Below are 72,089 nucleotides of genomic sequence, written 5' to 3'. Positions count from 1 at the left end.
CAAGTTGTTTGCACGAGAAATTTGGAGAATTCATAATTTATGATAGTTGGCTGTTTACTTTTCAATATATATCCAGTACATATAATGCATGCATTGCCAGATTTTTATTGAACACAGCGTAACATGTAAGGCATATCTAACCACAAAAGACCGGTATACAGTCAGGAAAACAGTCCAATTTATACTCTAAAAGTTTCTAGAAAAATATGTAACATAATACTACACTAGAAATCTCACTATTAAGAGATTTGTTAAAGCATACCTAAATAGATATATCTACGAAACTATTAAATATATTTTAACATTAGTATAGATGCAAAAAAAAAAAGGATGCATACAATTTTGTCAATGTGCGCATAGTAGAAAATACATAATTTTGTTAAAAATATATTTGTTTAGCACAAGGTAAGTTTAATAATTAATATACATTGGAATAAAAACAATGATACAATTAATATTAGTAAAATTTTATATTTGATTAACTATGTTGATGTGTAATGGGGAAGGTGTATACCAAATTAATTTATACACGAGCATACAGGTTTAGTGTAAAGTATATTTATTTAACTCGCCCTGAGTCCGAAACTTATTTAGCGCCGCCCGCACAACCCATATGGCTTCTTCCTGGCGGTGTTGCTTGAGGATGGCCCGGTGGCGGTTCTCCCTGCACTAGGATTCCTGGCGCCGCTCGTCCTGGCGGCAGGCCAAGGAGGTGTTGAGCTCGGCAGCCCAGTGCACCCTCCTCTCCACCTCCTCTACCGCCCGCTCCGCCTCCTCCGATGCTGCCTCCATCGTCTGCCGCCCCGCGTCGCGCAACATCGTTGTCGTCGCGGCCGCCCTCGGGCCACCCTCTTCTGCACCAGTGCGGACGATTCCTCGTCCCGGCGGTCGAGGTCTCTGGTGGCGGACCTGCAGTGCGTCGTGCGCACCTGCTAGTGGTATAATTGCGATCGGATTCTTATCATTGCTGTATCATTGCTGTATAGTTGCGATCGGATTCTTATCGTGCGCACCTGCTAGTGGTATAATTTGTTTGTTGTATAATTGCGATTGGATTCTTATCATTGCTCACCAGGCGCTAGAAGTTGTTACAAGGGATCCTTGTTACAAATCCATTATTCAGTTACATGTACTTGTAGTTGTTTTCAAAGTTAGTGTGTGCATTCACCGAAATTACCAACTATATTCCCTAAAAGAAAAGGAATGCTAAAGAAAGTTGATAATTGTTAGAGGGGTGACAAATAATCCATTCACCGAAATCCCCCAAATATGCCAAATATGTATGTCTCATGTTTCTACCAAAATTACCAAAACTATATTCCAACTATATTCAAAGAAAAGGAAAGCTAAAGATAGTTGATAATTGTTAGAGGGGTGACAATAATGCATTCACCGAAATCCGCAAATATGTATGTCTCATGTTTATACCAAAATTATACCACTTTTGGTCCGTTTCAAAATACCAATACTATATCCCAAACTATATTCCCTAAAAGAAAAGGAAAGCTAAAGATAGTTGATAATTGTTAGAGGGTCACCGAAATCCGCAAATATGTATGCCTCATGTTTATACCAAAATTATACCACTTTTGGGCCGTTTCAAAATACCAATACTATATCCCAAACTATATTATGTGGCAAACTTGTTATTGCACATAAATAGAGGGGTGTCACTCTCCACCGACAGAGAGAGGGGTGGCCACGAAGAGAGAGAGAGAGAGAGAGGTTGCCACGAAGAGACGGAGAGGGGTATACTGCCCGTTAGATCAGTGGATCAACGGTCCGTGGAGTCGATCCGTGTGACAACGGCTCAACCAATCATGATAAGTTTGGGCTTCTGAGAGCATTTGTGACAGTACTTGAGGGCAAAACTGAGTAGTACTAAGAATCCAAGGGCACATAAATAGTAAATAGACTAAGGGATTCAAACAAAAGAATTACAAAATGAAAAATGCATATTTTGTACAATATAATTCATATTGGGCTACATCAAATTATTTGCAATTCAAATATACATGTGTGACAATTATGGCATCATTTAGACAAACTATGTTTTTGGGGAAGATGTTTTGCAAAAGGGTTTGAGTGGAAAACCATGCATCTTCATAGCTACACTAGTGATTCTGAGAAGTGGTAATTTGTGGTAAAACTTGATTTATATATGGTTGTTAAGGTTTTCTAGGTGGCAGATTGCGTAGGAAGACTCCATGAGTAGGTGCCACTATGTTTTTATTTTTTTAGAATTTTTTGCGCATGAAATGACTCAATTAGCTATGTTAATCTCATTTGTTAACTCTCTGTTGACCAGCTACTTGAGGGTAAAACTGAGTATATTGCACTTGCCAGTCTAAGTCCTCGAGGGGAAAACTAAGTACAAATAAAAAAATTGTATAAGGCCCGAGATTATAACTGAGTACACCAGACGTCCCAGGGTTAGACTCATGTCGCGGTGCACGCTGCAGCCGTGCATAGCGGACGCGTGTTGCGGTTGTTGACGTCAGAAACCCCCTGGCGGGCAGAGACGGTCAACACTGTAGAGCCGGGAACAACTAGGGCTGCGGCTGGCCCCAGTCCCTCAGAGCGACGGCCCGCAAAGCCTCCCGGTCGCACGCGCCGATGTTTATCACAAGGGCGTGCCACCTGACCTATACCTGGTCAGGAAGGTGTGGATGATGCCTCGCTTAGTTTCCTGCAGGGCACACACGTAAACATTAAATACGAGCCTCGATCGGCTCTCAGGTTATCCTGTGAATCAGCTCAAAGAGCCGATCCACCCATGATTCAAACGAGGTGTCCGAATATATGGTGGTCCTGCTTGATCAAGGTAAAGCTAATGAGATCTACGACGATTTAGGGTTTTCACCGCATAATCGGATCATCCTACTCAGGATTGGGCCTCGCGCTCGCGCACGGTGACCATAAGCCGATCCTAGACAGGGCCTAAAAACCAACACGAGGTTGATCCCCGGAACATCCGTTCTAGGACTAGCAAACGCCACCGTACACGCCGCTGGATCCTCCGACCCCTTGTAAGGCCTAACTATTGCAGATGTTAAACTAATCCTTGATGAACAAGGAGCAACCGTAACGGACCAGATCTACTAAACTATGATCAAGCGGGGTGCCGCCCCTACACCTAAGATAGGTGTAAGGGCGGCTAGACATGCAAGGGTTGCACTACGAAAGCATGTAATATGAAGAACAATGCTAACCCTAACATGTCTAAGATAACTACGTTGCTCGCCATCAAAAAGGCTTCGATGACGAGCAACGCATGAACAACGTAGGCAGAGCTTGTGCTGCCTAGATCGCAAGATGCGATCTAGGCAGCATGATGCTTACCGGTAGAAACCCTCGAGACGAAGGAGTTGGCGATGCGCCGAGATTTGTTTGTGGTTGAACGTTGGTTGTTGTTTATTCCATAAACCCTAGATACATATTTATAGTCCAGCGGACTTTCTAATGTGGGCATGCACTAAACCGTGCACGAGATAAACTCTAACTTTTAATCTAGACACAATCTACCATAATTAAAGATACACGGGCTATCTAGCCCAAATTCCCCGTGCAAGGCCGCTTCAGAGATCTTCCACGTGTAATCTTCCAAGCCTATCTTGATCGCGGCCCACCTCCTGATTTAGCCAAAATCTGGTGATAACACATGCCCCCCTGGTTTTGGCAATGATAATTCCAAAACCACTCTGTTTTTCCTTCGAAGGGTCATGTCGTTGCGAAGCGTGAACTGCCGCAATATTCTTCATCATGATGCCCTGTCTTTTCAGCTTCTCTGCACAATTTGACAACTTTAGCATCACCTCCTCGGAAACTGCAATAGCATTAAATTCCCACCAGATCTCTCATTATTTGTCCGTGCCGACCGATTAGCCCTCTTCATCCCCTTCTTCTGTTCTAGATATCAGCACCCAAAACCCTCTTCTTCTCCAGCCATGTCATCTTCTTCCTCCTCTTCCACCTCTCTCCAATCCTTTTCCTCAAGCGAATTAGTTCCAGAGTACGACCGGATGGAGACGTACGACCGCCGGGCTCCCAAGCGTTGGGACAGGCAGGAGTGGGACTTCGACTACGTGCCGGAGGGTGAAGACCTTGTCTGGTCAGATGGGGCCATGCCCCTAACCGATGGGGAAGATGACCTCCGGCACCTGGTCGACGGAGTACTGGAGGCGGAGAGCGATGACGACGACCCTCCCTTTCGGGGTAAATTCACCTCCGTCACCAAAGCAAAAAAGAACAACGAAGAAGAAGACGCCTCCTCCGACGAACCACCACCAAAGCGTATCCGGGGCTGGGCTTGGTCAGACGAGGACGATGATGATGACGAGGAAGAGGCCTCTGCTGAAGGTCACAGTAGCAGCCACGAGGAACTCGCCGACAACAGCAACGGCGACAGCCACCTTAGTGACGACGAAGACAGCAACAGCCCTTAGAGTAGAGATTTACTAGCATAGAGCTGGTAGGTAGTAATCCGTCCCCTCTTGTTGGACAATCGGCTTCTCCTTGTAAGAAATTTGATTGTCAACGAAAACTTCTTTTGATTTTGCCGATGTCCCGTGTGCTGATTCAGCTGATTTTTCCTCATCTGACTTTGTCGACCGTTAGCCCAATCAACGTCCAATGACCGATGGCAACGCATCGGTCTCTCACGATAAATCTGTGAAACCGGTCAATTCAATCACCTCCCCAGATTAGCCGGTATACCCGATGATAATAACACCGTCATTCGCAGTAAGCCGTGGGTTCAGTCGTGAGCAGGTGTCTTTACAAGGGCCCTGGAACTGTTGCTGAACCAGCTTGAATTGACCTGCTTCAGACGAGAATAGTGATGAACCAGCCAAAAATGCTACCCTTGGCCTCCAAATGATTAATATAGAACTAGCCGATTCCGATGAAATCGGCTCCCCGAAACAAAGATATTTTTAGGGCGAGCTGCCCCCCGAGCCTCTTCAATTGCAGGTCAGTTTATCTCCTTCCTTAACCTGATTTGCACATCCATGTATACCTCTTGAGTCGATGGCCCTGCATCGGCTTTTATATCCTTAAGTCGATGACTGCTGCATCGGCTGAACTCGAATTTTTTTTTAATCGGCCGATTCAAAATCGGCCTCCATACCTTACTGCCCATCATCCCACATGCTTGGGAAATACTTCTTGAGGTGTTGACCATTGACGGCTACTGGGAACTTCTGTCCGTCCAACTCTTCCAACATATATGCATTACCTTTCAAGGCACTGGACGACTTTGTACGGACCGTGCCAATTAGGAGACCACTTGCCATATGCCTTGTCTCTGGTTCCTAACGGCAACACAGCTTCCCATACCAGATCACCAACTTGAAACTCCTTTGGTCTAACCTTCTTATTGTAGGCACGAGCTACCCTGCCTTTGTTCTCCTTAATCTTCTCCAATGACCAAAGCCTAAGTTCTGTCGCGTCCTCAATAGTGTCACTCATCAAAGCTGCACATTCTTCCGCTGTCAGATCATTCTGAAACGTGACACGTCTTGATCCAGCCGTAATTTCCCAAGGTAATACGGCTTCCTGTCCATAGACAAGCTGGTACGGCGAAGTCTTTATAGCTCCATGGCACGACATGCGGTAGGCCCATAATGCTTCGATAACTTCTCGTGCCAATCCCTAGGGTTCTCGTCAATCTTTCTCTTGATCAGCTTGATTAAGCTCCGATTGGACGCTTCAGCTTGCCCATTAGCCTCGAGCATAGTACGGAGATGATCGGATCGGTTTAATCCCCATGTCATCGCAGAATTTCCTGAATTCTTTAGAAACAAAGACCGAACCCCCATCGGTCGTGATAGTTTGGGGAATCCCGAACCTATGAATCACGTGTTCTTTCACAAACTTGATCACATCTTCTGATTTCACCTTCTTCATAGGGACGGCTTCCACCCACTTGGTGAAGTAATCTGTGATGGCCAAAATCCATTCATGTTTTTTACTCGACGACGGATGGATTTTGCCGATCATGTCCATGCCCCACCCTCGGAACGGCCAAGGCTTGATGATAGGGTTCATCGCCGATGCTTGGTACCATCTGAATTTTCCCGAACATCCGGCATGCTTGGCACCCCTTGTAATAATTGAAGCGGTCTTCAAGCATGGTGGGCCAATAAAACCCCGAGCGCCCGATTAGCCACTTCATCTTGTGAGCCGACTGATGAGTTCCACAGGCGTCTTCATGCACCTCATGTAAGAGCCGATTAGATTCAGTTGGTCCCAGGCACTTGAGTAGTAACCCTTCCAACGTCATGTAGAACATATCGTCTCCTATGAGGACATACTTCATGGCTTTGTATCTTATCCGTTTGGGTGCCCCCGAGCCGAATCCTTTAAGTAATTGAGGATTTCGGCTCTCCAATCATCCTGCTCCGGGAATTGCACTGGACCTCCGACCCTTCGGGGGTATCTATATAGCTCGACGCCATCTCGTGCGAGATTGTTGGCCTCGGTGTTTTGGGCTCTTGGGACCCAATTAAAGTTGATGTACCGAAGCTGTGTCATCAACTCACGGCATTCCATCCGAGTATGGGAAAAGCAATTCACTTTCACACTTGTATTCATCCGTGAGCTGGTTAATCACCAACTTAGAGTCTCCAAAAAGCTCTCATCGCTTCGCCTGGCTTCTAATAGCAATTCCATCCCCTTACGTACTGCCTCATACTCTGCCACATTGTTAGTGCACGGGGTAGATAATCCGATGGAGAAAGAGTACTCGCCCCCGAGGCGACACGAGCAAGAATACCGATGCCACAACCCTCGTCGCAAGCCGATCCATCGAAGAACATAGCCCATGCACGTATGGATAGTGCTGCTATATTGGTACTGATTCGCTCAGCTATGAGATCGGCCAATGCTTGCCCTTTGACTGCTTTCGCAGGCTGGTACCGGAGATCGAATTCTGACAACGCAAACATCCACTTACCCAGTCGGCCTTTCAGCATAGGGGCCGACAGCATGTGCTTGACGACATCCGACTTGCATATGACGAAGATCTCTGCCGTCAAAAGGATGTGATGCAGCTTGGTGCAGGTAAAGAACGAGCGGAGGCACAATTTCTCGACCTCGGGATACCTTGTTTCTCGCGTCCAACATCCTTCGCTGAGGTAGAAGACGACCCTTTCGACGCCCTCGTGGAGTTGCACCACCACCGAGGCGATGGACGTGTCAGCCACTGATAGGTAGATGTAGAACGGCTTGTCTTGCCGGGGCGGAACTAGCACAGGCGGTGTCGTCAGATACTTTTTAATTTCATCGAACGCCTGCCGCCGTTCGCCCCCAGTGAAATTCGTCGTCAGACTTGGTCTTCACCAGCGCCATAAATGGCTCGATTCGTCCCGACAGATTGGAGATGAACCGTCGGACAAAATTGATCTTGCCAATGAGACGTTGGAGCTCCTTCTTCGTGGTGGGCGGCTGCATGGTGCGCACCGCCTCTTGACTCTTCAGGCCGATTTCGATTCCCCGTTCGTGAACCAGGAAACCTAGGAACTGACCAGCCGTCACACCGAAGGCACACTTCTTCGGGTTCATTCTCGGTCCGAACTTCCGAGTTCGGTCAAGGACGCGCCGTAAATCATCCAAGTGTCCTTCCATGGAAACAGATTTGACTACGACGTCGTCGATATAGATTTCCACCAACTTACCGATCAAATCGTGAAAAATGTAGTTCATAGCTCGTTGGTACGTTGCACCGGCATTCTTCAACCCAAAGGTCATTACTACATATTCAAACAAGCCTACCGCCCCTGGTACTCTGAATGCGGTCTTGTGTATGTCTTCTGGAGCCATGAAGATCTGATTGTAGCCGGCGTTGCCATCCATGAAGCTCAACACCTTGTGGCCAGCAGCTGCATTGATCAACGTCTTTGCCACAGGCATCGGATATTCGTCCTTGGGGGTGGCTCTGTTGAGATCTCTGAAATCAATGGCCACGCGCCATCGGCCATCCTTCTTCTCTACAGGCACGATACTGGAGATCCACTCAGCATACCTGCATGGCTCGATGAACCCGGCGGCCAACATCTTCTCGATTTCTTTCTTGACCTCCTCCAGAATTTCGGCTCTCATCCGACGTGCTCGTTGCTCGGAACGGCCGGAATCCTTTCTTAAGAGGGAGCCGATGTTCGTTGATGCTTCGTCTAACCCGGGCATCTCTCGTATAGTCCCATGCGAAGCAATCCGGGTATTCTTTCGGCGAGCAATCATCTGGCTCCTGAGCTGTGGATCCAACTTCTTGCTGATAAAAGTTGGTCGCGGCTTGTCTCCATGGCCGATGTCGATTTCCTCCAGCTCATCAGCCGAGGTGAACCCATACCCCAGCTTTCCGTCTCCTGTGAGGTCGACGCCAAATACCGGGAGAGCGGGTGGCGCGGATAACACGGTCCGATCGCTAGAATCGGCCTCCATCTTGATCATCACTAGGACTTGGTGGCAGTGTCGGAGCCGGTTGCGTGGATCGGCTCCTTCTTCATTCTTGCTATGAGAGCAGCTGCCCTCATCACTACCCTTACCGGGCGGTACCCAAGTTCTACCATGTTGATGCTGAACAAGTGTCCCGGTTGACCCCGGGAACGGGTTCCGTGGAAAGAGCCGATGAGTTCGGCTTCGAGGACCGCCTTGATCTCGTCATGTTTCTTCTTGAGCTCATCGAGCGGATCCTCGTACGTGACCGGAGTGTCTTCCGCCATCTCGGATGTAGATGGCGATGTCGTGGATGTCGTCGACTGTCCCACCGGCGTGCCGAATGTGTTGACGTCGAAACCCCCGGCGGGCAGAGACGGTCAACACGGTAGAGCCGGGAACAACTAGGGCTGCGGCTGGCCCTGGTCCCTCGGAGCGACGGCCCGCAAAGCCTCCCTGGTCGCACGCGCCGATGTTTATCACAAGGGCGTGCCACCCGACCTATACCTGGTCGGAGAAGGTGTGGATGATGCCTCGCTTAGTTTCTGCCGCGGGCACACACGTAAACATTAAATACGAGCCTCGATCGGCTCTCGAGTTATCCCGTGAATCGGCTCAAAGAGCCGATCCACCCATGATTCAAACGAGGTGTCCGAATATATGGTGGTCCCGCTTGATCAAGGTAAAGCTAATGAGATCTACGACGATTTAGGGTTTTCACCGCATAATCGGATCATCCTACTCAGGATTGGGCCTCGCGCTCGCGCACGGTGACCATAAGCCGATCCTAGACAGGGCCTAAAAACCAACACGAGGTTGATCCCCGGAACATCCATTCTAGGACTAGCAAACGCCACCGTACACGCCGCTGGATCCTCCGACCCCTTGTAAGGCCTAACTATTGCAGATGTTAAACTAATCCTTGATGAACAAGGAGCAACCGTAACGGACCAGATCTACTAAACTATGATCAAGCGGGGTGCCGCCCCTACACCTAAGATAGGTGTAAGGGCGGCTAGACATGCAAGGGTTGCACTACGAAAGCATGTAATATGAAGAACAATGCTAACCCTAACATGTCTAAGATAACTACGTTGCTCGCCATCAAAAAGGCTTCGATACGAGCAACGCATGAACAACGTAGGCAGGCTTGTGCTGCCTAGATCGCAAGATGCGATCTAGGCAGCATGATGCTTACCGGTAGAAACCCTCGAGACGAAGGAGTTGGCGATGCACCGAGATTTGTTTGTGGTTGAACGTTGGTTGTTGTTTATTCCATAAACCCTAGATACATATTTATAGTCCAGCGGACTTTCTAATGTGGGCGTGCACTAAACCGTGCACGAGATAAACTCTAACTTTTAATCTAGACACAATCTACCATAATTAAAGATACACGGGCTATCTAGCCCAAATTCCCCGTGCAAGGCCGCTTCAGAGATCTTCCACGTGTAATCTTCCAAGCCTATCTTGATCACGGCCCACCTCCTGATTTAGCCAAAATCTGGTGATAACAGCGGTACACGCCACCTTCGTCTTTATAGAGCCCCTCTTTCTCTCCCTCGACGCACGTTCTCACTGCAACCGCCTCTCCTGTCCCATCATCTTCTCCACAACCGAAGAAAAAACCCCGAAGAAAACCGCCAGCGATGGAGAAGAATGAGATGCCCATTATCGGTGCATCAGCCGCCGGCGAATCGTCCACCGCCCCCGTCCAGGCCCATGTCGCTGCTTCCAACGTAGCAGCCGGCGCATCGGCCGCCGCCACCGTCCAGGGCCCCGTCGCTTGGGACCCGTATGAACCAGTGTCGTACGTTGCGCCGGAGAACCCCTATGTCACCAGCATCGTCGACGACGAGCCGGAGGTAACCCTTTGTTCCCTTGTTCTTATCCCATTTCAATCCTTTTATGTTAGATCTAGCGTTATTAGGGTTCGTCTGTTCCTAGTTCAATCCATTTGTGTTAGATCTTGCGTTATTAGGGTTCGTCTGTTCATAGTTCAATCCTTTTGTGTTAGATCTTGCGTTATTAGTGTTTGTGATTTGCTTTTGTTTAAGATTTGTGCCGATGATGATGAATATTTGGGCACAAATTGATTCAGGGTTTGGTCAGTAAACAATTGGTGTGTACAAATTTGTTGTGCATGATCTTTGGTTTACTGACTCAAATCCTGGATATAAGTGTGTCCAATGCATGTAACTGAGGCTACCTCTTTTTTTCGAGCTCATATTATCATGCATGATCTTTTGTTCACTCTCTGTTCCATCATCGTTGCAATTGACTCCGTGTTTTTTTGCACGATCTTTGGTGCTACGTGACAGGTGCAGAGCAGCGACGTCGACAGCGACGACGAGTCCTTCCACACCAAGACTCATCACGTCCTCAGGAGGTTGCAGTCCGGCCATTACGATGGCCCCTTTGCTCGAGGCATTGACAAGTGCCCCTTCTGCAACAGGAAGCTCCGCGCCACCGACTTCAACTCCCTGGTGAACCATGTTGAATCCATTGGCAGATGCGGAGCTAGGGTTGGAACGACCGTGAAGTGTATGCGTTGGTGGCCAAACACAAAGCACTTGGGATTCACCTGCGCAACCTCCAAGCGAGTCACAGGCGCTACCTGGAGGCGTTGAACGTGCATACTGCACTTTCTGTATGTGACTGCTCTATCTGTAGAGCAGCTTAAATTCATGTAAAATGTAGCTTATGTTGTATCTATCGGTACTACTGTTGGATCTTTCGTGAATATATCTATGCTATGTTGGCTGTTGTATGCAACTTATCCTTTATTTTCTCTGGATTTGTGCCCTAGATTTCCTACCTGATTGGGTAAAAACGAAAGCATAAAGAATTGAATGGCGTTAAAAAATAGAAGGAGAAGCTGCTCTAGATTTGCTACCAATTTGGGCTATCAAATATGAATGAGATCGAGCGAGAAAGAGGAAAAATGTACATTAAAAACTGCTAATCTGGGTGAAAGAGACAGAAACCACTCGTGCCCCCGTCCCGGACCCACACGGCTCCACATGGTACGGCCCCACACGGTACGACCACACAAACACGGTCTCGTGCTGTCCCACGCGGTTCCTTCCTACCAGCCCCACACGACGTGGCCCCATACGACGCGGCTCCACAAACGACACGACCCAACTCGTCAGCACGGAACGGTCAACTTAACGGATTCCTTCCGTCCGAGCTCCTTCTGCGGGTTTTAGACAAGGGCTTGGGGAACACTGAGGAAAAACCTAAGGAGCTGGGGAAAACTGAGTACAACTAAGGACCTGAGGCACGAAAATAGAAATCCCTATTTTTAGATTTTTGGTCTCTTTTTGTCCGGCGCGGTCCCCAAATGCGTCCCAAATTATCGTGCCGGACGTTTTTTGAGGGATGCGAGTGGAGTTGCTCTAAGAGCATCTCTAGTCGCGTCCCCCAAATGACGTTTGGGGGACCGCGGACAAGAAATGGAGAGAAAAGTTGTCCAGTCGCATCCCCCAAAGCTAAATAGCGCCTCATTTTGTGTCCGGCGTCCCCGGTAGAGACTCTGTGTATAGAGTCTCTACCGGGGACGTCGGACACAAAAACAACATCCACATGCATGCATGCAGCCCCTAGTCCCCACATGACATTCTATTTTCCCATACTTTCTCTCACCTACTTTTCCCACATGGAGTGGTCCCCTCTATTAAAATGCATGCATCCGAACGCTGTTTGAGGGACACTGCTGGGAAGGGCCTCTTTTTGTATATATTTTTGGTCTCTTTTTATCCGGCGCGGTCCCCAAATGCGCCTCGAATCATCGTGCCAGACGTTTTTTGAGGGACACGACTGGAGATGCTCTTAGGGCATCTCCAACGCGGCGACCCATCCCGCGCCCGCGCGTCCGGATGGGTCGAAACGGACAAAACCGCGGCCCAACGCGGCCACGCATCGCAAATGCGTATGACCGCGGTGTCCGGGACGACCCAAACCTGGCCCAAATCTGGGCCAGGTTTGCGTGGCCATGGATGGCATGCGACGTTCTCGCGTGTCCACCTGGTCCGCGTGTCTGGCCCACCTGTCGGTGCCCCAGTCCTATTAAATGTGGACTAGGGAGGGGGACTATCCCTATCCAGTCCCCACTCCACCACTCCACTTCGGCCACACGAGCTCGACCTTCCACGCCGCCATGGCCCCGAAGCGTGAGTTCGAGCAGTCCGCCAACGACCACGAGGCCGACAGCAGCAGGATCTACGTCACTGCAGCGCTGGCGCAGATGTTCTGGGAGGCCGGCGTCCCAATGCCGTGGGGCGACGTGCACTTCCCCATGGCTGGCACCTGAGCCCAAATCGGGTTCCGGTGCCGCCGATCCCGGGCTCCGGCCGCGCCCGCGTCGCAGAGATCCGGCGGCGGCGCACGCAGCTGCTGTCGGACCTCCGGGAGGACCCCGCTTACAGCAACACAAGTCCCAACTGGGACTTGTGGTTCGAGGTGGAGCACGAAGCGCGACGGCGCACATGCTTCATCTCGGCTACGGCGAGGCCTCGCGCGCAGCCGACGAGCCCGCGGCTACTCCGTTGCGGGCTGTGCCAGCGCAAGCGCCACAGGCCCAGCCCGAGGAGGACGATGGCCCCGAGTTACAGGCTGCGCTGGCGGCGTCCCGCGAGGTCAACGACCTCGAGGAGCTGGCCAAATGGTCGCACCTTGCCGAGGCGCTACGCGCTTCCGCGCAGGATGAGGAGGCCACGCGCCACACCGTGCTCCGGGAGGAGGAGCTCCTAGCCGCGCTCCGGCACGAGGAGGAGGAGCACCTTGCCGCGGTCCGGCACGAGGCGGAGCTGTAGGCCGCTGCGACGGAGCAACGGCAGAGGAAGGCGGCGCGGCTGGCACGCCTGCGCAGGCCGGCGAGCCCTCCGAACCCGCACTCCGCCTGGGAAAGGGCGCAATGGTCGCCCTTGCCGGAGTCCCCGACGCCCTCCGACGTGTCTAGCCGGAACAACGCGTTGTCGCCGGGGGGCGTCGTCCTCGTCGACGGCGACAATGACGAGTACTACTAGGAGTACGGTGGCGCACCGGCGGCCACAGCGTCCGAAACTTTGGACTAGGGTTTCCTCCTTTTTTTAAGTTTAAAGCCCATATAGGGCTTTCTTTTGTGTAAAAATTGCCCAAAATAGGGCCAAGTTTAACTCTAGTTTAAATTTAATTTAATTTGTTTTTTTGTTATTTTTGTTATATTTGACTTTTGGGCTGCGTCCGCGCGTTGGGCGCAGTGCGCGACCCAAACGGACCGACGGCCAGGTCCTCCTGTCCGTGTTGCCACCTAAACGGCCCATCCGAACTGACCAACGGATTTAGGTGGCCGCGTTGGAGATGCCCTTAGCGCTCAACGCAATTATTCCTGCGAAATGTCTCGTGTCCGACCACTATTCCTGCTGACGTGGTATGCTTGACTCTGTTGACCTGCCACCTAGCTACCGACATTTTTCGATAAAGAGTATATATTAATATCGTGAAGATACCAATTACACCCAGCCTCTGCAACAACGCATTGCCCTAGCGGTACTACGGATGCACACAACCAAAAAAGAAAGAAGAATTACAAAAAAAATCCCGCTACAGTGATTCATTCATTGAAACATCAGTACTAACACCACGAAGACAGCACCTGAAGTCCAGCTTCTTCAAAAGCGACGCCTCTAAAAAAGAAACAGTGCATAAACACCGTCATCGCCCGATCATAGATCTTAGATTTTCACCCTGAAAAAAGTCCTTGCTCTCAAAACAATGCCTCCAACAAGACCATTGCCAGGCACAACCAACTAAGAGCATCTCTAGCAGAGCCCGTAAAAACGCGAAACGAAAAAGTGGAGTTCAGTTCACCGAACTCGCGTATTCGGGTCGTAAAATGGCTCGCACAGAATAGAGCCCGTAAACCAAAACTGTAGAACAGAATAATCTGTTTTACAGTTTTGGTTTACGGGCTCTGTTCTACGCCAGCGGCATCCGAACTTGTAAAAACAGGGTTTATGAAATTTTTGAGCATATGTTCGATGAAACGTCACAATAAAATGCAAACAATTCATGCATAGTTCATAGTGCAGACATCAAATGACACAATGAAATGACACAGTTCATAGTTTCCCATTTCCTCTCACCGCCGGCATCAAACCGAGGTTGGCCCGCCGTCAGCACCATGGCCACCACCACCTGAAGTCACATCACCACCACCTCCTGGAGTCACATGGTCAGCAACAGTTGCCTCTTGGCGAGCTGCTCTTCGTCTTGCCGTGATCTCCGCTGAGGCCTCCTTCCACCACTCCAGTTGAACCTCATTCATGCCGGTGGTGTTCATCATCATGATCTCCCTCTCTTCGGCCAATAGTTGCTTCATTGCTTTGGCCTTCTTCATATTGATCCTCATCTCCTCCAACTTGGCTTTGTTCCTTGCTTTCTCTCGACTGGCTTCAAGCTTTGCAAGGCTCACTGACAAGGTATCGACTTGTCAATGCATACAGATTGTAGACTAGGGTTTTCGGGGAAGTAAAGGGCAAGTAGATCTCGAAGGTTCAGCCGGAAAAGTACTCGACTGCTAAGAAACTAGGGTTGTGTTGACAATGAAATCGATCCTCTCTTTGTCCCTCGACTCCCCCTTATATAGGAGGCGGAGCCGAGGGTTTTCGTGATGTACAAGTTACAAAGTCTGGGAGACTCTTTGAGTCCGTCCCGTAATATTTACAGGTCATTATTTCTAATACAACTCTATATTTACAAACTATTTCGTAACTGGGCTTCCGAGCTTCATAAACTTCGGGTCGTGGGCCTTCAATAAACCCCGGATACTATCTTCGGCAGGCCCATTGGGGATGCCTATGTCAGTAGCCCCCGAGATTTTGCTTGAATCGAAGAATCAGGGAAAACCTCCATCTTTACAATTATCACATGATTTCTTCGAGTCAATAAATAACCTTCATAAAGCAATTGTATATTGTACAGGGATAACGGTAGTTGGGGCTGGTTAATTTGACGGATCAGGTACCAGTTAACTTCTCTTGTGGCAATCCGCAAAAACCTACTTCAAGATCACGTCCCTGGAAATGATCTCGGGATACTGGCGTAATTCGACATGTGCCGCTTAAGGTCTTACCAGATGCTGAATTCCAGTCATATTTTATCGGGTACCTAACGCGTCCGTTAGGATTTTTCTTCGCATCTGTGGATACGGAAAAAAGTAGCAGAGCGCATTCAGACGCGATGCCACGCCGCGCAGGACGGATCCTGGGGACTTACCTTCGCAAAGTGTTGCGGCATTCAGAGATTAATTCGCGACTGAGGCGCTCTCAGAATATATTGTCGAGTGCCTTTTTCGGCTGCTGGAATAGCACATTTATTTGAGTCAACGGGTGACTTGTATATTTTTATCTTGTCCTCCCGATGGGAGTATATGAAGAGTTATTTGTATAACTCGAAATATGCTCACCATGCCTTTTTTAATTTCATCGGGTACGCGAAAAGCGTTCCCGATGGGAGTAGCCCCCGAGGCTACAACCAAGTGCTTGTACTTGGTTGTAGGCTCACCTTTTTAGAAGCTTTGTCGCTATATTGTCACCTCTTCTATTTCCCCCATCTTTATCGGGTGCACGACCAGCGCTCCCGATGGGAGTAGCCCCCGAGGCTACAGCTAAGTATTTATACTTGGTTGTAGGCTCAACTTGCTTTATTGTGAAACAACTCTATATTTTATCATCCGTGTTACCCTCTTATCAGAAGTACAAACAATACTTCTGATAAGAGTAGCCCCCGAGCATATGAACAAATGCTTGTATTTGATCGTAGGCTCTCGCCTTTCCTTGTTGAAATACTCGAAATTTCCCTATCGATATCCTTGATGAAAACTACACGAAGTTCTCTTTTGATGTCGTTGTTGATGATGATGGTTGTAGACTAATGTTTGTCCTTCTGAATCAACTCCTTTATCAAACCCCTTTAAAAAGTATGCCCCGAGCATTTGAAAAAACTTGTATTTGATCAAAGGCTCACGAAATTATCACTAATACTCCTCTGTCGCCAATCCTCAAAGCACCGCAGTCGAAGTTTTTCCTTAAAGTGACATCAGCGCTGACGATCACTGTATCGGGAAGACGCGAGTTCTGTCTTGTCACTGACTTGTGGGCTCAAAACACTGGGGTTTTTGACACGTTACGCAAGTGGGGGACACACGTCCTCCGTTTTTTCTGGCACGCACTGTGGCGCCTGTTTAGTTACCTCCAAGTAAAAATACTATTTTACCCCTGGACACACGTGTAGGGCATCAAATCCATTCTCCCACCATCCAACGGTGCGATGCTTTACTGGCTTGCTATAAAGAGCCTTCTTCTTCCTCCTGTTATCCCCTTCGCTGCGCCGCACTCCTGCTCTCTCTCTCTCTCCAAAAAAACCTCCATTACTTCTGCAAAGCTCCTGCGCCCTCGCTCTTCCCCAACTTCGCCAATCACTCACGTTGATGCCACCGCGGGAAAGGCTCTCAAGGCACACCTCTCCAATGGCGGCAGAAGACCTGAAGTTCTCCGAGTGGGAGAGATCCAAGATCTCCAACCAGGATGTGAACCTGCTCAAGAAACTTGGGCTGGCAAAGAAGGACAAGACGCTGATCTTCCCCAGCGAAGAAAGCTTCCCGACACCCCGCATCGGATACCGGGTAATCTTCGTTGACCATCTCATCCGTGGCTTGTCCACTCCTATCCACGAATTTCTCCGTGGATTACTCTTTGTGTATGGACTGCAGCTGCACTAGCTAACTCCCAACTCTATCCTCCATATCTCCATCTTCAACACTCTATGTGAGTGCTTTCTCGGGATCCCTCCAAATTGGGGCCTGTGGAAACGCATCTTCCTTGTCCGCCGCAACAGCTCCCACAACATCGCCTATAATGTGGGAGGTGTTGTTATCTGTGTTCTCCCTGATGTCGAATATTTCGATGTCAAATTCCCTGACTCTATCCAAGGGTGGCGCAAAAGATGGTTGTATATTTGCGAGGAGCACATCAACTCGCAGGATTATAATATCGCGCCTTTTGATGGTAGCGAAAAGATTCTTCAACGCCGGTCGTGGGATGCTGAAGCTACCGACGAAGAGAAAGTGGCGACAGATGCACTGATGAAGCGCATCCACGAGCTGCAAAATACTCGAGGCAAAGAATTGTCGGGTATTCAGATTACCGTATATTTCCTTAGGATCAGGGTGCAGGCTCTGCAGGCTCGCAAAAACCCCCTTTGGATGTACGCTGGCGACAAAGACGCGGACCGCATATCCAAAGATCTTTCGGTGAAGGATTTGGAAAAGCTTATCCGGAGTATTTCGTCGTTGAGCAAGAAAGACACGATTCCAACATCGTGTCGCGTGGAGCCGTATAGCGGCACCAACGCCCTCCCCAAGGTAAACTACTTATCCTCTCGAATTTATTTTGTTTTTGACTACTATGTTGCTGAATTCTCATTGCTTCGACTGCTGTCTTGCACAAATTTCCATTGGTGTAACTTTTCCTTCTTCAGAAACATCAAATTTTGTCCTCCCTGCCTCCCCGTCCTGAAGGTGGGGAGGTCGAAGAACGAGCTGTCGTCACTGATGATGCACAGGGTACTTCTCGCCCTGAGAGTGAAATCGCGGGATCCCACAAATCCGCGGCTTCCTCTGAAAGAGAGACTGGATCTGAGGCTTCCGAGTCGGTGCATTATCTCCCTTTTGGTGCTTCCCCCAGGAACAAGAGGAAGAGGGGTGATGTCAAAGACTCTGGCACCTCCAAACCTGACGGATCACCTGCCGAGGAAACTTCTCCCGAAGAGGAGGGTGCCTTCAATCCTTACGATGATGCCCTCGTTAGCTCGTAGGTTACCCTGCCGTCTTTTTCTCTTTATATATTGTTTTTTGAATTTTCTCATGCTATCTTTTGTGCACAGTGGCGACGAAGAAGAAGAACCCATTGCTAATGTGACTGCTCCTACGAGCATGTCCCAAACTTTAGTTCTTTCAGAAACTCGCCATGCAACGGAGGAAACCTCGCCTCCTCAGCAGGACTTAGAAAAGTCGACTCCTGTCGCCAGCCCCCGTGCCCCCTCGCCGAAGAGAGCGAGAGTTGAGCTTGGCGAGGAACAAAGCCTCTTGGCCGGGAGTTCGACGACTCCTTCTTTGGACGATGTAAGAACCCTTACCACTATTTTTTCTTCTGTCGAGTTTTTCCCTTTTTGACCTTCTTAGCCACTTTCTTTGTTCAGCCTCTGATGAAAGAATTCATCCGTCTTGGTACTCAATTTATTGGGTACCGTGAAACTGTTGATAGTTTGAAAGGTACTCCTTTCTATCGTCCCTTTTTATCGAGTAAACTTTCTTTTGCTATTTTTATCTTGACATTGCCGTCTTTTCTTTTGCTAGAGGCTCTCGCCAAAGCTAACAAGCGTGCCAATGATCTTGCCCTCAAGATGGAGCAAAGTGAAAAAGCTAGACGCTGCTTTGTTGGAGGTCTTCGAGAGAGGCTCCATCAAGCTGAAACCGCTTTGAGTGACAAAATAACTCAGCCGATCGCTCGTGAAGAGGATGTCATCGCCCGCCTGGAGTCGCAGAATCGGCGTTTTGTCAGTAAGTTCGTAGATCACTTTGATCAAGTTTCTTCCAAAATTATCTTCTCCTTATACTTGTTGATAACCCGAAATTTGTTTCAGCAGTGAAGATGAGTCAGGATTTCGAACTTCAGAAGCCTGAAGATGACCGTCTTCTCGATGCTCTTTCCCTCCTTGAAATTCACGGGGATCTGGTGCGCCGTAGCATCACTGATGCTCGGGCCGCATTTTCGCGCCTTTTCCCCTACTTCTTCCCGAAGAAAAACCAGCCAGACACCTTCGTTGACCTTACCAAGCACTTCATTCCCAAAGAAGATCTTGGGCTGGCTCTCCGGCAGGAAAGCTTGAAGATTGGCGTAGAAGGCACCGTAGCTTTGGTTGCCGAAAGCCAGCAGAATGTCGACTGGGCGAAAGCTGGTGAGACGAAGAGGATGAAGACGGAGAAGTGGCAATCCTTGATTAAAGCTGCCAAATCACACTCGAAGAAGATCCTCTCCTTCCTCGGATACAAGCCAGCTGCTTCCCCCAGTTCTGCCAAGCCGGAGGTCAAGTAGACCATCCTGTCTCTGTTTTTTTTCCTTTTCTTCTTCTTTTGATGTTGTCGCCTTAGTAGTGTCTTGCGACAGCCTGCCATTGGTTCACTAGGAGCCAATTCTTGTAATGAACGTGTAAATATCCAAATTATTTAATGGAATGCTATTTTGCAAAATGATTGATGTCGGGATTTTCTTTCCAGTTGGTTTTTGACAACTATACTGCGACCCCTCGTTCTTCGGATGCTTTGCCCGCTTCCTCCTACTCGAGGAAAACTTCCGCTGATGATTTCGTTGAAGATTCTTCGAATGTTGATCCTGTACGGGACTTGGATGAACTACGTCAACTCCGGTCGATGAAGAAGCAAACACTTGTGGTGATGGAACAATCTCAAAAATCGCCCGAGAGGGAGAAAATTGCTCTTCAGCAGGCCCAGGAAGCCTTATCTTTGAAAGAGGCTGCGGTCGCTGAAGCTGCACAGGCTACTTGTCGAGAAGATTATATGCTTGAGTTGATGACTGACGCTAGCCTGGATATGGCGGGTATGCTTCACAAGTTTGAAATTCCTCTCTACTTTATTTACTTGTTTTCACCTCTCACTATGATACTTCCGTCGAGTAGGTTCCTTTTTGGATGCTGCTGCCGAAGACCAGCGGGTTGACGCAAGGTCAAACCTACTTGTTAAACTTGCTCTGCACCATGGCTCCAGCTTTTGGGCTACACTAGATCGTACTCGACGAATAGTCCGATTTCAAGACCGCGCGGGCCAAGTTCGTGAATATCTTGATTTCTGTACAAGGACGTTGGCCTTGGTTTATAACACCATGTTTCCTCGAAACTCCCAGCCGAAGACCCTTACCTACTTGATGGAAAAATTCAAAAATGCTCCTCGAATCCATGATTTTGTAAAGGCCCAACTGATTGCCGGAGCTAGACTTGGAGGAAGAACGTCGACAAAATCGACGATGTTGTGACACCCGTGGCCGAGAAAATAATAAATGATTTACTTCGGATGGATGCTGAGTTCTTCGTGAAAGGTAATTGTGCCAACTTTATGGGTGCCAGTGCCGACGATGAAAGAGTGAACATAGATGACCTGATAGGTCATGACTGAAAGTCTGCTTCTTCTGTCGAAATTTTTCTTGACAAAGGCACCCTGTATATTGTAAGCACTATGTATATTGTAAAACAACTTGTATGTTCTTTCTTTCCTCTAGCCCCCGAGCGTTTCGGTGGCTAGTGTTTTTATTTTTATTGGTTTGTGAGGTGTTTTGGACCAAGGCAAATAACTTTTAGATCGTATATTGTAGAGATTTGTGTATATATATTGAATTTGCGGGCTGCAAGCCCCCGAGCCTGTCAAAGAAAAAGATGTATATCACCAATATCTTTACTATATTGTAGCACCGCGAGTCCGCCTCATTAAAAACCTTCCAGCCCCACTCGGTGCCCTGAAAGGAAAAGAGTGCGTCTGAAAACTCGCGGGCGTTTCAGTACATTGTATGTTTACATATATGACTATATTTCGGCTTAAGCGTAAAAACGCCTAAGCTGCGCCACGTTCCAGGGATTTGGCTCGGCAATCCCTGTCTTCTTGTCCTTTATCCTATATGCTCCTCCTTCAATTACTTCGGTGACGATGTACGGGCCTATCCATGGCGACTCGAATTTCTCATGCCTATCTTGCGTAAGCCGAAGGACTAGGTCGCCTACTTGGAAAGACCTTGGTCGCAAACGTCGACTGTGGTAGTTTTTCATATCTTGCTGGTACTTGGTGACCCTTGACAACACCTCGTCTCGAGCTTCGTCGAGTGCATCGACATCATCTTCAAGTGCCTTTCTCGAGGTTTCTTCATCAAATTCCGCCACTCTCGGAGAATTGTGTTCTATCTCTATCGGGAGCACTGCCTCAGCTCCATGAACCAGAAAGAACGGAGTTTCTTGTGTCGCTGTATTGGGTGTCGTCCGTATACTCCATAGCACGCTAGGCAACTCCTCTGGCCAGGTGTGTCGAGCTTTTTCCAAGGGTGTTAGCAGACGCTTCTTGATGGCGTTGCAGATGATGCTGTTCGCTTTCTCGACTTGACCATTTGTCTGCGGGTGCGCAACTAAGGCAAATTGTAATTTAATGCCTACCTCTGCGCATACGCCTTGAATTCCTTGGAGGTGAAGTTGTTGCCATTGTCTGTGACGATGCTATGAGGAACTCCAAATCGAAAAACAATACTTTTGATGAAACTGACCGCCGATGCTGCATCTGGCGAGTTTATCGGCTTTGCCTCAATCCACTTAGTAAACTTGTCGACAGCTACGATCATATACTCGTATCCTCCTGGCCATGCCTTATGCAATTTTCCCACCATATCAAGACCTCATTGAGCGAAAGGCCATGACAATGGTATTGGCATCAACTCTGCTGCCGGAGAATGAGGTTTTGCGGCAAACCTTTGGCACGCATCACAGGTACGCACTATGTCCTTTGCATCTTCGATTGCTGTTAGCCAGTAAAGTCCTGCTCTGAAAACCTTGGCTGCTATGGCTCGACTGCTTGCGTGGTGTCCACACACTCCCTCGTGCACATCCTTTAAGAGTACTCGTCCTTCTTCGGGTGTAACGCATCGCTGCAATACTCCAGAAATACTTCGTTTATACAGCTCGCCCTTAACCGCAGTGAACGCCTTGGACCGGCGAATAACTCGCCTTGCTTCTACTGGATCTTCGGGTATTTCTTTCCTTAAGATATATGCGATGTAAACCTGCATCCAAGGAACTTGCACCACCATCACCTCATGTGATTCCTCTTCATCTCCTGATGCACTTGCTTCTGATATTGCTGGAGCCCCCGAGCCTTTCTCGACCTTCTCCTTTTTCTTTGGTTGTTTCTTTGCCTTAGTCGATCTTTCATTTATCTCCTCCCAAAATATGTCGGGTGGTATTGCTAAGCATTGCGACCCGATGTTTGCCAGAACATCGGCTTCATCATTGCTGAGTCTGCTGATATGATTTACTTCGCACCCGTCAAAGAGCTTCTCGAGTTCATTGTATACCTCCTTGTATGCTATCATACTGTCATTGACTGCGTCACATTGGTTCATCATCTGTTGAGCCACCAATTGGGAGTCGCCGAATATTTTTAATCGGGTTGCACCACATGCTTTTTCCATTTTCATCCCATGTATCAGTGCTTCATACTCTGCCTCGTTGTTAGACGCGTTAGAGAACGTCATCCGTAGTACATACTTCAGCTTATCTCCTTGAGGTGATACTAATATCACGTCGGCTCCAACTCCTTCTAACCTTTTGGACCCGTCAAAGTTCATAGTCCAGGTTCTCGATAAATCTGGGGGTCCCATATTCTGTACCTCCATCCACTCTGCGATGAAGTCTGGTAAGATCTGCGACTTTATTGCTTTTCTTTTGTCATACGTGATGTCCCGAGGGGAAAGCTCTATTCCCTAAAGGGAGACACGACCCGTAGCTTCCGGGTTGTTTAATATATTGGACAAAGGCGCCTCTTTGACCACTATTATTGGGTGTGCCGAGAAATAGTGTCGCAGTTTTCTTGCGGTTGTGAATAATCCATATTCTAACTTTTGGTATTGCGGGTACCGCTGTTTTGAAGGCGATAAAACTTCGCTGATGAAGTATACCGGCCGCTGGACTGCATGGAGTTTTCCTTCTTCTTCTCGCTCAACCACAAGTACTGTGCTGACCACCTGAGGCGTGGCCGCGATATATAACAGAAGAGGTTCCTTTTCCTTGGGCGCCACCAATATTGGTGGTGTCGAGATTGTGCGCTTGAGATCCTCAAAGGCTATGTCTGCTTCTTCGTTCCACTCGAATTTTTATCCCTGTTTGATCAAGGCGTAGAACGGCAACGCCTTTTCTCCCAGCCTAGCGATGAATCTGCTCAAAGCTGCGACTCGCCCAATTAGCTGTTGTATTTCCTTTAACTTTGTTGGCTTTCGCATCGTCACGATGGCTTGAATTTTCTCCGGGTTAGCCTCAATTCCTCTTGCTGACACCAGAAACCCGAGAAGTTCCCCCGCTGGAACGCTGAAAGAGCATTTCGTCGGGTTCAGCTTGAGGCAGAATTTATTGAGATTGTCGAAAGTTTCCTTGAGATCGTCAATCAAGGTTGACCCCTGCTTTGTTGTTATGACGACGTCGTTGATGTATACTTGAACGTTCTTGCCAATCTGTGTGGCAAGGCACTTCTGCATCATCCGCTGATATGTTGCTCCCGCGTTTTTCAACCCGAAAGGCATTGTTCTGTAACAGAACACACCATAGGGTGTTATAAAAGTTGTTTTGACCTCATCTTATTTTAGTAGGATCTGGTTGTAACCAGAGTATGCGTCCAGGAAGGAAAGACGTTCACAGCCTGCTGTGGAGTCGATAATTTGATCGATCCTTGGGAGGGGGAAGTGATCCTTTGGACAATGTTTATTGAGACACGTGAAGTTGACGCACATGCGAAGGACCTCTGTGTTTTTCTTCGGGACCAGCACTGGGTTAGCCACCCACGTGGCCTCTGTGTGTAACTCCTTTATAAATCCAGCTTCTCTGAGTCGATTAATCTCTGATAGCATAGCTTTGCGGTTTGGTTCCGAATAACGCCGCAAAGGTTGTTTGATTGGTCTAGCCAATGGATCCAAGTTTAAAGGGTGATCGGCAAGTTCCCTGGGTACTCCTGACATGTCTGCTGGACACCATGCGAAGATTTCCCAGCGCTCATGGAGGAACTCGACGAGCGCGCTTTCCTATGCGAGATCCATATTTGTTGTGATGGCTGTCGTCTTCTTGGGATCTGTCAGGTGGATCTGCACTTCCTTTGAGTTTTTGGTTGTGTCAAAGGTTTGCTCCTTTAGCGGCCTCCCTCCATCAGGCAACACGTCATAATCAGTTGTTAGCCTGGACGCCATATACTCTCCTTGCATCCCGAAGGTTTCTGACAGTCGATGAAAATCCTTGTCGCACTTATCCGCTAGCGCGAAACTGCCTTTTACTGTGATTGGGCCTTTGGGTCCAGGGAGTCTCCACAACAGGTCTGTGTAATATGGTACCGCCATAAACCTGGCATACGCGGGTCGTCCCAGTAGAGCATGGTACTGTGATGGAAAATCCACGACTTCGAACTCCAGCCTTTCTATCCTGTAATTCTCTCGGGTTCCAAACTGAATGTCGAGATTGATCTTTCCCAGTGGATAACTTGGCTTGTCTGGTGGGATACCATGGAAACGCGTGTCGGTTGGTTTTAAGTTTGCCAAGGATATATTCATCTTCCTCAATATATCTGCATACATGAGGTTTAAATTGCTACCTCCATCTATGAATACTCGTGAAACGTCGAATCCTGCGATCACCGCTGGTAAGATCAAGGTTGATTGCCCTGGTCGAGGGACTTGCTGCGGGTGGTCCGCTATAGTGAAGCCAATGTCATGTCCCGACCAATTCAGGTACTCGATTGTTGGTGGAGGCATCTTTTCTACCATGAAGACTTGTCGCGAAATTACTTTTTGAGCTCTGTTGGATGGCCTGGCCTTCTGAATCACCGAGACCGCACCATTGGTGTCGATATAAGGAGGTGGGTGTGGAGCTGCCGCCAATTGCAACTGGTGTTGATTTTCGTCCGTGATCGCGGGAGGAGGTGGAAGGTGGATCTCACTCCTTGGCCCCTGTGGATTCCTATTTGCTGCATGTGCGTTGGCATGCCCCGCGTACCTGTTCAGCGCCTGGAAAGTTTGGCAATCCTTCTGCAAATGCCCCGACTGCCTCTTCCCGTTGCTGTCGAGAAAAAATGCATCTGGCATGGTCCGTTCATCATATCTTCGGGAGATATGTACGGCCTTTGGAACCTTGGTCCATTATTTTGCCTGCTGGGACGTGGACTATCTCTGTACTCGTTACGTTGTTTGCCACTCTTTTGATAATCATCTCGATTATTATTTCCGCTATTTCCTCGGAAGCCAGCTGATATTTGGCCGCGACCATCATAGTCGGAGAATTGGCGAGAAAATTGTCGTCTATTTTGAATATTTCGATTACAATCGTCCTCAGGCGACCTATGCCACTTGTTATGAAGCATCTTCTCCATCTGCCCAGAGATTCGCTATTTCCATCAGTGCCGCTGTTGTTTTTGGATTAGTCCTTCCCAAATCCTCGACTAGATCCTTCCTTCGAATCCCTGCGACAAACGCATCTATCGCTCTTTCATCAGATATGTTTTCTGCCGAGTTTTTGATAATGCTCCACCTCTGAATGTACATCCTCATCGACTCATCATACTTTTGTCTACAAGCCCGTAGCTGCTCTATTGACGCAGGTTTCTTGAATGTAGATAAGAATTTTTTCACAAACATGTCCTCGAAAGTTTCCCAACTGTCGATGGATCCAGCTGGTAACTTCTTTATCCATGATCGCGCTGCTCCACTTAGGTGCACTTGGATGCTCTGCATGGCAGTTGCTTTGGTTCCTCCCGTCAATTTCACTTTTTCCAAATAATCGACTAGCCAATCCTCTGGATCTTGCAGGCCATCAAACTTCTTGTAGTTATCAGGTAACTTGAAACCAGATGGAACCCGCGTTTTGCGAACTCTTCGAGTGAAACAAGGGAGTCCGCACATCTCCTCCTCGTCGACTTCTGGTGACTGCCGACGTTCTCTCCTTTCTTGCCGCGCCCTATCGAACTCGCGCCTGTGTCGATGTATCTCTTGTCGCGCTTGTTCTTGGCGGGTCCTGTACTACCACTATGGGTCGTGGACTATTTTTCCTTGGAGCACCTTCGGGAGGTGTACCTGTGTTTGCGAATGCTGTTCCCATGACTCCAACTCTTGCTATAGCCATGTTGTACAATGCTTCCCTCGGATCTCCGGGAGGTGGTCTATTTGCCAGTATGAAGGCTTGAGTCGCCATATATCCAGCTTCCAGTGTTTTGGGAATAATGTTTCCCCTTGTATCTATTGATATAAAGGACATATCGAGATTTTGGATCAGATTGTCCCTCTCGCCTTCGGGCACGGTCTGCAGCCTAGACCTTGCTCTATTACGGGCTGCTCTGTGATTAGATTCCGAAGTTCCTGAATGTTGGCTAAGCTCTGCCCTTCTTCAGCTTGACGCAGAAGCTGCGGCTCTCCTCCTATCAAGCTCAGTTGTTTGCTTTTCAAGTTCTCGTCCAGCACGGGCGAGTCTATATTGGTATGCTTGCAATTCTTCGGCCGTGGCAGTTGTAGTCATCGGTTTTGTACCGTTCATGCCTCTTGCAGCTCTGTCCCAAGCCGCTTGTGGAAGTTGCACCATCTGCCGCTCCGCAGGCCCGACGTACTTAGTGCCCAAACCTCGCGTAAGATCAGCGGGATCGACGTATGGATTTTCCACATCATCGAAAGCCTCTGATGTCTCCTCCTGTGGGCGACTTGGTTCTCCAATTACATAGACTTGATGATATTTTGAATCTTGACTTTCGTTGGGGTTGGTGACACCGTCTTATAGATCGGTGAAGACCTCCCGAACAGAAGTAGATTTATCGATGAAGTCGAAGCTGTCGACGCTGTCTGAGTCGCTGCTTATATTGGAGTCCGTAGATGACCCGACGAACATGCTGCCGAAGATCTTGACGAGTGTTGTGCTTGTTGCGGACTTGGCGAAGCGTGGCGATGAGATTTCCTCGGCGCCAATCTCGAACGATGACGACGATTTCGAAGTATCGGAGTTGGCCGCCGACGATCCCGACGAAATCGGAACCTCGAGACGATGCGATCCCTTTTTTCCGACGCGGAAGTGGAACCTCCCGAACGTCATCTCCATAGGCTCCTCCAGATACGCATATGCATCCACACGGGAGGGCGGGTGAGGAACAAAATCGACTAGATCAGTTTCGATCCGTTTACCTCTATCTATCGCGTTGCTTGCTGATACGTCTCCAACGTATCGATAATTTCTTGTGTTCCATGCCACATTATTGATGTTATCTACATGTTATATGCACACTTTATGTCATATTCGTGCATTTTCCGGAACTAACCTATTAACAAGATGCCGAAGTGCCAGTTCCTGTTTTCTGCTGTTTTTGGTTTCAGAAATCCTAGTAACGAAATATTCTCGGAATCGGACGAAATCAACGCCCTGGTTCCTATTTTACCCGGAAGCATCCAGAACACACGAGAACCGCCGAGAGAAGAGCCACGGGGCCACCAAACCCTAGGCCGGCGCGGCCGGAGGGGGCCGCGCCGCCCTATGGTGTGGCCCCCCGTCAGCCCTCCTGCGCCGCCTCTTCGCCTATATAAAGCCCCTGGATCAGAAAACCCGATACCAATTGACGAAACCCACGAAACCCGCCGCAGCCGCCGCCATCGCGAAGCCAAGATCTGGGGGACAGGATCTCTGTTCCGGCACCCTGCCGGAGCGGGGAAGTGCCCCCGGAAGGCTTCTCCATCGACACCGCTGCCATCTTCATCACCGCTGCTGCTCCCATGAGGAGGGAGTAGTTCTCCATCGAGGCTCGGGGCTGTACCGGTAGCTATGTGGTTCATCTCTCTCCTATGTAGTTCAATACAATAATCTCATGAGCTGCCTTACATGATTGAGATTCATATGATGATGCTTGTAATCTAGATGTCATTATGCTAGTCAAGTGGGTTTTACTTATGTGATCTCCGGAGACTCCTCGTCCCACGTGTGTAAAGGTGACGAGTGTGTGCACCGTGTGGGTCTCTTAGGCTAGATTTCACGAGAATACTTACTCATTGAATGGCATAGTGAGGTGCTTATTTATATCTCTTTATGATTGCAGCATGTTGTATCACAATTTATCCATGTGCTACTCTAGTGATTTGTTATTAAAGTAGTTTATTCCTCCTGCATGTGTGCAAAGGTGACAAGTGCGTGCACCGTGTTAGTACTTGGTTTATGCTATGATCATGATCTCTTGTAGATTATGGAGTTAACTATTGCTATGATATATTGATGTGATCTATTCCTCCTACATATGCATGAAGGTGACGAGTGTGCATGCTATGCTAGTACTTGGTTTAGTAGCGTTGATCTATCTTACACTAAAGGTTACTTAAACATGAGCATTATTGTGGAGCTTGTTAACTCCGGCATTGAGGGTTCGTGTAATCCTACGCAATGTGTTCATCATCCAACAAAAGTGTAGAGTATGCATTTATCTATTCTCGTTATGTGATCAATGTTGAGAGTGTCCACTAGTGAAAGTGTAGTCCCTAGGCCTTGTTCCTAAATACTCGCTGAGTTACTACTCGCTTGTTTACTACTACTTGCGTTACTATCGCTGAGTTACTACTCGCTTGTTTACTCGTTTTATCAGCGTTACTACTCTGCAATACCACCACCATCAACTACACGCCAAGCACTTTTACGGCACCGTTGCTACCGCTCATACTTATTTATACCACCTGTATTTCACTATCTCTTCGCCGAACTAGTGCACCTATTTGGTGTGTTGGGGACACAAGAGACTTCTTGCTTTGTGGTTGCAGGGTTGCATGAGAGGGATATCTTTGACCTCTTCCTCCCCGAGTTCGATAAACCTTGGGTATCCACTTAAGGGAAACTTGTCTGCTGTTCTACAAACCTCTGCTCTTGGAGGCCCAACACTCGTCTACGAGAAAGGAGGGGGAACGTAGACATCAAGCACTTTTCACGGCGCCGTTGCCGGGGAGGAAAGGTAAACGGCACACACACACCGGCAACCCCGGCAATCAAGCACTTTTCTGGCGCCGTTGCCGGGGAGGAAAGGTAAAAGGCTCTCATACTACGGTCTCAGGTAAAGTATTTTTCTGGCGCCGTCGTGTGTGTGCTCAAAGCTATTTCCTTTAGATCCTGCAATTGCATCTTGTTGTTTCTTGTTTACACTAGTTTGGCATAATGTACAAGAGTGAGCTTCTTATCCTATTTCCTGATTTAAAACATGGATTGTTTGATGCGAAAATTAAAAAACCTATGAAATCTTATTTGCATGCTGGTAGTAATATTAGTATGAATGCTTTGAACACCATTGTTGATAATGATATAGAAAGTTCTAAGCTTGGGGAAGCTGGTTTGCATGATATTTTTAGTCCCCCAAGCATTGAGGAGAAAATTTTCTTTGATGATACTTTGCCTCCTATTTCTGATGATGATAATGATAGTGGTCTTTTGATGCCACCTACTATGGAGAGTAAATTTTGTTGTGATTATACTATGCCTCCTACACTTGATGAGAATAATAATGATAGCTACTTTGTTGAATTTGCTCCCACTACAACTAATAAAATTGATTATGCTTATGTGGAGAGTAATAATTTTATGCATGAGACTCATGATAAGAATGCTTTATGTGATAGTTATATTGTTGAGTTTGCTCATGTTGCTACTGAAAGTTATTATGAGAGAGGAAAATATGGTTGTAGAAATTTTCATGTTACTAAAATGCCTCTCTATGTGCTGAAATTTTTGAAGCTACACTTGTTTTATCTTCCTATGCTTGTTACTTTGCTCTTCATGAACTTGTTTATTTACAAGATTCCTATGCATAGGAAGCATGTTAGACTTAAATGTGTTTTGAATTTGCCTCTTGATGCTCTCTTTTGCTTCAAATACTATTTCTTGCGAGTGCATCATTAAAACTCGCTGAGCCCATCTTAATGGCTAAAAAGAAAGAACTTCTTGGGAGATAACCCATGTGTTATTTTGCTACAGTACTTTGTTTTATATTTGTGTCTTGGAAGTTGTTTACTACTGTAGCAACCTCTCCTTATCTTAGTTTTGAGTTTTGTTGTGCCAAGTTAAGCCGTTGATAGAAAAGTAAGTACTAGATTTGGATTACTGCGCAGTTCCAGATTTCTTTGCTGTCACGAATCTGAGCCCACTGCCCTGCAGGAAGCTCAGAAAATTATGCCAATTTACGTGCATGATCCTCAGATATGTACGCAACTTTCATTCAATTTGAGCATTTTCATTTGAGCAAGTCTGGTGGCCTAATAAAATCCATCTTTACGGACTGTTCTGTTTTGACAGATTCTGCCTTTTATTTCGCATTGCCTCTTTTGCTATGTTGGATGAATTTCTTTGATCCATTAATGTCCAGTAGCTTTATGCAATGTCCAGAAGTGTTAAGAATGATTGTGTCACCTCTGAACATGTTAATTTTTATTGTCCACTAACCCTCTAATGAGTTGTTTCGAGTTTGGTGTGGAGGAAGTTTTCAAGGGTCAAGAGAGGAGGATGATATACTATGATCAAGGAGAGTGAAAGCTCTAAGCTTGGGGATGCACCCGGTGGTTCACCCCTGCATATATCAAGAAGACTCAAGCGTCTAAGCTTGGGGATGCCCAAGGCATCCCCTTCTTCATCGACAACATTATCGGGTTCCTCCCCTGAAACTATATTTTTATTCCATCACATCTTATGTGCTTTTTCTTGGAGCGTCTGTTTGTTTGCTTTTGTTTTTGTTTATGTTTGAATAAATTGGATTACATCATGCTTGTGTGGGAGAGAGACACGCTCCGCTGGTTCGAATGAACACATGTGTTCTTAGCTCATAATATTCATGGCGAAGTTTCCTCTTCGTTAAATTGTTATATGGTTGGAATTGGAAAATGATACATGTAGTAATTGCTATAATGTCTTGGGTAATGTGATACTTGGCAATTGTTGTGCTCATATTTAAGCTCTTGCATCATATACTTTGCACCCATTAATGAAGAAATACATAGAGCATGCTAAAATTTGGTTTGCATAATTGGTTTCTCTAAGGTCTAGATAATTTCTAGTATTGAGTTTGAACAACAAGGAAGACGGTGTAGAGTTTTATAATGTTTTCAATATGTCTTTTATGTGAGTTTTGCTGCACCGGTTCATCCTTGTGTTTGTTTCTAATAAGCCTTGCTAGCCTAAACCTTGTATCGAGAGGGAATACTTCTCATGCATCCAAAATACTTGAGCCAACCACTATGCCATTTGTGTCCACCATACCTACCTACTACATGGTATTTTCCAGCCATTCCAAAGTAAATTGCTTGAGTGCTACCTTTAAAATTCCATCATTCACCTTTGCAATATATAGCTCATGGGACAAATAGCTTAAAAACTATTGTGGTATTGAATATGTAATTATGCACTTTATCTCTTATTAAGTTGCTTGTTGTGCGATAACCATGTTTACTCGGGGAACGCCATCAACTCATTGTTGAATTTCATGTGAGTTGCTATGCATGTTCGTCTTGTCCGAAGTAAGGGCGATCTACACTGAGTTGAATGGTTTGAGCATGCATATTGTGAGAGAAGAACATTGGGCCGCTAACTAAAGCCATGATTCATGGTGGAAGTTTCAGTTTTGGACAAATATCCTCAAATCTCTAATGAGAAAAGAATTAATTGTTGTCAAATGCTTAAAGCATTAAAAGAGGAGTCCATTATCTCGTTGTCTATGTTGTCCCGGTATGGATGTCTAAGTTGAGAATAATCAAAAGCGAGAAATCCAAATGCGAGCTTTCTCCTTAGACCTTGTACAGAGCGGCATAGAGGTACCCCTTTGTGAAACTTGGTTAAAGCATATGTATTGCGGTGATAATCCGGGTAGTCCAAGCTAATTAGGACAAGGTGCGAGCACTATTAGTACACTATGCATGAGGCTTGCAACTTATAAGATATAATTTACATGATGCATATGCTTTATTACTACCGTTGACAAAATTGTTTCATGTTTTCAAAATCAAAGCTCTAGCACAAATATAGCAATCGATGCTTTTCCTCTATGGAGGACCATTCTTTTACTTTCATTGTTGAGTCAGTTCACCTATTTCTCTCCATCTCAAGAAGCAAACACTTGTGTGAACTCGTGCATTGATTCTTACATATTTGCATATTGCATTTGTTATATTGCTTTGCATTGACAATTATCCATGAGATATACATGTTACAAGTTGAAAGCAACCGCTGAAACTTAATCTTCTTTTGTGTTGCTTCAATACCTTTACTTTGAATTATTGCTTTATGAGTTAACTCTTATGCAAGACTTATTGATGCTTGTCTTGAAGTGCTATTCATGAAAAGTCTTTGCTTTATGATCCACTTGTTTACTCATGTCATACACATTGTTTTGATCGCTGCATTCTCTACATATGCCTTACAAATAGTATGATCAAGTTTATGATGGCATGTCACTCCGTAAATTATCTTTGTTATCGTTTTACCTGCTCGGGACGAGCAGAACTAAGCTTGGGGATGCCGATACGTCTCCAACGTATCGATAATTTCTTGTGTTCCATGCCACATTATTGATGTTATCTACATGTTATATGCACACTTTATGTCATATTCGTGCATTTTCCGGAACTAACCTATTAACAAGATGCCGAAGTGCCAGTTCCTCGTTTTCTCGCTGTTTTTGGTTTCGAAATCCTAGTAACGAAATATTCTCGGAATCGGACGAAATCAACGCCTGTGTTCCTATTTTACCCGGAAGCATCCGAACACACGAGAACCGCCGAGAGAAGAGCCACAGGGCCACCAAACCCTAGGGCCGGCGCGGCCGAGAGGGGGCCGCGCCGCCCTATGGTGTGGCCCCCCCGTCAGCCCTCCCGCGCCGCCTCTTCGCCTATATAAAGCCCCCGGATCAGAAAACCCGATACCAATTGACGAAACCCACGTAAACCTGCCGGAGCCGCCGCCATCGCGAAGCCAAGATCCGGGGGACAGGATCTCCGTTCCGGCACCCTGCCGGAGCGGGGAAGTGCCCCCGAAGGCTTCTCCATCGACACCGCTGCCATCTCCACCGCCATCTTCATCACCGCCGCTGCTCCCATGAGGAGGGAGTAGTTCTCCATCGAGGCTCGGGGCTGTACCGGTAGCTATGTGGTTCATCTCTCTCCTATGTAGTTCAATACAATAATCTCATGAGCTGCCTTACATGATTGAGATTCATATGATGATGCTTGTAATCTAGATGTCATTATGCTAGTCAAGTGGGTTTTACTTATGTGATCTCCGGAGACTCCTCGTCCCACGTGTGTAAAGGTGACGAGTGTGTGCACCGTGTGGGTCTCTTAGGCTAGATTTCACAGAATACTTACTCATTGAATGGCATAGTGAGGTGCTTATTTATATCTCTTTATGATTGCAGCATGTTGTATCACAATTTATCCATGTGCTACTCTAGTGATTTGTTATTAAAGTAGTTTATTCCTCCTGCATGTGTGCAAAGGTGACGAGTGCGTGCACCGTGTTAGTACTTGGTTTATGCTATGATCATGATCTCTTGTAGATTATGGAGTTAACTATTGCTATGATATATTGATGTGATCTATTCCTCCTACATATGCATGAAGGTGACGAGTGTGCATGCTATGCTAGTACTTGGTTTAGTAGCGTTGATCTATCTTACACTAAAGGTTACTTAAACATGAGCATTATTGTGGAGCTTGTTAACTCCGGCATTGAGGGTTCGTGTAATCCTACGCAATGTGTTCATCATCCAACAAAAGTGTAGAGTATGCATTTATCTATTCTCGTTATGTGATCAATGTTGAGAGTGTCCACTAGTGAAAGTGTAGTCCCTAGGCCTTGTTCCTAAATACCGCCGAGTTACTACTCGCTTGTTTACTACTACTGCGTTACTACCGCTGAGTTACTACTGCTTGTTTACTCGTTTTATCAGCGTTACTACTACCGCAATACCACCACCATCAACTACACGCCAAGCACTTTTCTCGGCACCGTTGCTACTGCTCATACTTATTTATACCACCCGTATTTCACTATCTCTTCGCCGAACTAGTGCACCTATTTGGTGTGTTGGGGACACAAGAGACTTCTTGCTTTGTGGTTGCAGTGGTTGCATGAGAGGGATATCTTTGACCTCTTCCTCCCCGAGTTCGATAAACCTTGGGTATCCACTTAAGGGAAACTTGCTGCTGTTCTACAAACCTCTGCTCTTGGAGGCCCAACACTGTCTACAGGAAAGGAGGGGGAACGTAGACATCACTTGCCACCGAAGATGTCGATGATGTTGAGCGTGCCATCGAGATCAGCTCCTTGTCGCCTTCAATCCCCACAGACGACGCCAATTGACAAGGTATCGACTTGTCAATGCCTACAGATTGTAGACTAGGGTTTTCAGGGAAGTAAAGGGCAAGTAGATCTCGAAGGTTCAGCCAGAAAAGTACTCGACTGCTAAGAAACTAGGGTTGTGTTGACAATAAAATCGATCCTCTCTTTGTCACTTGACTGCTAAGAAAACCGGCGTTGCAACATCCGCGAGGGTCGCAGGGGTGGCAGCGGTCGCTGGGGTGGTTGGTGGAGCGGCGGAAGCTCCGGCGACCACGGGAGAGGGTGGCGGCGCCTGCGAGGTAGCAACGGCGGCCGGCGGGGTCGATTCGAGACTCATCGGGGACAAATCGGAGGGTGGTGGCGCAGAGGAAGGTGAGGGCGCACAGATCGGCGACGGTGGCGGCTGTTAGGAGGAGCTGAAAGTTCCCTGGCGCGCAAAGTAGGGATTGTGTTCGGGCTGCGTTCAACAAAACGGATTTTTTTTTTTTCTTTTAGTTTTGGCTTTAGTCACTGCGCAACGCTATTTTGGTCGAATCCGTAAGCTGACGGTTATTTCTCGGTTCTGGGGTCTAAGGCCGGACTTTGGTTTTCACCCGAAGTGGTAGGACTATGCCTAGCTACCGACATGGCAGGCAAGCCGAAGAAAGAGAGAACAGAGACACAAACAGGCGGTGACGGTGGCGGTGGCGGCGGCGGCGGCCCACTTCAGTGGTTCTGCCTCCTCGCAATTCTCTTCCTCCCCCAGGCCAAGGCGAGCAGCGGTCGCCGGTCGCCCGCCCCTCAACTCGGCGAGCCAGCGAGACTTCCGGGCGCAGTCCGCCACCAGACCGAGCGCGATTAGCATGGCAAGCAGCCGGGGCGGCGCAGCGCGGATGGACCCCGAGGCGGCGACGTAGCTGGCGCGGAAGGGCGTCACCCTCCTGCTCCTCGAAGTGCCCAACCACACCGTCCTCGGCGTCGACACCCAGGTAGGCACTCACACATCATCCATCACATACCCCCGAAGGCCGAGACCTCCCACTCCCATCTCCGGGGATTGATTCAAGGTTTTTGACATCGGAGGATGCTGCTTCAGGTGTTCTCGGTCGGCCCCAGGTTCAAAGGGATCAAGATGGTGCCTCCGGGGCCGCATTTCGTCTTCCACTGCTCCCCCAGCAGGTCCAAAACATGTCTCGGCAATAGTACGGGCAATCCTTTTAATTTCTTAGTGGTGCTTTTGATGCATAAGCATTCCTAAGTCTTAGCTGCTGGACATCTGCTGGAGAATTATTTTGTTATTCCAGGGAGAATCATTTAGTTATTTCAGTAAGAATACGGAAGAATCTAGATATGATGCATAATTGCTGTATTGACACGTCCATGGAGTATTAGGTATTAGGTTATCATCATCATGCTACCTTTTTGGGTCTGCTTATATATATGGAAATTCAGGTGGGCACTGGCTCCTCCCCTGGTAACCATTTAAAAAAATGCATTACTCCGATTTTCCACATGTTGTAATATTTAGGGTGTTTCGTTTACGGATGATGCCATACTGATCGTTTTCTCCATTATCTGCAACTCTCTTAGGCAAGGAAATGAGTTTGCTCCTACAGTCAGATTCTTTATTACTACTCACCCTTCCGAGGTACTCCCTACTTCAAAGCAAGTTCAGTGCAATCGTACGGCTAAATTAGTGCATATCATGTTTTGAGTTTGTGATATCTTGTTCTTTTAGTGGGGACCTGTTCGGTAAAAGGGAAAGTCTCAGACGAAATATTGAGTTAACAGTTAAGCTCGTTACACCTCTGGCTCACGTGGCTTGTTATTTGGTTTAGACAGGGAAAAACTAAATGGAAATATCAAATCTATGTAAAACCTATATTTGCCAGAATTGTATGATATCTTAGATATTCCTATATATTATCTGTTCCACTATTGTTCACTAGTACCATAATTCTGAATTTTTGCCTTTCTTTTCAACTTCTTAAACTACAGTACCATGTATATATGAATCTGAAATCCTATAACTCTTTCTCAAAGAAAGCATAATGCACATGTGTATTTATGTTTCAAGCTTCATATTTCCTATTTATAGAGTGGTGGGTTGAAAAATAGATAGGGAACAATGCATTTGGAAGACATACAGTTTGATATTTTGTCTATCAGAAATTCTAACGATTACACGGAGGTACTTGTTTGCTACCTATATACTCATCTCCTGCCTTCTATTTCCAGGTGATCGTTCGAAAATGGCATGCGCAAAAGGAGAGATTAGTGACAATATCAGAAGAGGAGGTTATATGCTTTGACCTATATTAGAATGTCTGATATATTAGGCTACTTTATCGCTTTGTCTTGCTACATCTCTGTTGTGTAGGTGTACACATTGTACATCTCTTGAGATTATACTGGATGAGATGGCAACTAGTGTTAAAAGTGTTAGACTGTTAGGATAAGCTCATTGCATTTGACAAAATATCGTTGTAGATTTTGCGTTTGCGTTATGCACTGTAGCTGTAAACCTCTAGATATCAATACTTTGTTATGCTTTGTGAACTCTGAAGTACTTAGACATGGAACCATACAAATAACTAGCTCAGTTGATAATAAAGCAGAGGATGCATTGCCTCAATAGGATTAGTAATATGTGCTGGATCTGCACTAGATGATATTTTAACAAGAGAGGCTATACAGATTGCACCTACGTTACATGCAAGTTGTTTTCCTTGCAGCTGTTGTATAGCTAATATAGGACATACATAGTACATAAACTTTATCTGTCCAGTAGTCTCAAAATTTTCACATATTCGACATAATTGACCTTCCTCTTATTGACTGTCATAGCATAACAAAACCTCAAAGTGGGGTTGCATGTGCTTGATTTGCCTGGGCTAGAATACTAGATTTTGTTTTCTGGTAGGAGATCAGATACTCTGAAGCAGTAAAACGTTTCGAGTTTGATGATCAGCTTGGACCATACAATTTGGATTCTTTTGGAGACTGGAAACAACTTTCAAGCTACTTAGCACAAAGTGTCATTGAACGCCTTGGTAGGCTTGATGCATTTTTTTTTGCATACCTTCAATAGTAATGGAGCAGCCAATTACTATTAGTGATTATTTGTGTTTGCTTGTCCAGAGCTGATTGGAGGAGAAATTACAATTGCATTGGAGACATCATGGATGGATAGAGTTCCCCAAACAGCTATGGAGAGACGATTGATGGAGCAAATTAGAGAAGACAAATTTGCAAAGAATACTCCTGCAGAACCTGAGCAGAGAGGATGCTACTATACAGCTATCCCTGCTTCGGTTAAGCACAGAAATATCTCGGCGGATTAGCTGACTTTGCTTAATCTGGACAGAGTAATGTTCTTATTATGTTATTTGGCAGCATACTTTGGCACAGTTAATCTTATCAGTATGGGTCTGGTTTTCTATATTTTTCTTTTCTCACAATCAGTTCCTGAATCAATAGTTTTTCTGATGTGAACACATCTTACAATTAAGCACCGTGAAATGTTTGGATGGGGCTGCATGTGGCAGAACAACCTGAATTTTAATAATACAAGGTATAATGGTAGTTAAGACAGTGACCAATAGCTAGGGAAAAACTTTTGTTTGCTGCCTTTTGCCCATTTGAATCACAATGCAGTCAATCATAATATAATCTGCAAATAGGCATCATAATTTGCTGCTAGTGGTGGTTTGCTCAAATTAACTTCTTTCATAGGTTCACATGCGTAGAAAACACTGGGTTGACAAGTTTCACCATTATTTTTTGACCAGTCTGTTCCACTTCTCAGACGAGCTTGCTGGAGAGTGTTTTGGCCAAAAATTATCAAGGCCAAGAAGATTTGCTCTTGGGGGAGCTGCAGTTCTCCTTGATAGCATTTATGGTACTGCAGACAAAAGTGAACAGTTATTTTGAAGACGTCTTATTTATCATATGGCTCTATTCTCTAATATATTTGAGTTGTGTAGATGGGGCAGTCGCTGGAGGCGTTTATGCAGTGGAAAGCATTAGTCCGTCTTCTTTTGGCTGTAGCGAAGCTGTAAGTACTATATATATATTTTTTTTTTTTAATCTCAAACAGCATCGTTACTCATCCTGCTTAGATAAACATAACCACCTCGGCTGTAGTATTACCATTCATGGTTCGGAAAAGCATATGGAACCAGCTGGTTACCCAAATGATCCTGGCCCAGTTTTACATTGGTCCTTCATTGCCCTGCTTGGTTTTACATTTACTGTCAGTGCTTAGCTTACCCAAATGATCCTGCTTGGTTCGGAAAAGCACACATTTACAGAATTTCCTTTTTGAAGCGTGATACGCTAGGCAAGCAATATACTGTGTAGTTTGAACTACCATCTCAGAGCATATATTTGATGAGCTGAGTCACTGCTTCTATATTCAAGTCAAAGGAACTCCGTGGATATGCTTTATTCTAAGTATCATTAGGAGAAATTCTGTACCGGGTGTTTTGATATGGGCAGAGTGGGAAAATGGAAGGGAAGAGATCAAGCGTGCACTGCACCTTGATAGTTGTTTTGTTTTTCTGAGCTGAAAACTCAGTATGATCATCCCTGCTAGGTAATATAAGCTTAGTTGACTCTTTGTTTCTTTCTCTTTGGCAGCCACTCCATACAAGGGCACAAATGTTTGTAAAGGTATTATGTGGCAGTATTTGTTGTTTACTTGTGTACCTGACACACTCTTTGTTGGATTTATCAGGGCAATGTACCTGACACACTTTTTGTTGCTTGGAGTTTATTAGGGTTATTCACCATCAATTTAAGCATGGCTTTGAACGCACACATGATTCCAGAAGTAGTGAGGACAAGGGAACTCTTTATTTCTGGATGAAGCATGGTTTTAAAGAGACATATTTCTGTACCGTCTTTCCAAGGTACTTTTTCTGTAGACAATGCTTATGCATCCTGTTGGTAACACGATATATAGTTGTATGCTCGGCTAAAGTGACCGTGTCCTTGTGTTCAAATTTACCACAATCATTGTGAAATTAGTTTGTCCTAATATACCAGACTATCAGTCCCATGACTTTTAGATCTGCAGGCTTCCATTGTTTTCTTGTCACCTATTGAATATTGATACGGTTGTGAAGAGGGAAATTAAATTGCTGAGTAGAGTTCCTGTCCAGTTTTGTCATCGTGTTGGATTCATAGTGCATTACCTCCAACATGTGTAATTTTGTAAACTACTAGAACAGTTAAACTGCTGGAAGTCATGAAGGCAAAATAATTAATTAACTTTGCTCAGATAATATGGCTGGGCGAACACCTTCTACAGCTATTTCACTTTATGGCTTACTTTGGAATGATTGTAGCAATTAGTCTTGCCATCCTGCTATTTTTTGGGTGCAGTACTAAGTCTTAGTATGATGTGCCAAGCAAATGGATACTTTGTCCTTTGCTCGACAATATGGCTGGGCAAACACTTTCTTCAGCTATTTCACTTTCATGGCTTACCTTGGGATGATTGTAGTATTTAGTCATGCCATGCTGCTATTTTCTTGGTGCAGTACCAAGTCTTAGTATGATGCGCCAAGCAAATGGATACTCTGTCATTTTGGCCTAGTTTCCGATTGTATCATGTCCTAGTGCTTTAAAATGGATCATACCCAAAATTAAAAAGATAAACAATGTTAATTTTGGTTCCCATATTTTTTGAAACTGTGACTGGAATATCAAGGTTACTGACATGTTCTGTCCATATATGTCCAATGTCTTATATTTGAAATTTCTTCTATGCAAAATAATTTCTTTCTTTGAATTCCTATTGTCAGGATTTCTTGACGGTAATACTTGAATCTACAGTCGTGGATGGAGACCTTCTGTCATGGGTTGTTCTCGAACCTTCTCTGGTCTTTTAGTCGTTTACGCATATCCTAGCAACATAAGTGAGGCCTCGTTCTTTCTTCATGTTTTCTGCTATCTAACTAGCCCATGCATGAACCGTGCTTTAGTTATTTGAGACGCTAGATTATCATCCATAAATGATAAAATTTTGGACTAATAACCAGTGACAGTTACCAATTAAACATGACGCTAACTATCTTCCCTTCGTAGGCTAGGAAGCTAAAGACGCTCCTAGAGACCACATTCGCATGGGACCTCGAGAACAGTGTGGCAAGCCTCATCGATGAAAACGACGAGGTAAAGCCGGATTGCGGATGAGCGGTCCGTAGCACCTCACTGCTGCCGCGCTTGACTGATGTTCTTCTTTTCTTTACGGATGCAGTTTGCTCCCGTGGTCGTGGAGACGGATGGGTCGTAGCGGCTCAGACATAATGCGAAGTCTGTTTGAGGAAATGATATCCGCAGGTACGCAGCGAATATGCGCCACTTCCATTACTTACTGGTCCAGCTGGCTTCCTAGATGGAGATTAGCAGGGATTGTTGAGATGGAGTACTTCGTTTGCAGCATTCTAGTTCCTGAAACGATCGTTGAACCCTTGTAAATATACCAAGATCTGAAACTCCGTAGCTGCAACTGTAAGATTAGTAACAGTATGTCGTGCTACTACTATTAGTACCACAAGCATTTCATGCTTCGCAGATAATTATGATCTGATATTCTGATTTTCGTTATGGAAAAAACCGTAGGTGCTTGCTTCCCCTACGGCCTGGCCTACGGTAACTTGGTCAAAGTAATTTCATTATGTAACGGTGACACTTTCTTACCACAAGTATAAAACTTGAGCAATTCCCATGTGCCTAGCCGCCTAGCCGGCCTAGTGATCCAGTAAGCTGGGTGGAAATGGAATCTACGGCATGTGGCTACGCCCTGCATTAGCCTCGGGATGGTGGTACTTAATTTGCAGATGAACTGCTCATGCTAGGATGAACAGCGTTTATTCAGCATCATGTACATTACTATATTAGTAGTCTCGAGAAAAACAAATCTTTTTTCACACCTAAATAGTTGTAGTTTCCAGAAACCATAACCATTTAGACTAAGTCAGAGAGTTGATCTCCAAAACCAAAACCAAAACCAAAACCAAAACCATTCTTACATCGCCTTCTTTAAACTCTTATAATGCTGGCTTTGACTGCGAATGGAAAACGTTGGGCACATCCGTAGCATAGTAACATGGCAAGGCACTCATTTGCTGCTAAGAGTTCTTGCATCTTTATTCAAAACTAAAAAGTTTTGAAGCACCAACCAAAACCTTTGCTTCTTCGTATCCACTCCTCAACTCACACTACTAATTGAGTACTGCCACAGTTTAAAGTTTAAACAAAAACCATTTACACCGCTAGCTAAATAAAGAAACTCTGCATGCATCTGCCCAAGATGGAATTGCAATTGCAAACATGGGAAACCTACAGCACTGTTGATCTTCTTCTGATCAGAATCTGGCACCTATGAAATGCAGCACTTTGGTTCGTCAATCAAATGGAGATTTGGCCTTTGACGAGGGGTAGACGGCAGAGAAGCTGCTGCTGTTGCTGTTGCACGTGCTGCTCCCAGGGCCCTGTCGGCACGGCGGCGTGCTAGACGTCGACGTCGCCTTCGGCACTGTGGCATTGTTCGCCAGGGACCCGCCATTGCCGCCGCCCTTGAGCAGGAGCACGTCGACCTTGGCGTACTCCTCTCGCTCGAGCCGGATCTCCTTGAGCATGGCGGCCACGTCCTTCATCGTCGGCCGTTCGTCAGGCATCGGGCTGACGCAGAGCAGGGCCACGCCCATGACCTGCAGCATTTCCTCCACCTCCCCGTCGGACCGCCCCCGGAGCGCCGGGTCGAGCACGCCGGAGAGGCCGCCCTTGTGCCGCCGCACCCAGTCCACGACGTGCAGCCCGTCGGGGATCGTCGGGTCGATCGGCTGCTTCCCTGTTAGCACCTCCAGCACCACCACCCCGTAGCTGTACACGTCGCTCTTTGCAGTGATCTTCAGCATGTACCCGTACTCTGCATACATATCACAAGATCAATTGTGTTTTCTTCAGACTAGAACAAAGTTTAATTTCAGATTGTTAGTAGATGATCGATAGGTGTATGTACCGGGGGCAATGTAGCCGTAGGAGCCGGCCACGGTGTTGGAGGAGCGGCCGAAGTCGGCGGCGACGTCGTCGACGAGCTTGGCGAGGCCGAAGTCGGCGATGTAGGCCTCGAAGTCAAGTCCGATAAGGATGTTGTTCGCCTTAATGTCGCGGTGGACGATCGGCGGCGAGCAGCCGTGGTGGAGGTACGCGAGGCCCTGCGCCGATCCCAGCACAATCCGGTACCGGACGTCCCACTCCAGCTGCGCACCTCCGCCGCGCTCGTGGAGCACGGCGCCGAGGCTGCCGTTTGCCATGTAGTCGTACATGAGCAGCCGCGTGCTCCGGTTCCAGCAGCAGCCCAGGAAGCGCACGATGTTCTTGTGCCGGATGGAGCCCAGCGTGCGTACCTCCGCCGAGAACGAGTCCCGGCCGGCGTCCTTGGACGCGGCGGCGGCAGCCGTCGTGGCGGGCCAGAGCTTCTTCACGGCGATGGTCTCGCCGGAGTCGAGGCTCACGCGGTACACCACGCCGGAGACACCCTTGCCGATGATGTTGGCGTCCACGAGGCTGCGCACCACCTGGTCCACCGAGAAGCTCACCTTCTGGAATGGCGTAAACTGCCACGGCCACCTCAGGTCACCACCACTGCCGGCCTCCGAGTCGCTGCTCCCGCCACCGCCCCCACCGTCGCCTTTCCCGCCCATCCTGCGAGCTCTCAGTATGCCGATTATCCCTAGCACCATAGCCACCGTCGCCGTCACCAACAGCGCGATGGCGAGCTTCAGCCGATGCGCGCGCTGCCCCTCGCCGTTGCTCGCACTCGTCCTCCCATCCACGCCGACGAAGCACACGTCGCCGCCTTTTGTGCACAGCCCAGCGTTGCCGGCGAGGCTGGATGGCGTGAGCTCCCGGAAGAGCTTTGTGTCGGGGAGGTACCCCGAGAGGTTGTTGTGAGACACGTTCAGGGTCACCAGGTTGTCCAGCCCGGCGAGCGACGTGAGGCCGCCCGCGAGCGCGTTGTAGGACAGGTCGAGCACGGACAGTTTGGTCAGCTCTGATATCCTCGCCGGAATCGGGCCGTTGAGGCCGTTACGGCTGAGGTTCAGGGCGATGTCGAGGCCGGTGAGGCTGCAGAGCTCGTCGGGGATGCCGCCAGAGAGGCGGTTGTCGCTGAGGTCGAGGAGCTCCAGAGCGCTGCACCGCCCGAGCGCCGCCGGTATCGTCCCCGACAGCCTGTTGCCGGCGAGGACGAGACGGCTTAGCGCCCCCAGCCTCCCGAATGTGTCCGGCACGGCACCGATCAGCTGGTTGTGCGAGACGTCGATCTCTTGCAGACCGTGCACGCCTGCGAGCGACTCTGGCAGGGACCCGGTGAGCGTGTTGTTGCTCAGGTCGAGCATCTGGAGCTGCGAGCAGTCGCCGAGCTGTGCGGGCACGGCGCCTGCTAGGCGGTTGCTGCCAAGGTCGAGGAACACGATGCTCTTCATCCCGCCCACGGCGGCGGGGATCTCCCCAGTGATGCGGTTGCCGCCGAGCCTAAGCCGCACGAGGCTCGCCGCCTTACCAATCTCCATCGGTATAACGCCGGAGAGGTCGTTTGAAAGGAGCAGCAGCTTGGTGAGGTTGCGCAGCAAGAAGAGCCCCGGCGGTATGACGCCAGTGAGGCGATTGTGCGAGAGGTCGAGCGCCTGGAGGCTGGTCATGGACGCGAGCGTGGCCGGGATGGCGCCCTCGAGGTGGTTCTGCCACGCGAACAACACCTGCAGGCTGGACAGGCCCCGGCCGAGCTCTGGCGGGATGAGGCCGGAGAGCTCGTTGGTGTCGAGCTGCAGCTGCACGAGCGCCGTCGCGTTAGCGAGCTGCACGGGAATGGTGCCGGTGAGGTTGTTGTCGCTGAGCATGAGGTCCTGCAGGGCCGGCAGCCGGCCGAGCGACGACGGTATGGCACCCGAGATGGAGTTGATGGAGATGTCGAGCGAGACGAGCTGCGTCAGGTTGCCGAAGCTGTCCGGGATGGGGCCCGTGAGCGCGTTCTGCCACAGCAGCAGCTTCTGCAGGCGTGTCAGCGCGCCGAGCTCTTGCGGGAGCGGGCCAGAGAGGGCGTTCTCGTAGAGGTACACCTCAGTGAGGTTGCCGCACCCCGCGAGCTCCGGCGGGATGGGGCCCGAGAGTGCGGCGGTGTATACGGACAACGTCTGCAGGTTTTTAAGCTGGCCTAGCGACGGCGGGAGCGCGCCGGAAATCTTGGTGTCGGCCAGACCGAGCACGGCGAGGTTCGACAGCTTGGAGAAGGAGTCGGGGATCGGGCCGGAGAGTTCGTGGTTGCCGCCGGCGCGGAGGGACTCGAGCAGCCGCAGCCCGCCGAGGGACGCCGGGAGCTCGCCGGTGAGCCGGTTGTCGAAGAGCAGCAGGTTTTTCAAAGACCCCGCGAGGCCGCCGAGCTCCTCTGGAATCGCACCGGAGAGCTGGTTGGAGTTAAGGATCAAAGACTCAAGCGCCGACGCGTCGCCGATCGACGCGGGGATAGGGCCCGAGAGGGAGTTGCTGCTGAGGTCAAGCGTGGCGAGGTGGCGGCACATGGCCAGGTCATCTGGCACGCCGCCGGTGAGGTTGGAGTCAGAGACGACGAGGCTGACGAGGCCCGGCAGCGCGGCGCAGAGGCCGGCGGGGAGCGGCACGGCGAGGTGGATGGACTGGAAGGTGAGCGACGTGACGGAGGTTCCGGCGGCGGCGCACCCGACGTGCGACCACTTGCACGGGGACGCCGACGCCGCCGGGGACCAGTCCGGCGGCCGGGACGGCGACGCGGCCAGCCATGAGGAGAGGAAGGCGGCCTCTGTGTTGGGCGAAGAGGAGGCGGTGGTGGTGGAGGTGGAGGTGAATAGGAGGAGGAGGTTGAGTAGGACTGGGAGGAAGATGAGGTGGTGCCGCATTGGGCTTGACGTCGCCGGCAGCAATGGAGGCAACAGCATGAAAAACTGTGATGTGCTTGCCGTTGTTTGAGGCAGGGGCTTGCTTGGGCAGTGCAGCACAATACACTATGGAGGAAGGTGACGATCTCTATGGAGATGGATGGAACGGAGTGAGAAGTGCTCTATCTCTCTCTCTAGGATCCTCTTTCTCTCTCTTCCTCAAAACTCTCAAAAGGATTCTGTTCCTTGCTTGCTCCATGAATAGGGTTCTTGCTCCGATGCATTGGGCTTCCCTCCATCCTTGGTCTCTCTCTGCATTTCTTTCTCCCTTTCTCTCTCTTTGGTGTGGCTAGTTTGAAAGCGTGGCGAGAGAGGGTGTGAGTGGTGCATTGGAAGGAGAGAAAACAAATCAAATGTAGTACTAGCACTGACAATGGAGCTTAGTTTAGCTCAGCTTGGCGACCTTTTCGCTTTGATTATTTTCTAATGGCCCATTAGTACTTGATGCTACTACACCTACCCTGAAGACCTGTGAAGTGTCAAGGCAAAGCAGCTGGGGTTTATGCGCGAATCTTGATGGACCTCAGCTTGAATCGTGCTAGTTTGTACGGCTGTGATCAGATGTTGCTGGGTTTTAAGGGTTTTTGGTTTGTTGGTGACTAGTGAAGCAAACTTTTGGAGCGGCTTGTGGGGAAGAAAGTGGGTGTGTGTCCCCCCTCCCACTCATTTTTTTTTTTTTTTTGAAGTGTGACAATTGATTGTTTGGTCAACAGATGGCAAAAGCAGCATGTAAATCCACTTGTGATTTTATACGCGAATGTGCAGGATAATAGTTTGCCTGTGTAGCTTATACTTGTGATTTTATTGGACATTGCTGAAAAAATTGCTAAATTTTGTTGTGTGTGTATTTATAATTTACCAGCTAAATGTGACCACTAAATGTGGCCGCCGCTTGTCCAATTGGAATTGAGTAATATAATTAGATCATGTTTGGAGCATATGAATTTCATGTGAAGCAGCTCAATCCAGACTGAACATTAGGCCTTTTTTTCTATTTTATAGCATGCTAACCCTGTTTATTGGTGCATTTCACATAGTAAAAGACACAAACACAGATATAGCAAGAATAATTACAAAGTAGCGCAGCTACCTAATTTCCTCGACGCGCCAACTACTACCAAGACATTAACCCTGATAACCAGACGGAGAAAGAGATTTTTGGGATATGTATTCGGAAATAGCAAATGTGTGCGATGCAGAAACTAAAGGTGCTCCGAAGGCCGGAGCAATGGATTGGCAAAGGTATTGCTAGTTCGTATTTATTTTGTGCTAGTGTAAACTCTAGCCTAGTTTTCACGGAGCAATAGAAATGCAAACGTAGGAGGAGAAATGAACACCAAGGTAATATGTCACTCGATGTGAATGCTCAATTTTCAACAAGGTGTCACCTGCTTGCCAACTTGACATGCATGGTAGATTCCCCGCCTAGAAAGAAAACAGCATTGTCAGGATGCCGGCATGGGTAATTCATTGGATCACGCAGCACGCAGCTTAAATAAGATTTTTTTAGTTAACTACATTAGTAACTACTACTGTAACTATTATTAGTGGACAGATTTCACCACAGCCAGCGATGCAACACGGTTAGATTATGGGAGAGACAAGCAGCTTTTTCGTACCAGTATGTACATGTTACAAGAAAACTCTTGCCAATGCGGGAAGAATGGACGGCTACGATGGATGGATGGATGATGATGCATGGAGCATCTATTGCAGCCAAGAGCCCAAGAGCAATTAGACGAGGAAATCATAGTACAAAAAACCACTCTGTAGTTAGTGATTACATTTTTTTAACAGAAGTTAGTGATTACATTCGGTCTCACATCCACAGTTCCGTGCCAGATTTTTCTCTCAACTTCAGTTCCGAATTTCTTGTCCTTGATTGACACTCATCGATAAAAAGCAGTTTTCAACGAAAAAGAACGAGGGTTTATCACTTTTCAGGCATTATTTTACAGGCCGGTATTACCAGGGTTTCTAGAGTTTTTGCCGGGCCACCCTCAGGTTCCCGAAAATCCAACCTAGTTTGTTTTGCACCTAGATTTGAACGGCGCCAGTCCCAAATATCCCGGGCAAAACATTAGGATATGTGTGTAAGCTGAAATGTGACCCTCTCCTCCTGTTTTGTAGACTCTCTCGATCATGGCGGACCTATCCTATGATTTTTGTGTGTGTGTGTGTGCGTGTGCGTGTGGTGGCCTGGGGGGGGGGGGGGGGTTGACTATTTTTCTCATCTAAGTCCCTTAAAGAAATTTCTTCAGAAAAAATTCAAAGCCCCGTCTGGCTTGCACATAGATCCGCTAGATGCAGCGACGGGATTGGGTGAGGGGAAGATCGTTTCACCCAATCCGTGGGGGATTTACCCAACTAATCCACTAAAAACACTCTGCAAACCCGTTTTGGAGACTCTTTCCAGTGTAACTTATCCTCATAATGTAACCCATCATTGAAGCTACTCCTGTCGGGGGGGATGACCCCCGGTAGGCTAAGGTTATGGCATTATAGCCAAGATATTCCTGTATACCGGCTTATTGAGATAAGCCAGATAACCTCATTGCAGGTAAAGTGTAGTTGACCAAACTGAAGGACGACATATGTATGAATAACCGGCATAGGGTGTCCGGCATATCCTAGCTGACATACCAAAACCAGCATAACAAGTGTCGGTTATGTCGGGCTGCAAGAAGGAAGATGGAAGGGAAGAACCAACGCATAGTTTGTGGGAACCGACATTGGTGACCGACATATATAGGGATAACGGTCATATGCCAGTCCCCAAGGTCAGCGCTCATGTCTCATCGCTACAATCAAGGAAGAATCTCATTGTCATGGCAGAGCATGTCATTATCGCCCAAGAGCCGCATGAATCATCATGCCGCTGACTTCTGGACGTCAGTACCATGGTCAGCCACATTGGTCAAGTACAGTATGCCAAGTCCCATCAAGGAGAGTCAGGGCGACTAGATGGAGCTCCTGCTGGGCCCAAGCGAAGACTTTGGCACCATAGAAAGGGGCTTTATCCCATGCTAGGGTTTTTGACATTGTAACCTACCCCAGTATATAAGGGGGTGTGGGGCCTCCAAGGCAAAGGATCGATCATTCTCCCCCTTACACATAGCGAAGCACTGCTTCTTCCTAATCTCGCTACACAGCTCAAGGAGCACCATTGTACTGGGTACTCCACCTCAAGTTATATAGACAAACAAGCATGAGTAGGGGCAGTGGCGGAGCTTGCCGAGAAGTTCTGGGGGACAAAACACAATAATTTATTGTCTCGTGGGGGGGGGGGGGGGGCGCTCCATCTCTGCCAGCATCTGCTCTCGAGAGGGTGTGGTCCTTGAGCGAACTAGTCATGTGTTGTGTTGCCCCAACGCAGGGGCATTTGGTGAGGAGCTACGGTCCGGTGGTTGACAAGTCACTAATCGGAGGCGACTGGACTGGAGTGCTTTCATCAAATGATGCATGTGGGCTGAGCCATTCCCATCCCAAGTGGTGGCCCGATTCGGCCTGGCCTGGTCGGAAAGAGATTCTAAATCTCGAATATGTGCACCAAGAATAGATATCTATGTTAGCTAGCGGGGCAGGCTTTTCCTTGGTAGTCCCGCTGCATCCTTTGACAGTCCGTCTCGTCTCATCTTTCTCTGGCTATACTTGTAGCCAGCCATATTAGCTCCTCATTCCACCCTTTTTATTTATGACGAAAAAGGCAGTCGCCCCTTTCCTATTTAGCTTTGCTTGCTGCCTATTATGAGAATAGGTCCCGGTTCAAGCGGCCCTCCTTTCATCATCATCTATACCAGTTGCCACACACGATCCCATAGGAACGATTTCATCGCCCTAAGAAGCAGAACACGCCATTACCTACAGCCCTTTCCTCTGCCAGGGACTTTCACGAAATGAAAACGGGCGGCATCATCGTATGCTCGATATTAGTTGCCTTGTGTATATCCCGGAGTACTCCTATGGCCGATCTGTCACCCATACATGAAGGCCTTATGAGAAAAAATTCTTCAGTAATTGGCAAAATGTGGGGGGGGTGGGGGGGGGGGGCTGAATGCTTCATAGCTACGCCAGTGAGTAGGGGCCCTGAACCTGAGTAGATTGTTGTGTTCTTCTGTGTGCGCTCCATACTGCATCTTCCCTCCCCGGATCCTCCGATGTCCATCGGCCCCTATCTCAAACCTACCCATGGCATCTATTGTGACACCACCATAACAACTTCTGATCATTTGAATAAATAACTTTCACTGTGTTGTAGTTTGAAGGAGACTAATTTAAACATATTTAACATTTCCTCCTTCACATTTCTTCAATCTATGTTACCAGGTACCCCGCAGCTAATACACTTGATAGGTAGGACTAATCACGATATCCATTACCAGTTTGTACTCTGTACATAGTCGTGCCTTAAAAATCAGTTTTTGGGTAGCAAGACTATTTTGCATCATCGATGCGGTGGCAGTCCTTTGGGCTGACCTCGAGATCAAGTCAATAGTTTTCTTCCAAATGGTTCAAGCGTTTTCTTTGTTATACACAACAACAACAATAATCCTGGGCTTTCTGCCTCAGTTGCTGGAATGCTGGGACCGAATCAGCGGCCACAGTTGCGGAGGCGGCGGAGAACCTTGGGCATGGCTGGCCTCTCCAGTGGGTCCTTGACGGTGCAATCGACGCCTAGCCTGAACATAGCCGCCATCTCCTTGAGGTACGGCGATCGATCCGGGATGCCAGTGTCGACGACGTCGCTGAAAGCTCCAGCGTTCTCCATCACACTACTGTACGGTCCATATTTAGGGGCACTTCAAAGTGCCCCAATAGGTAGCCAAAGTGCCCCTAATTACTTTTAGGGGCACTATGAAAAGTGCCCCGGATGCTTGTGTCCCTAAATGTATTTGGGGCACTTTGAATGAAATGCCCCAAATACATTTAGGGGCAGTTTGAAAAGTGCCTCTAAAGGTTTTTAGGGGCAGTTTGGAAAGTGCCTCTAAATGTTTTTAGGGGCAGTTTGGAAAGTGCCTCTAAAGGTTTTTAGGGGCAGTTTGGAAAGTGCCTCACTTTGTTTTTAGGGGCAGTTTGGAAAGTGCCCCTAAAGGTTTTCAGGGGCACTTTGAAAAGTGCCCCTAAAGGTTTTCAGGGGCACATAGTGTTTTGCCTCTAAAGTTTTTCAGGGGCACATTGAAATTTGCCTCTAAATGTCTTTAGAGGCAGTTTGAGATGTGCCTCTAAATGTCTTTACAAGCTAGTAAACAAAATGCCCCTAAAACTACAAGCATGACAGTGGTCATATTACAGTACTAATAACATTACAGTACTAACATGCACAGATTTGGTCAAAGTTAAGGTATAAGTCATATTACAGTACTAATAACAAATCACAGTGGTCACATTACAGTACTAACATGCACAGATGCATAACTTTGCAGTTTTGGAGGCATTGTCTTCCACGGATGCATAAGACAGTATCTAAGCAGTTTTGATGTAACTATGCAGTAATTTGATGACGAGTATCTAAGCGAGTAACTTTCGACTTCCACCCTTCCTCTTCTTAGCGGTAGATGCAACTGCTTTCAACTTCTTCTCAAGTGCACTTCCTGATGCACTTATTTGTGTATTAGGAAATGAACATATTAGGAAAAGAACCCCGAGCTTACCTGTTCAATGTCGAAGCCACGACCGATTGTGTATCTCCTGGTGAGCCAATTGGGACTGGATCATCCTCGTCAACATGCCTTATTGTAAGAACAAATCGTGGACATTTTATGCTTAGTAGTCTATCAATCCAAGTTACTTTTGAAAGATAATAAAAGCAATGTTGGACTGTTGGTAGCAGTTATGTGGACAAATAGTTTTGTTGAGATTTAAAATTAAACATTTGTAGATTTGATTGTCACATACTCACATTGCTATACTTGTTAATATCCAATATTACAAAGTATGAGAAATTGCATGAGGAAGAACAGTTGGAGTGAGCATGGAACAAACATACTCAATATGTAGCAAGAGTACGATACATGCTTGTTAGAAAGAAAAGAACAGTTAAATCGTGTGGTACACGTGATAACCTACTCTCAAACAAAAAAAAACAGTTAAAGGGTGCAATTGGCAATGCCTTTTAGTGAATCAATAGCTTTGAACTGACATGAGTAATAAATAAATAAATTATTCATATATCTAAATATGTTAAAAAGAAGAATTTAACTATGAAAAATGTCAACAGCAGGCAAAAGTTTGAAATATATAAGTTAAAGCAATAAAAACAATCCAGAACATCTCTGGCGAAAGCTGCGTTCAAAACTAAATCAAATCAACTAGTCCTGCAACCTAACCTATAGACAATTGTTCACACCAGATCACTAACAAATAACAAACTACCATGATTTTACCAATACTTGAAGAAAAATTGACAAGTACAAGTCTAGCGTGCTGACCGGACTAGTTAAGTAACTAAAAAATGTCCAATTTATTACTCCCTCGATCCATCATATGGGTCACCAATTTAGTACAAAGTTGTAATAAACTAATCATGGATCGGATGGAGTAAGCTTTTTTTGTCCTGGTCTCCGGTCTCCTAAAGCAGATCTAGTGGATGAAGTCTTACTTTCGCACCATACAATTGCTGGTTCTGTGTCAAAATTAACGCCATAGAAAAGGAAATAGTAGTGTAAATCGCTCAACCCATCTACCAGACTAGCATAATTCAGTTCATTGACCTCATAATCACAGTTTCAACAAATAAATTGCAAATATTTGATATGCAGATCCAAAAAAGTTGATGCAAATATTTTACAATGTTCACACCAATAAGAAGAATGTGAGACATGCAGCTTCTAGGAACCCAGTGTGCTTAACGGAAGCAGTTAAGTAGCAGGCAACCCACCTTGCAGCATCTGTGCTACTAGACAGCCTTGTATTCACTAAATTTAACTAAGATCTACTAGAAACCGCATTTCATGTAACTGTGACTCGGGCGGGGCGCTACACATCAGCTGAGAAGGCAGAAGAAGCAAGAAGGGAATCCTCACCATGATGATGTTGAGATCCTCCTGCGGGATGTTCTCGAGCGAGACCTGCTTGATGGCCACGAAGTCGCCGTTCTCCAGGTCGAGCCCCTTGTAGACGCGCCCGTACGCCCCCTTCCCAATCTCATCTCCGAGCATCTGCAGACACCCGCCCACACACAGAGAGTGAGTGAGAGAAGCATTCCCCCGAAACGAAACGAAAAATTCTCAGCACGAAACACCAATTCCGCCGCATGGATAGAGCTACCAGTCTGGGGCTTGGACCTAACACATGACAGTGCAATAAAGGGAGGTTAACAGGTACACCACAGGGCCGAGCAGAAGAGATAAATTGCAAATATTTGGTTTATTTTTGTTACAACAATTGATGAAAATGTTGATGATTATATAAAAGGCAGCTACCAAACATCCCAATCAATTTCCCAACTAAGAAATACAAAACTTTGTGGGATAAGAAGACCCTATCCCTGATATAGGCTCAAGAGAAATAAGGATTACAATGACGACACTTACTGTGAATCAAGTGCAAGAGCATATATGAGATGCACCATCTAACAATAAGTGAAGGACACATCTAGACAGTCATACCTGCAATGTAACTGACAACCAAGAGGAGAAAAAGCCCAACTCTGACCCAAAAAGATATTGTTTCATCGAATTTTATGGAGAGGCTCGAGTAGGGAATGCTCATTTGATGAAATATTGAGTTCTTGAGAATAAGTCATGCGTATCTATCTGTAAAGAGCAATTCCAAACAAAAGTGGATACTAAAGTGGTATAAAACACTTCAAGTGCCTGCTAACAAATAAGATCACCTTATTTTCGCATACATGAGATATTTCCATGATTTTAAATTATCATGTATCAAATCATTCGCATTTAAGTAAATCTACTCTTTAAGTAATAATAGTAATCTTAAAAGCTAAAAGCACATACAAAATAATAGCAGTACATACCACTGTATGTTGAATGAATAAAATTAAGTAAATCCACACTTTGCATATCTGTTCATACACATGCAAAATGCAAACAAAATTACCTATTATTACTTGTGTCTTCATTTGTTGTCTGATACTGAGACCATAAATCTCCCTGCAGCCAAAATAAAGAAAACCTGATAGTACAGCTGCTCATGGTTATTTAATGATACTTACATAGTCAAGGCTAACTTATCGTGATTGAGCGCGTTTAACTTCAACCATTAGAAGGCTCACTTCAGCTTCCTTAGCTGCCCAGTCCTCTGAACAAAATATAATACTTCATCAGAACCTTCGTAATTATTGTACCACTAAGCATAATGATCGCCAAGGTAACGCAAAATTAAGAAAGAAAACCTGATAGTACGAAGCTCAATCAATTGCCTTTGTGCCAATTCATGTAGCTTCTACATATTCTTGACACTTTCCCTACAATAGTGGCACACAGAATTTCAAATCTGCAGTATTCATCATCATATATGATGTGACCTTTCATGCCATGCAAAATCCTGATATCAACAAGCTTAAATTCAAGTTTAGATGATATGTTCTTAGTTGCTACTATTTTGACTAACAGTATTATGTAAAAGTAAAATTATTAGTGGGTCAGTATATTTGGAGACAGACCATACAACCATTGGTGTTAGTTTAGGTGAAATCAATCCAGCCATTCGAATACTTGTTCAAGTATAACAATTACATGGATACAATAAGTCAATATAATTTAATAATTCCATACATGAGTAACTTTGACCCGAGTAATTTAGTGCATTAGTATAAGATACATCATACGTTGTATAGTTGCCCAGCCCCCCAAAACAGATCCTATAATCACTAGCATTGCAAGAATACAGTAAACACTACCGAGGGGAAACAGAATCAGTAGATTAGCTTGCATCATGCAAAAGAGATATGATATAACAGAAAGTATACATGAGTTCAGATCTTATTTACTTAATCTCCTTTTCTAAAATAGTAGCTTGCCTATCCTACACTGCAATAAGGAAATATATATGAAATTATAAATACTCTGAAATTGACTCCGCTGACCACAACTCTGTTAAATATGAAACAACTATGTCCAGTATGGTAACACCAACTACTCAGGGGAAAAAATTATGGTAACACTGAAATACCGATTTCTAATTTGAAGAAGTTGCATGTGGCCAACAACTATAATGAAGGTGACATGCCTAAACATTCAGGTGAATTGCAGTCATTGACAATTTGTGATTTTGAGTACTACTTGCATTATAAGAAATTATGTGTATTCAACTGACACGTGAAAAGAATACTTTTTTTCCTGCTCTAAGAATACAAAAGGCATATTCAGCAGTTCTTTAGGGCATGTACAATGGTAAAGAAGGCGCGCTTTCTCTTAGTAGTCCACGCCATCTAGAGAAGACGATAGATGTAAGTGATACGATGCATTATCTCTTATTGTTATCCCTTACAATAAGTGAGAATTAATTATTTTTAGTAGGAAATTGTGTGGCTGAGGGAAGACAAGTGGTACAATGGGAAAATAGCCTTCTCTTATTTCATAAGAGATCATCCCTTAGCTAAGGGAAGACAACCTTCTCTTTCTTCCGTCTCTCTCCTCCAACTGAGCAAAAATCCAACGTGGCAACGTGGGAACCTTGGAAATATGTGGTGCTTATAAGCTACCTGTGGCGGTTGATGCAGCCATGGGTGCACAGTTTAGTTTGGATCAAGTTAGTGCTATGTTGTGTATACTTCCTGTAACCTCCTGATTCTACGCTATTGTATATTCTGATTTTTTCTGTACCTTCTGTACCTTCTTACTATTGTAATTGGTTCACTTGGTAATGGTTCATGGTCTGTGTTAATATAATTTTTTGATTTGGTTTTTCAGTTTAGGCCTATTCATATAGACACAGAGAACAAAACTAAGTATCTCGAGCAGACAGAAAAAGAAATTCAGAACATCATACCTACTTTCTTTAGCTGAGCACCAAGAATTGAGAACTGAGCGATACAATCAATTAGCACATGCAAAGGAAATTTCAACTCTGGCTCAAGGAAGACGAACATACCAGCTGGTAGAAAATCATCTCCATTCAACTTCATGTCGATCGATGTACAGCTGCTGGTAGATCAGCTGGATTTGCCTCCTGCCACCCATTGTCTACCCCAGGCGCTCGCCTCAGACCAACTCAGCTGCCGCCAGGTCGGGTGGTAACTGATCAGCTCGATTGACATCATGCCCCCCTCTCTCTCTCCCTCCAGCTGCTAGCAGATCAACTCGATTCACCTCTTGTCGCCTTCTCTCCACCGCAGGCGCTCGCCTCCGACCAACTGTGCTCCGTCCAGGTCAGATGGTTCGATCAGCTCGATTGACTTCCATTCGTTTATTGTGTAGCTGCTACCAGACCAACTCGACTCACCTGCTACCACTCTGTCCGCCGCAAGCGCTCACCCCCGGTACCAACTGTACCAAGTTTTACGGTCAATAATGCATTAAGTACAACCCATACGACGGTAGAACCGTAGAAGCATATCATAGCATGGGCATGCCAAAAGTTATGTAATGAGAAGTTCACGCTGCTGCTTTGATCAAAACTAGGAGATTAAATTATATATTTCTAATCACATGGACAGGGCACAAAAGAGACGGGTTAAATTGCCCATACCTAAGAGGCATTTTCACAAACACATGGCAGACAGGTTGCAATACCAATCGAAACAAACCAGCCGGAGAGGAGAGAGGTGGCAACCTGTGAAAGGAGCATGTCAATACGTGAGATACATTAGAGTCGGGGGAGCAGATCCTCGAAGATCGAAGAGGAGGCGAGAGCAGCCGCAGCACCATCGGGCCTCTACCTCGGCATGGGCGGCGGCAAGCTGCTCCTCTTCTCCCTCCAGACCCCCTCCTCCCCCGAGTTCATCCGCCTCATCCCCGTCGGCGCCAACCGCCCCGTCCCCGCCATCCTCCCGCCAACCGCCCCGTCCCCGCCATCCTCCCGCTCCCCTCCATCTCCCGCGTCCTCCTCCTCGCCGACGGCACCCTCCTCCTCGCCGACCTGCTCCTCGCGCGCCCCGTCCGCCGCCTCGGCTCCCTCCGCAACGTCGCCGCCGTCGCCGCCTCCTCCCCTCCCCCTCCTCCCCGATCTCTCGCGGTCGGCCGTCGGGAAGAAGCCGCTCGCCATCGACCTCACCCTGCGCGAGGCCGACGAGCTGGAGGTCCCGGACGCGCGAGATCGCCGCCGGCGCTGGCGTCGAGGGGATCAGCGTGCTCGCCTGGGTCGAGGAGCAGCAGGAGGTGCGGCGGGGACCGAGCCAAACCCGACGGCTAGGGTTAGCCGCTGCGACGCGCTCAGGGGCGGAACGTCAGCGCGCGGGTGGGGATCCGGCGGAGGGGGCGAAGGGGCAGCTTGCTCAGTTCGTGGCAGCGGCGGATGTGGCCGGCGTTGACCGGCACGGCGGCGAGTGTCGGCGGCGAATTTGGGGAACGGAGGGATGAGAGGGAGGTTGGTGCGGAGACATTGAGAATTTGAGAGTGTTGGCCTGTTGATTATTTTTGCATTTAGCAAAATCTATTTCGCAAAATTTATTTCCTGCGCGGGCACCGTGCCGAGAATTCCTATTCTCCGCTCATAGCGGGAGTGATCGGGCGCGCCGCACAGGGAGTACTGATTCCGGGCCGGCCCATTAACGAGGACAGTGTCTTCCTTTTCCGGTTTTCTACAGTTTATTATGATTTTTGAATTTTTATGGTTTTTTAGCGGTTTTCGATTTTTTCCAGTCCGTTTTTTTTTTACTTTTTTCAAACTTGAAATTCTCGAGTTTTTCTGAAGTTTTTAAATACTGAAGTATTTTCGAATTTGAACAGTTTTTTAATTTGAACATTTTTCACATACAACTATTTTCAGATTTACTTTAAAAAAATTAAAAAATTCAGATTCGTACATTTTTTTAATCCGAACATTTTCAGATTCGAGCAATATTTGTATTTGAACATTTTCTTAATTTAAACATTTTCAGATTTAGACATTTTTATATTCAAAAAAATTTAGATTCCAACAATTTTTAGATTTAAACATTTTTTTAATTTGAACATTTTGAAATTTAAATATTTGTGAAATAGAACATTTTTCAGATTTGAAATTTTTTTAGATATGAACATTTTTAAATTTAAACACTTTTTAGATTCAGACATTTTCGAAATTCGATTTTTTTAGATTCAAACAATTTTTAGATGTAAACAATTTTTAGTTAGAACATTTTGAAATTCAAATATTTTTGAAATCCGAACATTTTTCAGATTCGAACAATATTTGGAGTTGAACATTTTTAATTTTTTTAGATTCGACATTTTTGAAATTTGAACAGTTTTTATATGTAATTTTTTTAATTCGAATATTTGTCATATTCAAACATTTTTTTTAGATTCAAACAATTTTTTAATTTGAACATTTTTAAAATCCAATTTTTTATGAACATTTTTAAAATCCAATTTTTAAAAAAATTCGCGAGCAAAAAATGAAACATAAACGCGTAGACTATCTGTACTGAGTGTGCTCAAAATTACAACGGAGCAGCTACATGCGCGCAACGAAGAAACAGGAGCTACATGCTCGCAACAAAGAAACAGGAAGGATCTGCCTAGCCAAAATGGGCCGAGCCCATAGTGGCCAGGGTTATGCGGAGCCAATGGTTTGCTCCGCTTAAAGTGGAAAATAGGCTCTCCCACCGTGCCGTCTTACAAAGTGCTCACCCGCGCCTATGCCTGTAAGTGGTCACGGCCCGTCCACGGGGCCGCCAGCCCAGCCCAGTTAAATCCATAAAGTGATGGCCCACGGTTAGGGGAAAAAACCTGGTGGACAACCGCGAAGCATTCGCTACCGCCGCCAAGCCGCTCACCACATGCGCGCACGATCACGGGAGAGCACAACTACCTCCGACGAACGCCATGGAAGATCCGTCTCTGCTCACCACTTCCGCATCAAGGCTCCTCCCTCCGTCCGCTGAATTGACCGCTTCTCAGTCCCTCCGCCCCCTTCTCAGGCCACACCCAAGCTGACCCCGCCCCTCGAGGAGAAGTGTCCCGGCTAGATCCGTGTGGAGCACCCGGCTGCCGGCCATGTTCTTGAGGAGGAGATATCCGGAGAGATCCATGGGGAGATGCAGGGCGGTATGGAGATCCGGCGGAAGAAGAACAGCAAGATGGTACTCTTCCTCTCTTACTCTTTGTTAAGTTCGATCTTGTTCTTCTTCCTATTCGGGAGCAATCTTGACATCATGTCAGGGTTACGAAATTGCTGCTCGGAGTTTGCTAAGGAGTATAACTTTGAATCTGGGAATGCTAACTTTTCAAATAATTTTTTTTATCAAGGTTGTTAACTTTTCAAATAAAATTAGCTTTTTTGGGTCGATAAATTTTCATATTTACCGCTGATAAATAACGGGAAGAGGGTTTGATAAATTCTAAGCTAAAAATGTCCTAAAAATATTCTAAATAAAATTAGCCTTTTGGGTCGATAATTTTGCACATTACCATTGATAAATAATGGGCATATGGGTTGTTAAATTGTGAGCTTAAATATTTATAAAATATTTTTAATGAAATTAGTTTTTTGGGTTGATAACTCTCACGTTTACCATTGCTAAATAACGAACATAGGGGTTTATAAATTGTGAGCTAATAATATTCCCAAAAATATTTTAAATAAAATTGGCTTTTCGTTTCGATAACTTATTAAATTTAGCGTTGATAAACAATGGGACGAATGGTTGATAAATTGTGAGATAAAAATGTTCCCAAAATATTCTAAATGAAATTATCTTTTCGGATCGATAACTTTTCACATTTACCGTGAGGGGTTGATAAATTTTGCACGTATTAAATTTACCGTTAAAAAGAATTCAAACTTTTGCACGTATTAAATTTACCTTTCGAGAATCCTAGTATAAAAACCGGATTAATGAACAAACGATTCACTTGTTATATCTGGTTCGTTTCGCTGGTTGTTGACTGTACGCACAACGAACTCTCGATTTTCAGTCTGGCACCGTGTTAGTTATATACTAAATATGATATGTGTCTAGTGTACTACCAAGAGCAGTTGGAGCGAAGTTGGTTAGCAGCGCAGTTCTCTTGCGCCCCCGCTCGGAAGGTCCCGAGTTCGAAATCCGTTGGGCGCAACTCATTTTTGGACGAACGCCACTTCTTGAAATTGCCCCATACCAATTGGGCACTTCTTTAAACACTTCTTTAAACTGCCTCAATAGGTGTTCTCACGCAACTCATTTTTGGACGAAAAAGGAAAGACGCGGTCGGAAACCGAGCGCGCGCGAGGTCGACCGCGTCCTAGGGCCGCCCTCAATTGGGGCACTTCTTGAAATTGCCCCAATAGATATACTAGATTTAGATGTGCGCCTTGGCGCACGATCCCGTGAAATTACCGCCAATTTACACTATAAAACAACGTAAAAAAACACTTGAGTAAATGATAATACGTTTTTATGTTTTGCAAAATAAAGTCAATAAGATATAATTAGGATACAATACATAAAATCATGAACCAAGTAGTGAAAGAATGTACAATCAGGAAAACAGAGAAATATATTAGAATAACTAATACACTTGTTTTTGCAAGACCTCGTCATCTGCACTCATAAATAGGTGGTAAAATGCATCAAACATTTATAATAGTCAGAAAATAAGTCTATCAATCTGCACGCCACCAAGCCTTTCGCACAGTCAATCGTTTGGTAAAATATTTTGTGTATCTGTAGTATCACATCATGCGTTTACAATACAAACCAGATGAAAATATAGCGTACCTCCTTTTTAGCTAAACAATAATTTAATAGCTCTCTCAAGAGGCAGCCATATTTAACATAATTACTTTTGAAGTAATCAAGAGAGATGGCCCAACAGTATAAAGTGCGAAATAAGTTGTTCGATGAGAGATAGTCAAAATATTTACAGCACTGCGAAAATATCATAACAATGCATCTAGAAAGGAGCTGAATTCAGAACTGAGAAGCAATTCAAAACAGTTCATTTATGCACACATCAGAGATGATTTAAATTAAAAGGCATGCAGTTCGATGACAAATGCAAATAAATTAGAAACAATTCAACATATATTGACCATTTGTGGGTTGGAAGTGAAATGGTCTAGAAGGATCTTATCCTGCAACCTGAAGCGACACAACTAAATCGAACCATCTGTGAAGTACAGTTCAATTTGCTACCAAATATCAGTTTCACACATCTAATGCTTTTGATGTTTTTGTAGATGCAAGATAAAGAGACCGAACCACTTTTGGCAACCAAATACAACGGTGATACCAAAAGGGCAAAGGCATTTCTCATGGCTGCTAAGACTTCTCATGCTTACTGTAGATTTAGTATGCACAATCTACTCTTCAAGTTTAAATGATCTGGAAAGCCATTCCTTTCCGTTCTTAATTTCTTTTGCAGAGAAGAAATGGTTTCATATTGAAGAGTGTATATTTTGACATTAAAATTATTATTTCTTTATCCCTTTCACGCTTAACAGTTCCATCTGAAAGTTTAGTGGTGAAGATTGCATTGTTGCTGCATAATCCCATTATTAATCAAAACCCAATTCTTATATCCTACAAAAAGCACCCCAACACATATTTGATTATGTCAACAGTATTGTGCAGTGAGAAATATACTGGGAAGTAAGGACGAATTTCAAAGCAATTATAGTATCATCATTTCTATCCATTTAGCCGTATTATTAACTTGGAGCTATATAATAATTAAACCAATTGCTCACACCAATATGATATTAATCATACAGTAGTAAATAGCATGCATTCTAGCACAGCTACTAACATTGTGAGCTGACAACATAATGAATCAGTAAAGACGAAATTCCATAGAGCATCTCTGTATTTCAACTGCAAATATGCAAAAGGCATTTCTCATGGCTGCTAAGAATTCTCATGCTTACTGTAGATATAGTATGCACAATCTTCTCTTCAAGTTTAAATGATCTGGAAAGGCATTCCTTTCCTTTCTTAATTTATTTTGTAGAGAAGGAAATGGTTTCATATTGTAGAGTGTATATTTTGACATTAAAATTATTAATCCCATTATTAATCAGAACCCAATTCTTATATCCTACAAAAGCACCCACAACACATATTTGATTATGTCAACAGGATTGGAAGTAAGGACGAATTTCAAAGCAATTATAGTATAATCATTTCTATCAATTTAGCTGTATTATTAACTTGGAGCTATATAATACTAACATTGTGAGCTGACAACAGAATGAATCAGTAAAGACAAAATTCCATAGATCATCCCTGTATTTCAACTGTAAATATGTAAAATGTCTCATAGGCTGCTGCGAGTATCATACAATCAAAGGGCCGACATTTTGCAAAAACCGAACCTAGCATATTGGCATACATCAATATTAGGTACACTCAGTTTGGAGCATATTTGTGTATTGAGGGATTCTAGAATTTTCTCCAGCATCAAGTTATTCACCCACCCACCCACCCAGGTGGTACGCCAAAGGATGCTAGAACTTTCCTACCTAGAAGTCTTAGGGTGTGCATTATCAAGTGTGTGGCGTGCCTCTACCCAAGCAAGCTAACTTTCAGGAAATAAACGCACAAATCACACAAGAGCTACTAAAAAAAGGCACTTCCACTCTAAACTAATGTAGTAACCCAACATGTACAAGAGGAAATAAAACACTAAGTTGGGAACTGATACAATGAACTGGACATCAAAGTAAACATTTCAAGTAAGAAACAATATGTTTCGTGTATAATAATGATTATTTAACGCCAGCGCGAGCGAAGAGGTAAAAAGGCACCACACTGAACATTTCAAGTGATTAATTACATCCAAGGCATATACAATAATAATAAAAAATCCCACGCAGAACTGTTGCCACTGCTATCTTTAACATTCTTCAAACCAGAGATCAGCTGAATTTGAACCGTTCAATTTACAGCTCATATACTCGGTACGATCACACCGAATGCAAAAAAGAGATGTATTCTTACTTCTTATAACTCTAAACATGAAAAGGTGATCACAAAATAGATAGTATAAACAAGCAGTACAAAAGAAGCAACTGCAGCTACATGTATACATACAGAAAATCCCACCTCCTAAGTAGAACATACTGAATAGATATTACAAAATTATCCTTTAATGTCATTATTAAAACCAACTTGGATATCAAGCAACTTCTATGAAACACAAAACTCAGATCTGAAATGACACCAATAAAATAGTAGCTGAAGCAAAAGTACTGCTTCTGTCATATGCAAGGTGAGGTGGCAGGAAGCTATTTTACCTAAATTCTTCTGATTTGATGGTTATGAAAAGGAGTAATTGCTGCATATATTTTAGCTGGTAGATGCAAATGAAGTACTTACATGCCGAGTATAATTTTTTTCAAATCTCTGAATATGGCAGCCCATTATGAAATGCTTGACATGAACAAATAACAAAGGAATGTATTACGAAAAGTACGTATCTCCCGAATCAGAAATTCCATGAATTAAAGTTAAATAAGAACCCTTATACCCTAACCATATGCACAAGGAAGTCAAAATGTCAAAAGTTGTAATTTGTCTCTAACGATGTCAACTACAATGGTCTTTGGATGTGCGGGGGCGGTGATACCTCAGAGACAAATGACTCTGGATGGGCGGTTGCGACGGCGAAACGCTGGCAAGTTGGAGGTGGCCCAGCAGCGCTCATATCGTTCCAACTACTCCAATCGCAGCCTCGCTCGCCCACGCCATCGGGCGCTACAGTTCGTGTACCATCAGCAGCGGATGCATCAACGTGCATCTTCCTGGAGATATCCTCTCAAAGCGACACAGCATGCATGTACCTCCGAACATTTACATATGCATGTAAAAAGACAATATAGTGTGCACTTCCAGGTTTGCAGGGTGCCAGGCCTATGATAATTTCATTGTCAGACTACTTTGCAGGCATATGCTAATAAAAAAGTTACACTTGTCTCCACTGAGTAAAAGAATCTATGATCAGTACATGTATCCATTGCTTGGTGCGGAAATTGATATTCTGCTAAGTAACTTCCACATATGACAGTAAACTCAATACATTTTTTGGAATAAAACCAGAGACAAGTTTAGGGCTGGAAAAAAGCTTTCTTTTCAATGAAAAGCCTTTCTAATCTGTAAAGCTAACCAAAAATCCTTTTTATTAGTACATGCAAGGCAGAGTTCAGAGGAAAAATGAGGCTCAAATGCAGATTACTATGTATGTGAATTAAATGTTGCTGAAAGTGTAACGTAAACTGAGAAATTTGACCGTGAGAATTACTTGCTTGAACTGAGAAGTTTGACGAGTGAGAACTACTTGAAGCTAAGTGTCACTTAAATTGAGAAGCTTGGCAGCATGTATAATGTAAGACATTGTAATGTGTTGATAATGCAAAGCAGTGTTCGGAGGCAAAAAGAAGATAAAAGACATGTGATTATGTGTGAGAATTACTTGCTGCTGAAAGTATGGCTTAATTTGAGAAGCTCGACAGTGTGTATAATGCCAAACAAATTTATATGCAGATATATAGATTTCGATAGTAGAAAATCAACAGGCCATAACCCAATGGCTTAATTTGAGAAGCTCGACAGTGTGTATAGTGTCAGACAAATTTATATGCAGTTATATAGATTTTGATAGTAGAAAATCAACGAGGCCATAACCCAAAAGTGTGAGTTGGAAGGTATTACGTATCCTGCTGAACTTTTAGTGGTATAGAACAAACTCAAGCACATAGCAAGCTGCTTTTGCTCCATAAAATCAGGGGATTAGGGAAGCAAATTCATACCTACACGAGAGCATGCGAGAGATGCCGAGTCTAGCACACACAAGCTCATCTTCACCATCCTCCAGCTTTCCCACCACCGAGCTCGAGCGCAGTTGCGCTCCTTCTCTTCCTCTTGTTGGGCAGTCAAAGGGAAGAACACAGTCCGAGAGGTGGTCATAGATCCACAACCAGCATCACATCTTACAGCGAAAAAACTGAGGAGATGCATCCGTTCGTCCATCTCCAGGAATCGGGGCTCTAGTGCAATATTCAATATGAGGCCCTAATATAAACTTACTTATCACATGGATGTAGTCCCATCTGGCAAAAAAATCCCTATTTAATGCTAAAAAGTAAAAGAATCAGTTTGCATAATTTAGAAAACCATCAAAGTCAACTCTTCAGGTATAAATTGGATGATTGGGTATATCAATTCCATCAAGAGCTTAACTCCACAGCAGCATACATACATACAATAAATCCAGAATAACTTTTAACAATCTAAAACACATCAAACACAGAATGGAGAAGATGCAAATCCGACATATCAAGGCCTAGTTTTACTTGAATTCACTATTATGCTAAATAACCAAGAGTGTGAGTTTTAGCCATGCCACTGCATTTTGTAGACAATGTGAAACATCTGATTTTCTATTCAAGTTCATGCTCTAAAGAAAAATCACAAAGCCAACGAGGACATTTAAGAAATCTTACCAGACCACATATAACTAACACGACTTGCAGCGCAATGCCCGCCAACACGGTCGATGACTCATTTTCAGTAATCATTCAAGCCTAGTCAAAATAAAAATATTCATACAAACTGTTAGGAACTATTTTTTTGCTCCTCCTATTTAGATAAATATAAATGGATCACATGAATATAACACAACTGAAACATCACTCGCGGAGTGAAAATACATGGCCAATAGAGTTCCGCGCGGGTGGTCACCAGACTCGCTGCGACACCGATTCTTAACGCTCATGTCATCCTAGAGTCACTGTTAAGCTCCTATGGCTGGCCTCTGCCGCCATAGCACACATCGACAGCGACGCTGCCGGTCCATGTTCAAGCAACGGCACGCCGGGCTGTGTGGAAGCAGCAGCCATCAAGCATGATTATAAGATACTCCAACATCCTTATCCATTTAACTGAATGAAGAAGAAAAAAAACTTCTCACCATTGAATGGTGTTGCAAGATTGCAAAAGGGATAGAAGTATAAATCTCTCTCCTGAACATCCTAGTACTATAATTACAAGATTGCAAACAGTTAGATGGTGCATAAATATAGACCAATATTATCTAGGAATTTCATCAAACACCTGCTAAGCATATATAAAACAATCTGCACAAGAGATAAGATGTTCCAGGGGTAAAACTAAAGAGGGGGAGTTTAACTCTACTTTTATCTCAACCTCCATGAAGAAGGGGCAGCTGAACCACCTCAACCTCCATCTCTGCAGCTTCTACCGGCTCCTACGTTGCATAGTCGAATCCCATTCGAACCCAAGAATCGCCGAAGTCGAATCACACACATACTACTCCATAGTGCGCTGTAGCAAAATTTGGGAAGTCAAGAAATAGGTTGGGGCAAAATCAAAGAACCTGGTGGATCGGCGGGTACATGGAGTTGATGCAGACGGGGCACTCGAGCAGCTCGTGCACGCTTCTTCCCGGCGCGACCATGCCTCCCGCGCCGCCGCCACCACGGCTGCCCTTGGGGTTGGGGAACGCGGCGGCCCGGAGGAGGCGTCGAGGTGCGGGTGGATGGAGGCGAAGCCGACGTAGTCCGCCGCGTCCATGGTGGCAGAGCTCGGCGTTGCGGCGGCCAGGGTCCGTGCACCTCCTGCCGTCCAGTACGAGCGACGTGGCAGAGGAGAAGGATATTGGGTGGAGGAGACGGAGTTCGGCGACGAGCCGGAGGCTGGAGAGGAGGCGGCGAAGGTGAGAGGAGGCACGACAGGGTGCCGTCTCTGCGGAGAGCGCCGCGGCGGATCGAGAGATGAGATGAGGGGCGGGTGAGATGCGGGAGGGGATTGGGAGGAGAGACACGGAGGGGATTGGATTGGTGGAGGGCTAGCGAAGTCGGGCCGGGATGGGCTTTTAGTGACCCATGGATAAAATGTGGGTCTGTGGGAGGGCCTCAGCGCCCTGAACGGAACGACGGCCGAGATCGCGCCACGTCTGCTCGATCGGACGGCCGAAAATTCAAAGCGCTGTGAGAGCTCCATGGGGGTGCAGCAATCATACCGTGGGATACCAATTGGGGCACTAGTTAAACTGCCTCAATAGGTGTATACCAATTGGGGCACTTCTTGAAACTGCCCCAATAGGTGTATAGCAATTGGGGCACTAGTTAAACTGCCCCAATAAGTGCATACCAATTGGGGCACTTCTTCAAACTGCCTCAATAGGTGTATATTAATTGGGGCACTTCTCCAAACTACCCCAATAGGTGTATACCAATTGGGACACTTCTCCAAACTGCCTCAATAGGTAGAGCATTAGAGACATTTTGGCCAAAGTGCCTCTAAAAGGGGGTATTTAGGGGCACTTTGAAAAGTGCCCCAGGGGCAAAGTGCCCCTAAATCCCTACCGTGTAGTAGTGTCAGGCGGTTGCAGTGTCTCCGTGCCCATGTTGCCAAGTGACCATCCCCACCCGCATCGTTGGCCACCCGCCCGGTGACGAGCTCCAGCAGCACCACACCGAGGCTGTATACATCAACCTTCGCGGTCACCAGTGTCGCATATTCTGCAGCAATTAACTTGATCCATTCAGTCTTTTGTTTACGTAAGAAATTTAGGGAGCGGTGTTTTGGAACATGGGTGCATATGCTTCCTATATTTCGAAATGCATCTTACATACATTTTAATTTTTTTAAAAATTGAAACTAAAAGTTCGCACGTACATCTTCACGTGCTACGTGCTCATAAAGTTGTTTCATAAAAAATCGACTTATCATGTGACGTGTGTAAAAAAGACAAAATTCACTGCTAAAAATAATGTTTTTCACAAGATAAACTTTCTCTTTTTTATATAGACCACACAAAATATTGGATTTTCGTGAAACTTGACGAACGCACGTATATTATGGAGATGTACATGTAGAATTTTTTGTCCAAATTTTTCGACATTTCAAAATATGATTTTTTGGTAGAGGGAGCATACGCACCCGGGAGCCGAATTGAATTTCCGAGCATATACAGTTATTAAATTGTAGTACAAGTCTCACCTGGAGCTGTGTACCCGAATATATTGCCAGCAGCGAGGTCCGAGACCGGCACCGGTTGGTCAGGTCCGGCAAGGCTGACCCGCGCAAAATCGAAACCTGCGATCTTGGGCTTGAGATCAGTGTCGAGCACGATGTTGGTAGAGTTGATGTTGTGGTGCACGACGGGGTTTATGCGTCCATGGTGAAGGTAGCAGAGCCCATCGGCGACGCCTATGGCGATGGCCCGCCTCGCCGGCCAGTCCAGCGGGGGCCGCCGCCGATCATCCTCCCCGGCCAGCTGGAGGAGAGGGTGCAGCCACTGGTGGAGGCTTCCGTTCTCGGCGTGGCCATAGACGAGCAGGATGAAGTTCTCCCTCCGAATGCAGTCTCTAAGACTGATGATGTTGCCGTGGCAGATGCCGCCCAGCAAGTTCACCTCCTTCTGGCATCGGTCGTCCACACTGGCGTCCAGCGTTCCGCTCTCGTTCTGCAGCTTCTTCACCACCAACGCCCTCGATGTGTTCTGCAGGCGAACTCGGCACAACGCCCCGTAGATGCCAGTATCAATGATGCTCATGGCGCTGTCGTCGCCATGGTTGTTAACTATGTCTTGCTCGGTATAGCGCAAAGCGTCGCAATTGCTTCTCTTGCTGCGCCAGAACCAACTGTAGGGCGAGAATGGTTTCATTGCAGCAGCTCAGCGCCTGCAACTCCACTCCCCAAGTAGCAGCGACCTGCTAGCTACCGTTGGTTCAAGAAGATGATTGCGTCAGTGAACAATGAATTGCAAGTGTAATAACAGGAGTAACAGCAGAATTTTGAAACAAAATGTTTCCCCAGCAATGACAAAACTAGAGTAATTAATCCACACACGGTCCTACTTCCATGATACTCATACAAAACTATGAGTTGTCTAAGGAATAAGGATATAAGACATTCAATGCAACAAGTTTAAATAATTAATTAATCCAGTTTTCTAATTATTCATGTTATAATTAGAAAAGGACCTACGACTGCAAGCTTAAGTACTCCTTCCATATCAGTTTATTAGGCATTCACGTAGTTTAAAAAAAAAAATTGATCATAAATTTAGTCAACAAATATGATTTATATATCACAAAAATTATATCATTAGAATCATCTTTTAAATATGAATCGGATGTTATAATCTTTATGACATATAATCCATATTTTGTTGACCAAATTTATGATCAAACTTTTCTTAAGCAAATATCACAAACCATAACTATTTGGGATATGGTTTCAAAAAACTACAACCTAAATTTTGAGGTAATTTGCTTCACATGGCCCTACTCTCACGGTTCAGGTCGTTTGATAACGTCTATGACACTCTGCATCCATCGGTCAGATATTGATTCTCTCACATGTTAAAAGAAAGCAACTCTCTCAGGTTTTCCCTCAAGCTGGACCCGGCCTAGTATCAATAATTATTAATTAATCAAAAAAAGAATCTATAGTTCTAATGAACCAACATACTTTCGTGTGTCTGGGCAATCTTGGATTTATTTTGCCTAGATGTTTGAAAGTTTTTGCATTTTTGCGAACTTTGGTCAAGTTTCAATAAGAATTCAATTTGTTAAAAGAATCTTAAAAATCAAGTGATTGAACTAACTTAGCTGAGTAGACTAGAAAAATCTGAGCTTATTTTGCCTAGTCATTTGGAAATTTTCAACTTTTGGCCAAAATTTGTTCAAAAACTCAGATTTTCTAAAAGAAAAGAACAAATTACAATGCAAGCCTCGTCAAAGGAAAGAACCCGAAGTGGCCCATTTTTTTAATCATTTGTCCTTTGACTAGTGTAACAACGGTATCGAAGATACTAGCAAACAACTTAAAACGCGAGAGTTGGGTTTTTCCAACAAATTTACATCAACTGTTGTGGTTCCCTGAAATATTAATTTCCTTTGTGGTTTTCTGAAACTCTAGCACCGATAGGTTTTGTGTTGTGATATCCACTCTATTTTTTATCCATGAGTGAAGGACACAAAGATTCCACTTTTGTATCATGTTCAGTGAAGAACATAAAAGATCCACAATATTAGCACTATAACATAGATGCATATTTTCTAGAAAGTACATGATCAACAAAAACATGACAAAACACAAGGGACGAGGGAAGATCAGTGCCATAGAGAGAAAAACAGTAAGCACCACTGTGTGTAGGGATGGTAACGGGTACCATTACCCATGTACCCTTTCTGACAGATAATTACCCATAGGTATGTAACTAGGAAAATTTTATACCCATCGGGTAGAGCGGGTAAGGGTAGGAAATCATGTAATTCATACCTATATTCTCTTGTACCTGTACTTGTTACTTATAGTACATTTTTTGGTCATATGTATGGTCAAATTACCTATATACTTTGTCGTACGTAAGTACGTGAACATAAAGTGTATGACTATGTGTTGTTGTTTATGGCTATGTCCTGTTGTTTATGATTATTTGTTATTTTTATGACCAAGTGCCGCTGCTTCTAAGAATGTGTTGTTGTTTATGATGTGATGTTGTATTTATGTTTGTAATGTTGTTTTATAAATTATGATTGTTCGATTGTTGTTTTTTACAATTTTCTTCCCAAGTTTATGTGTTGCACACATGGATATTTTACCCGTGGGTACCCATTAACCATTTTCAGATGCGTGTATGGGAAAAAATTATACCCGTTTGGGTATGGGTACGAGTGGTGGTTAAGCTTGGGGAGCAATGCGTAAGGATATGGGGTTGCTCCACATGTATCCAAACCATGTGGGTGTCATCCTTAACGCCCATGTCTTCGGCTCAATTCATTAAAGCATGTTTGGTTCCCGGACATCCTTTCTAAGTATAATTTGGCAAGTGTGGCTAAGAAATTGGTGCCACAAAGTGCGACAAAACTTGGCAAAAAACTACTCTATGAGAGATTGACTGATAGACCATATGGATAATAAAGTGTGGCAATATTAAACTGTGGAAGAAGCAAATACACGCCAAATTGCTAAACTTTGACTTGGTAAAGTGTGGCCAAGAACCAAACATGACCTAAAGGCTCTCTTTTCTCTGAAGCCTGATGCACATTAGTATGATTGCCTTTTTATTAAAGGATCTGCGTTAATTAAATAACTAACAAAAGTAAGAAAATGAAATTAATATATAAGAACATGAAGATCCTTTATAAAACTAATAATTACATCATAAACTTTTGAAGCCGACATCTCAATATTAACCTTTTAATCTTGACGTTCCTCCAAATTTTGAGTCAAAAAAATTGCCAGACAAAATATACACAAGTTAGATAATTAACCTCACGAGTTATGGAACAGAATTTGAGTGGATCGCGCCAATGGGTAAGAACCAATGATTTCTAAATGCGATATGGCTGGGAAACACCCCTGGAGTCATGTTGTCGAGCCTTTGTCACTGATACTACTAACCTTATCGAACTTGATACTAGTATTAAAAGATCAAATTTTACACCACCAAATTGAGAGCTATGTTGCCTACCTAATGTTTGGATTTATATGGACCTTGGCACCTTAATTCTTGAAATTCTGAAAATTTCAAAGCCCATTCAGCTTGGAAACATGGCAACATTAAGTGAGGCTAAGTTAAGTCTCACATTGTTAGTGCGGAGAGTTAAAATTGTTTATAAAGGCGGCACTTCTACTACCTTACGTGAGTGAGAATAAGTAGTTCACGCATGCTCCTTCTCCGGTGCTCGGCACACAATGGCACACCATGCCATGCCAAGCGTGTCATGCCGCGTCGTGTTTCGTAAAGCGGGTTCGAGTTAGAACTAGATTTGCTGGATTTTTTTTCTTTGTGCACCAACTAAGTGTGTATGTGTCGAAATTGTGTGCATGTTTGACACGTGCCTTTTACCGCCACCATATGGCACTTGTGTTCACTACCTATCCTCAAGTATACATGAGAGAACATAACGAATGGAACACCACATATGTTGCAAATATGCTCTAGATGAAAATGTTATTATTCTATCCCTATGCTTATGAGTAAGTTCATACTTTGTCATATAATTGTATTGGTTCTAAATAGCTATATTTGGAGGAAATACTAATAATTAACATGTGTTGAATAATAAATGCAAATAGAGATACTTAGTCTATCTTAATTATAAGACTACTTCATATATTATTGATCGTCTTGCTTGTTTTCCTAACTATGGACACAACTAAAGTTTGACGAGGTTGATGGTAATATATGAGAGCACCAAAGAAATTCTGAATTTCGTTCTGATTTTTTGAGGGAAAATGTTCGGATTTGAAAAGTGTTGAATTTTAATTTCACTCGGATTTCCATTTGTGTTCAGATTTTGCATTTCTTCGAATTTTGAGTTTATTCAATTTTGATTTTATTCTAATTTTGATTTTTTCTAATTTTGAATCTGTTCATATTTGAATTCGTTTGTACAAAACAAAAACAGCGACAGGCCAATGAACTAGGCAAGCGAAGGAAGCTTAATGGGTCGGGTCCATTC

General features: G+C 45.5%; 3 protein-coding genes and 1 pseudogene across 3 annotated transcripts in view; 2 read left to right on the top strand and 2 right to left on the bottom strand.

Moving 5' to 3' along the window:
* Positions 1-936, top strand: part of LOC124655930 — a 15,257-nt gene extending 14,321 nt beyond the window's left edge. The window contains exon 11 of the mRNA XM_047194760.1: positions 595-936. Within this exon, the coding sequence (XP_047050716.1) occupies positions 595-936 (342 nt within the window). The remainder of the gene's footprint in view (positions 1-594) is intronic.
* A 34,508-nt stretch (positions 937-35,444) lies between these two features.
* Positions 35,445-41,219, top strand: LOC124683311 (annotated as a pseudogene).
* Positions 41,220-41,996: 777 nt separating this feature from the next.
* On the bottom strand, positions 41,997-45,527 carry LOC124683310 (LRR receptor-like serine/threonine-protein kinase RGI1). The gene is made up of 4 exons (XM_047217857.1): positions 45,075-45,527; positions 43,825-44,825; positions 42,614-43,596; positions 41,997-42,520 (listed from the first exon to the last, which is right to left on the bottom strand). Exons 1-4 carry the CDS (start codon positions 45,525-45,527, stop codon positions 41,997-41,999), a joined length of 2,961 nt encoding a protein of 986 aa, XP_047073813.1.
* Positions 45,528-50,157: 4,630 nt separating this feature from the next.
* Positions 50,158-68,278, bottom strand: LOC124655919 (LRR receptor-like serine/threonine-protein kinase HSL2). The gene is made up of 4 exons (XM_047194749.1): positions 67,612-68,278; positions 66,999-67,130; positions 53,844-53,854; positions 50,158-50,328 (listed from the first exon to the last, which is right to left on the bottom strand). Exons 1-4 carry the CDS (start codon positions 68,276-68,278, stop codon positions 50,158-50,160), a joined length of 981 nt encoding a protein of 326 aa, XP_047050705.1.
* Positions 68,279-72,089: the final 3,811 nt, after the last annotated feature.

This window comes from Lolium rigidum, chromosome 1, assembly GCF_022539505.1.
Source record: "Lolium rigidum isolate FL_2022 chromosome 1, APGP_CSIRO_Lrig_0.1, whole genome shotgun sequence".
NCBI lineage: Eukaryota > Viridiplantae > Streptophyta > Magnoliopsida > Poales > Poaceae > Lolium > Lolium rigidum.
The sequence above is the reverse complement of the archived record's forward strand: the minus strand, read 5'-3'. Positions and strand labels throughout refer to the sequence as shown.

Excerpts from the sequence above, each read along its gene's own strand:
- LOC124683310 (XM_047217857.1), bottom strand. The coding sequence starts at position 45,527 with ATGCGGCACCACCTCATCTTCCTCCCAGTCCTACTCAACCTCCTCCTC. Across the intron at positions 44,826-45,074 it reads CGGCGCTTGAGTCTTTGATC|CTCCCGCCGTCGCTAGGCCA; the intron begins CTTAACTCCAAC and ends ATTTCCGGCGCG. Across the intron at positions 43,597-43,824 it reads GTCCTCGCCGGCAACAGGCT|CCTCACGTCGCTCGCCGGGC; the intron begins GTCGGGGACGAT and ends GCTCGCGGGCGG.
- LOC124655919 (XM_047194749.1), bottom strand. The coding sequence starts at position 68,278 with ATGAAACCATTCTCGCCCTACAGTTGGTTCTGGCGCAGCAAGAGAAGC. Across the intron at positions 67,131-67,611 it reads ATTCGGGTACACAGCTCCAG|AATATGCGACACTGGTGACC; the intron begins GTGAGACTTGTA and ends TAATTGCTGCAG.